Below are 72089 nucleotides of genomic sequence, written 5' to 3'. Positions count from 1 at the left end.
CTAACACTACTTAACGTACTGGTTACAGCTATTATCACAAGTGTAGACCTGAAGCTATGGTCTCCGAAGTAGTTTGGTTGATCTGGAATATCTCATAACTATCTTGGGATGACTCATAAAATGCCAAGGGTATTACTGATTACAGTTGAATTTGAATTGTTATAGTTCATTGTGAGAATCACTACTGTTACTGTCAAGAGCTAAACTGCAAGACAGTTTGGACGACCCTTGATGCTTTAGAAAACTTAGTTATTCAGCTAAACCAGTCGGTTCAAAAATGCCATTTGATAGAAAATTCAATAATCTTTCGAATAAGCGTTAAAAAACTTCGTTAAGTTTGACCATTTTAAAGTTATAGCCAGTTAAGGCAATAAGAGTCAAAAACTTGGGGAGTTCAATAACTACGTAACGGTTGAGATTTGACCATATGCGTAGAACATTTTTTTCACCATTTATGGTCCTCTATCACCCTTTAAAAAGTTTGCACTCAGGAACCTAACACCCTGTATATGGTGAAAACACATAAAGTTATTCTTGTAGAATTGAAGTACATATTACATTGTAGGATAGTTTGGACGACCCTGAATGACCCATAGGCTTCAAGTAGACTTCAGTGTTACTCAGTTTTGAAGATATGACTGCTGTTACGGGTGTAGACCTGAAGTTCTGAACTCCAAGGTAGTTTGGCTGACCTTGAGTATCCCTGTAGTGGCTATAAAGGGCATTGTAGATTTCAAGAGCTTCACTGATCCCAGTTGGTTATGCAATGCTATTATTAAGGTGGTTTAAGGTGGTTTCAAGCAGCTTTATGTGAGCTACAGAGGTATTCCAGTGGGTTTCCGGGGTGATTGTTAGGGAGGCTTGTTTTGGAAGTACTACAGCCCTTTCGAGGCGTTTTAAAATATTTGTAGGGCATATCGGAGGTATTCTAGGAGCTCCAGAGCAGTACGCTTGAAATGTTCCTGAATCCTCATCAGATCAGATCACGCCCCTGAGACCCCATGTAACCCCCTGAATTTTTTTGAGAGGAACCTGAAACGCCCTTGAGACCCCTATGGAACTCACTGGAGCCATCCGAGTTTCCTTGAAATGTCTCAAAAAAGCCTATGAGATCTCCTGGAATCACCCTGCCAACCTATGGGGCCTTGTGAAATGCTCCTGGAAACCCCTACATCACCTAGGCGACCCCTTGAAGCGCCTCTGAGACTACTTGGCACCTGGCACCCCCTGGAGCCCCAATGGGACTCCCTGATACGCAACTGCACAGAAAAGGTGACAAGGAAGGGGTTTTCCTAATTTCAGTTTAAGGCCGAGTTGTGCCTAGTATAAGGAGCATCGTAATGGGATGGGTATAACCCCCAAAACCCCTCCTTTTCGCACGGGTTTTCTTCCTGAAACCCTCTGAAATACCTAAGAAATTCCATGTAGCTCTCTGAAACGTTTTCGAGACCCTCTGGAACTTTCCCGAAATTTCCTAAGATTACCTGAAATCGCCCTTGAGTTCCCATAAGACCCCTGAGAGCCCTCGACTCACTTTAGTTACCCCTGAGACTTTTTGTTACCCCCATAAAAACCTCTGATATCCCTTGAAATGCCTTTGAGACCCCTTGAAGCTCTCTGAAACTCCTCTGTGACTCCCCTGTGACTCCTCTGTGACTCCTCTGTGACTCCTCTGTGACTCCCAGAGACCCCTGTAACCTTCTGAAATGCTCTTGAAACGCTTCGCAAACTCCCTGGGGCTTTGGGACAGAAGGTCGAAGGACAAAATGGTCGAAGGGCAAAAGGTCGAAGGGACAAAAGGTCGAATGGACAAAAGGTCGAATGGACAAAAGGTCGAATGAACTAAAATTTTGGTACATATACCAATTTTCCAGCTGGTATGTCTCAAATTTTTTTGAGAAATCTTTGTTGCCGCTCATTGAGAGAAACATTGTAGTGCTGTTATAGGAATCATATGCATTTCAGCCACTAATATTTCTACAGGTAATTTTTCCTTCTTTTATTTATAGGCTGTTCTTTCAATTTGTGTTAATGTAGTATTTGTTTTGTAACCGTTTGGTTACAAATTGTTGATTTTTGTTTTGTATTTGTTGTATTTGTCGGACCCTTCACGTTTCTTGTGCAAAAACAGAAGGAAATACCACAGAAGTGATAGGGTTCAGCAATGTTGCGTTGGATCTTCCTCGCGAGTATTCATTTTTGCATCTTCGTGATCCATTATTCACAAGCATTCGTTTTTTCATTTATGCTTCGCGAAGAACACTCTAGCAATTCAATGGGAGCAGTGAACGAGAAAGTAAGTTGATCATTTGGGCAGACCACTTGCGACTTCCATTCATTCATGGTGCTCACTCCTTCAATCGTCCTCTTCGTTGCGAGTGCATTTTGACAGTTGCGTTGCGGCTAATGTGGTTGGGAAAGACCTGGTTTATTGTGGCATCAGGCATTGAAATTCTACGCCGAAATCCGGATTTTCCGCAATCCTCGGTGACCGCTCCGGCTTCCCCTAAGTAGAATCGGCGATAAAATGGCAAAAATATGACCATTTTTATTTAGCAGGTACCAGGGTACCATGTTAGCTAGAATGCTGTGCAGCGGGTGCCGTTCACGAAGCTGCTCGTGCGAATGGTTTTCTGATCTTCGCGAAGAGCACGCATGATGCATCGAAGCAATCATGTCTTCGGGCGATGAAGTTGTTTTTTCCAGTCGTAACGAGCGACGACGACGCTTCGTTGATGACGAACAAAGCTCAAGCATTGGCAAACCTGTTCACTCGCAGTTCACATGTACATGGAGAAGCAATATTCATCGCCCTTCGCATGTTTCATCAGTGTTCAGCAACATTGGGGTTCAGTACCGCTGCAAATAAAGCCGGCTGCTACCAATTTTGTAATATGGCAGAATGTAGGAACAAATTGGAAATATGTGTAATGACGGGATAAGGGAGAACGAAAGAATAAGCGGCCATTGCATTAAATCGGCAGCAATTCTAATCAGGCGTCCGTGTGCTGTAGAGTAATGCGGGGCAAAAGTTCGCACGGGGCAAAAGTTCGCAGTGGGTCTTTTTCTGAGCACAAGTTAAGAACCCAAACAAATCTGTATGGGTTTGACACATAATCAGGTCAGTTACTCGACAATAAAAATTGGATTGATTTCGTTATGGTTTGGCAGAGTTATGCAAAAAAATGTGTTTCGAGGTGTTTTGATAGAATTTTTGGACCTTTTGGAATAAGAATTTGTAGTAACAAGAAGAAGAAAAATCTCATAACCTCTTGACGTCGGAGAATCGTTATTCCATAGTAGTTCGAGAGGTGCACTCGAATAAACAATAAACTACTAGTGCTTCTTATAGAAAGGGACATTGTTACAACCTCGACAATGGGGCAAAAGTTCGCAGTAGCTGTGGGGCAAAAGTTCGCACTAGATTTCTGAATCTAGTACATCAATATAATTACAGAATCTTTGAAGCAATGAAGATTTCGTATAGAAACTACTATATATGTATAATATGTGTAGTATGCACCTCGAAATCGTTCCAGCAGAGGGTTTGAACTTAGTTTTGTGAGAAGTTCCATTGTAAGGCAAACATTATGTTAACCCATTTAAATCAAGAAATGAAAAATGGCTAAAAACATTTTTAAACATTTTCTTCGTCATCCTCGTCGTGTCTTTTCGTATGTTTCTGAAGTTCTTATGTTTATCTACTCTACCGGGGTCTTTCATAGTTTAGTTTGTAAATTGACAGCTATAACTCATCACCATACTGACGGGGATAAGATTCGATTACGGTCTTGTTCAACAGTTTTGCTGCATATTTGTTTTTTTTTTTCATGTATTTTGTGCAACATGTATCTCTATGATTACCCCACAATGTATTTTGACAACTTTCAGTAACGCTGGAAAAAACAGCTCTTAGTTGATAGTTGTGGAAGTCTTAATAAAACACATTCTATACAAAAGCTGAACACCAGGTCGTATTCCAGTTGGGCCGTAATGCTAAGAACAGAAGGAAACAGATTTCATGACTAGAGTGAAAAGACGAACATGAATTAACATGAAATAAATGAACATCACACCAATAAACTACCCTGTACAAGGTGCGAACTTTTGCCCCGCATAATGCGAACTTTTGCCCCCACTATGGGGCAAAAGTTCGCATTGGAGTACTTGAATTAAAAATTGTATTACTAAAACTACAAAAGTAACGCGAAAAAATCTAGTACTACGTTTTGAAGGCAACATGATAGGGACCCCTTTAACGAAGAAAAATGATATTGTTTTCTTTTCGTTTATTAGTTATTTTGCGATGTCTGTTAGGTGCGAACTTTTGCCCCGCATTACTCTAGATGTGATGTTTGTGCAGTGGTGAAATATAGTTTTCAAAGAGTGAACACCCCCCCCCCCTTTTAATAAGGGCTACAATTAGCTCCGGGGAAATACCGTTCAGGTAATTTGTGTACCCTGCACATTACATAAGGACCTAGCTTTTAATTTGAATCGTCCTTTAGGACCTCTTTTGTTGGACCTTTTAATAGGTTCCTCCGTCCAGCACACGGGTCGGCCCGCGAAGCCGTAAGGCTTTCGTGGCTAACTCGTCAAGGAGTTTCGCCGTCCTTTTCCGGACGGATCCTCAGGCCGAAGGCCTTAATCGTTAAGGAGGATTTCCCCTCTCGGCCGTCCAAGGTGGCCATGCCACGGTCGGTCGATTGCGCCCACGAGGGAAGACGCCAGTGATCCCCCCCCCCCCAGCAACGCCCGCTGGTCCTGTCGGCCGAGTACCGGCCCCGCTCGCCTCGTCATCCGGCGAGATTTCCGGCCGCACAGCTGGACAGGAGTCGCTGTGTCGGCCAACGAACCCACCATCATCAAGCAGCAGCGGTATGTACCGGTACCACCGAATAGCATAGGACACACATAACAAATTTACACTAAATTATTACACAGAACAACACGCACACGCCACAAAATAGGTTTTTAATAAAATTATACTAGTAACGTGAAAGTTCCGTGTTGTTAGTTTTTGTATTCCGCGAAAAGCCCTTGATTACCCAGTAGCTAGCCGACCCTGGGATTGCCGGAGAGTCTCTTGTGTCCTGAGTCGGCCCGGCACTGTCATATTGACGATTCGTTTCAGTTAGATGGCAATTTAGTTTGATTTTTTGTTCAGGGATTTTTCCTTCTTAAATTTGTAGGCTGTTCTTTTAACTTCTGTTACTGAAATATTTATTTTTCCAATCAGAAATTTTGCCTTCTTCTTTTCAATAGCTGTTCTTTCTAACTGCCCTGCAGAAATATTCATTGACTGCTTGTGCTTAGTGATCATCTTCTCTTGGATTGATGTATAAGTAAACAAATTCATTTTGTTTGCTCATACAGGCGTTACGCCAAAAAAATGAGAATTCCCCCTGCTCTATACTAAATATATTGCTTGTTATACTTCTGCAAATCTCCCTCTCCCCTATAATCGTGACGTACTTCATGGATCACCATTATATTACCCAGAGATTTGTTCTTTTCTATTTTATAGACTGTTTGGCTTTATTTATTCGCTGTAATGATTGGAGTTTCAAATGACAATATTTCCATCTATGATTCATCCTTCTTCTACCCATAGGCTGTTCTTTCAAGAAATGTTGTGTTCCACATTTACCTTTAATGAATAACATTACTTTCTATCATTCATTGGTATATAAATTGAATTGCAATGCGGTGCATATAAGCTATTGCAAGTTTTAGTAGACACTAATGATTGTTTCGGAGTTGTTGAATGATTTTGGTATCACTGGTTTAATCGTCGTTTTTCTGTCGAATTTCGATCACTTTTTCATGTCTTCCAATTTGTCTTTAGTCTATTTAACCTGTTTGCCCTTTTCGACATTTTATCCATTCGACCTTTCGTCCATTCGACCTTTTGTCCCATTTCACCTTTTGTCTCATTCGACCTTTTGTCCTATTCGACCTTTTGTCCCATTCGACCTTTTGTCCATTCGACCTTTTGTCCATCCGACCTTTTGTCCATTCGACCTTTTGTTCATTCGACCTTTTGTCCATTCGACCTTTTGTCCTTCGACCTTTTGGCCTTCGACCTTTTCTCCTTCGACCTTATGTCTTTCGACCTTTTGTCATAGATTCCTCCCTGGAACCACCTCAAAAACTAATTAGACTCCCTGAAACACTTTCAGTTTTACTAAATTCTTCATTTGTTGTTCTAGCAAACTATACCCCAATACATACTAGGCTTGTTGAGGATGACAGGAATAAAAATGTAGAACAGAGATTTGTTCCGGTCGAAGTCGAAAAACACGTGTCTAAGTCAGCTGTTATTTGCACTAAATAATGACGTTAACCTATTTCTACATCAAGAATCCCACTAGTTTCAGGCGCGGATTTGAGGGGGGGCAAAGGGGGCAAGTGCCCCGGGCCCCCCGTTTAGGGGGGCCCCCCAAGAATTCCGAAGAAACATTTTTTTCAACTAAGCCATATAAAATACAACGTTTGTATTTTATGCATGTCCTCTAGTAGATATAATTGGGTTCTTCATATACATTATTTTTGAAAATTATTCTAGATTTTCATAGAAAAAAATAGCAAAATCCATTCAACGAGTTTTTATTTTATTTTGGTATATGCATGTCTCACTAAGAACTTTTGAAAAATCTTACTGAATACCCGATCAGAGAGGCATAACAAAACCATAATATAATTATATCAACGTTTGTCATATTTAATTATATTTGATGTAATCGAGCTGAAAACAAGTTTATATTATATCATAGTTATAACAAGGTCAGTAGTAATAAATCAAAATATAAGCAGATCATTTTTTTTGTCAACATTATTACAAACTCAGTATTAGTTTTAAGAAAGCAATATAAACCAAATGAACATTTTCAGGTAGTGTCTAGTTCGAAATTTAACTGCTGTATGGTTGCTATCAAGGTTGATTCTGAAAAATACACGATTTTTGACATGCTTTAAATTATGAACGACCAAGATAGTTCGTGTCTTCAGCAAATTAAATTTTGTACCGAAGGCTAATGACTCTCAACTGGTGTAAAATTTGGTACGGGAATTCCTCGGAACTTTTCAAGAAATCTTCCCAAAATACATCCAAAAGTTTATCTAAAGTTTTCTACAAAAAAGTATCAATGATTTTTCAGGAATTCTTCCAAGGATTCCTTCATTATTTAGATTTATTCATTGAAAAATATAATCTCCAAAGATATCTTTAGACATTTCTGAACTTAACGCCCCTTGTCTTAGGGAATTCTCCAAGCATTCATTTTTAAATTTTTTCATGGGCTCACGAATTCCTCCATAGATTACTTTAGAAATTCATCCTGAAGTAAATTCGTCTTCAGCAATTTCTTCAGTTCAGGACTTGGTAAGATATTTTTCATTAGAATGCTTCAGGAGTTCCTACAAAGATTCCTCTAGGAATTCTTCTAAGAATCTCATCAGAAACTCTCCCAAAAATTATTTCATGCAATTTTTCCCAAAAATTATATCATTTCATTGCTCTAGGCGCTCTTTAATTCATTTAGGATTATTCTCATGGAACAACAATTTAACAATTTCTCCTTTTTTTTCTTCGGAAACTCCTCAAGGGCTTGACTCCAGAATTTCTCAAAGGATTCTCCCCTATCGCTTTTTTCGATCTGAATCTTCTAATACTCGTTGAATTTTGCATAATTTGTCATAATTTTTCGGAAAATAAAAAGCAGTTTTTGCTGTAAACCAAAACATCAACCATGAAAATATATTCACTGCATTCTATTCCTTGGAGTACAGTAATTATAATTTCATAGCAAAGACTTTTGTTTTGAACGAACAAAAACTGTTTTCAAATGTTTGATGATAACGATGATTTCAATGACGAATTGTTCAACGTTAACTGAACGTAAGTTCTAAAACTTGCATAAATGTCATTAATTTCGATGAAAGCTCAAATCAAATGATTTTTTTATTTGAATGAACAAAACAGTTGTGATATATTTTTTTCGTTACTTGCCAAAGTAATGTAAAAGTAAAAAAAATACAAAAAAATCACAAGATTTAAAAAAACGTAAATGTTTCGTTCATTTATTCAAATTTTGGTTTCGGGGGCCCACTTCATAGGGTTTGCCCCGGGGCTCCCGAAGCCTAAATCCGGCACTGACTAGTTTCATCAGCTTTCAAACAGTTTGTGTCACAGATCCGAAGGTTTCATCATCCCAATTAAACCCCGTCATCAAAACTTATTTCCTTGTTTTAAAAATATCCCCCCGTGCGCTGAATAACAAACCATGTCTCTTACGTTCCCCTAGGAAAACGTCAATCCTGAAAATGTTAGCCAACATTGCATCATTCTGATTTCCACTCGTCCGTCTATCATCGCATCGACCGATGGTAGCCAATTCGTCGCGAAGCGTGGACAAACCACGATGATTGGAAACGTCATGCCACCTACCTAGTAGTAGACTGGACCTAGCACACAGTAGAGTGCCTACGTGCTGATAAGGAAGTAGCATCACTTGCATAGCAAAACAAGAGCTCACGTAGACCCGCTTTTGCGCTCGGAGGTACGACGACGTCACAAACCTGCTTCAGACAGTCAATGTCCACCGTTCACCGTTCAGCTCGAGCTCGATGTTTATGCATAATCTCATCCCGTGGCGACCTGTTTACTATGCTGTTATGGTAAACCGGGGCAGACCTATTTGTAAGGGATTCTGCTGATCAGCTCGTAAAAAATAAAGAATTTTGTTTACAACTCCGGTCCCTCCATGGATGGCAATCGAATGATGGCCCTATTTTCTTGTTTATCGGCCAACGTGGTCATCGTCGTCGTTGTCGTTGGGAAAAAACATCGTAGCACCGCTCAATGACGGACGACGTGATTAGTCAGACAGGAATTGAAAGGTCGCGCCGGCGATTGCAAGTAAAATGAGCGCATTTCGTCGTTCACACCTTTTGCTGACCTTGAAGGCCTCATTAGCTGTACTGCTGCCGGGTGTCGTCGTCATCGTCGTCGTCATCATCACATTCGCATATTCTACCCATTCTGATAAAAGCAAACGGACGACCACTCACTTTCGAATTAATTCGAGCGGTTGATTCTATTAATACCGATGGAAGGGAAAAACAAGCGATCGACAACGACGACGACGACGACAGGTCGACAGGGTACCAAGTCCTGCCCGGTGCTTGCCAAGCGCTTACTCATCCACGCGATCGACGGACGACTCATCCATCGACCATGCGTTTGCGGTGGCGGTGGAATCAGTCGAGCACGTTGCGAAACTTTTTTCTAGTAGTTTCCCACTGACCGTCGGTTATTATTCACAGGAAACCTAGCAACAGCCGCGCCGCCAACAACCAACGGTTGTGCGTTGATAAGCGAGCGATATCAATACGTGTTTATTTCGCAATAATCGAGCATGTTCGTCTGCTTCACCGTGGTGCTAGCTTCTTCCTATGAATAATATTGGTCACACCTCGCAACTGGTTCCACCACTCTGCGCTTTGCTGGTGCTTTCGGTGCCCTCGAGTCATTCATACAGATAGCCCATATAATGGCAGAACCGCAACTTCCTAGAGAGAGACAGCGAAGGTGCTACGTGCGAAGGTCTCGCTAGGCGCACTACTGAGAGCATTGGCGTAACGAGCCAGTGAGGCCATGTGGGGCTTAAGAAGGGTTTAAGCGGGTTTGGGGGGGATTTTATGGGTGCTTCAGAGAGTCTTATTGCGAGTTTCTGGAAGTTTCAGGGAACTCCAAGAGGTTTCAAGATATTACGGCTGGTTACAGTGATGTACCAAGCTCCCTGACAGGTTTCAAAGAGTTTCACGTTGTTTTCGAGCAACTTCAGGGGGATTTTAGAGCGATTTTAAGGCATTGCATGGCATATAAGAAGGTTTCAGGGGTTTTTAGGGGGGGTTTAAAGATAAGATAACTGAGGTTCCAGGGGTTTCCAGAGAGGTTCAAAAGCGTTCCAGAGGGCTTCTGAAGGTTACATGGGAATTCTCGTGTCTTCGTTACGTGTCTCAGAGGGATTTAACGCTACAAGCTACTTCAGGACGTTTCAGGAGAGACATCAGGGTCACTAGCGTGCGCAACGTTTTGAATTTTCTTACACGCTCTTCTACACCCTTAAACGAAAGTACACAGCGAATGAGTAACTTGCGAAAAAACAAAGGATTTTTCACTCATATTTGCGTTAGACTGGATCAGCACAAAAAATGTGCTGATCCGGTTTTACACAAATTTGCGTAAAATTTCACACAAGTTTGCATGAAATCTTTTGTCTTTTCGATCGCTGCGTGAAAGTTACTCCTTGCTCTGTGTACATCGATCTTTCCGTGTAGACAAACACGAGAAAGAGAAGAATGGAAGAGAAAACAGTTGCCCCCTCATTCTTCTCGATCTGTCTCGTTTTTATCATGGAGATTGAGTGAGAAAAAAGGGATAAAAAAGCTGCCCAAGCTGAAGATCAGAGTAGACCCTATTTAACTATTGTTATTGATACTTTATACTTGATACTTAATACTTGATACTTGATGAGCTACAACTCGTCGCGGTGAGTCTATGCCGAATGAAGTATCCGCCTCCACTGGCCTCGGTCCTGGGCCAATCGCTTCCAGTCGCCCTGAACGTTTAAAGTTTTTAGGTCCTCCTCAACTGCAAAAAGCCAACGTGTGCGCGGCCTTCCACGAAGTCGACGACCCCTTCCTGGTTCTCTGCTGAATATAATTTTAGCTTGTCGTTCCTCCGGCATACGAGCTACGTGTCCAACCCACCGCATCCTGCCGTGTTGTATTCGCTTCACTATATCCATCTCTTTATATACCTGGTACAATTCGTAGTTCATGCGACGCCGCCAGAGCCGTCCTCCAGTTTACCGCCGAATATTGTTCGCAGCACTTTACGTTCGAAGACTCCAAAGGCTCTCCGATCAACTTCTTTCAACGTCCACGTTTCATGACCGCATAAAGCGACCGGGAGAATCAGAGACTTGTAAAACGCGAGTTTTGTCTTCGTTTGCAGCCTGCGGGACCTCAGCTGATTTTGCAGACCGAAAAAGGCCCTATTTGTAGCCGCAATCCATCTTTTCACCTTACGGGTAACATCATTATCACACGTCACTAGAGTACCAAGATAAACAAATTCATCCACAACTTCAAACTCTTCAAACTTTTGTTATTGACCATATGTTAAACATTATTAAGGTGGCCCATAAGGCACATCAGGGTTGTTCCTAAGGGATGCAAGGGTAAGGTATGGTTAGGAGTAAATTGGAGATCTTTGAGGTTTGGACGGTGTTCTGGGCGTTTTAGAGAGTTCTAGTGTGTCTTAGGTAGTTTTAGGGGTCTATGGGGATTCCATAGTTCCTTAGAGGCGTTTAGCGGAGCCCTACGAGGCTCCAGGGCGTCCCAGAAGTCCCAGGGGAGTTCACTGGGCCTAAGGGGTTCCATAAGGTTCTCAGGGGGTCTCAGGAGGCTCACAGAAGCGTTTTACGGAGCTTCAAGGGGGTTGTCAGGAGCCTTCCAGGAGGTCCCAAAGGGTTCCACGGAGTTTAAATAGGTCTCAGGAGTGTTTCGGAGAGTGTAATGGGTTTTCAAGGAAGTTCCAGGGGTCTCCAGGAGGTCTCATGGGCGTTTCAGGGGTCTTAGATAATTAAAGGGGAGTTCGAGGGAGTCTTACATTACTGCAGGAGGCTACAAGAGGTCTTAAAGGCGTTTCAAGCGATATCCGAGGATTTCAAGAGTGTTGGTTGCGAGCATAGTTGTACAGTTGACTCTCTACATCTCGATATTGAAGGGACCATCGAGATAGGGGGAGATCGAAATCAAGAACCAAATGCACACTAGATTGAAAAATCGTCTGTAACTAGGAAAACCCGTCAACAAACAGATGTCACTTCGCCTTCTCGGAATGTTTTGCACCTTAGAAATTAGATCTAGCAACCTGTAAAAACGGACATATCGACATATGGAGAGAAAATATAGAACAAAAACGAACGAGATCGCATCGAGATAGAGAGATATCGAGATAAGGAGATATCGACAAGTAGAAAGCTAAAATGTATGCAGATTTAAGGGACCGATTAAACCATAGAGATAGGGAGAGATATCGAGATGTAGAACATCGACATGTGGAGAGTCGGCTGTACCATGTTCCAGAATAGCAAGCTGAGAAAAATGCGTTTTAAGTCTTAGCTTTATTTCCTTCTTTGCAAACAAGTGCCATAAAAGAACAAAATGAATTCAACAGGAAAGGGTTGGAATTGACATATACCATTGAAGTATAGAAAAAAAAATCATAAACATTCAATTTACGTTTACATTTTAAAGAAAAACTCTGGTGGGACTGTAATGCCGATAAATCTAGCAATTTTCAGAGTTTTCGCGGCATAAGCTGTCCCATGACATGCAAGATGTTTGGCATAAGCTCAAATAATGTCATGATTTCAGGAGAATTACAAATATTCGTGCAGAGACTGTTGGCATTCCCGAAGAGTTAAAAAAAAAAAAAAAAAAAAAAAAATTACATACGTTCCATCAAATAGTTTAGAGATTCTCGAATGTGCATATAAATGTTTTTGGACGGATTCTACAAGAAGCTGTCGAGAAACGATATCCGACGTCATGTTAAAATCCAAGATTGTGATTTCCGGTTTTGGAAAATTCATGAAATCCCATTAATTTCCCATGCATCACTACTCACTTATGGTTTTTCACTCCTCACACGTCATTAATTTACACTCATCAGATTGATTATCTTTTTAATGCATTATCTTTTCAATGTTCATACCTGCACCCACTCCTCCTTAACTCTTCACTGCTCACCTAGGGGCGGGACAGCTCTAATATTGATTAGCGGTATTAAAAGTATTAGGAAATATTAATCCCAGATCCCAACCATGTTTGAACTAAGTAAGCCACGCCGATTCAACAGCATCAATATGGAATGACAACACAATAAATTGAAAAAAAAAGTGTCAATGTGCTATTATGAATCGGACATCTGTGCTGTATCGTAGTAATATTGCATGAATAAATAAATCAGCACTATAGAATACCAATAGAGCAATAAGTAATTGGTCGATTTCGGTGACGTTCTGGATCGTGCTTCCCATATCAAGAGAATGTTCTCTGAATATACCGCTGGCGGACATTTTCGCCAAATTGTTCTAGGTAGTGATAGCGTTGGTACGTACGCCTATTATGCAAAAGTTTGTTCGTGGCCTATGTAAATATTATACCCGTTCCAATCTGAAGATTTGATACAACGCCTAGGTCCTTGCCTAGGTCACACAACCGGAAAGTATTCGTTATTCAATATTCGATGGGCTTGGCTGAATAGCCTGAAATCAGCCGCGATATCCTTGCTTAAAACACCTCGAATAAACAAAACTGAACTGCTTTTTTGGTAAAAATGAAAAACGCACCGTCATACAAAATATTTTCTCTATTCATTGAATATTCAACTTAACAATAAACAGTAGTAAAAGTGTTTCCTCGACCAATTTGACGATGCCGTTTCTTTTGTTGCCCCTAAGTTCAGCCTCATCCTCGATGATACAAGTTGCTGCTCAGATTGTTTTCACAGCTGTTAACAAATAAACAGAAATTAAGAAATTTTCAATTGAAAGAAACTGCAGAAAACCACGGAAAAACCTTATTTCCTCTTCTCGCCTACGTGACAGTTAGTTGTGACATGGAAAATCATGGCATACTATCCAAAAAATGTTGCGGTGGACGGTTAAGATTAAGACATTAATATTTATTAGGCAGTATTAGAGTCGGTATTAGAAGCTGTCCCGCCCCTAGCTGTTCACTCTTTATTTCTCACTTCTCATTTCTCTTCTCATCACACTCCACACACTTCACTTTTCGCTACCCATTCCTTACAGTTCAGTACTCAATTCTCAATGGTTACTCCATACTGCTCACTTCTCATCGATCTACATTCCTAATAGCTTAGTCCTTACTGCTCACTTCTCACTCCACATTACATACTTTCCACATCTCTCTTCTCACTCCTCACTTTTTCACTGCCTATTATTTTATTCTCAACCACTTAACCTAATTTACAGCTCTTTTATCCACTAGGGACTACGTGAGCGATTCTAATTGGCAGCTGCTCTTTCACTTCGTACAGCTCCTAAATGTACACGCGAAAAAAAATCCGTTCTGATAAACGTGAACAAACAAATATACACCGTGAACTGGAACTTGTTCCAGCTGTCAATAGGCCATATGAATAAAGCTGAGTAAATACTTTTTACTAAATCTCTGTGAAGTCGCGGAGTAAATCTATGTGAATCTTCACAGAGATCTGAGTAAAGAGTATTTACTCAGTTTTATTCATATGCCCTAATATGGGCGTTCTAGAGAACGTGACACCTAGTTCACGGTGTACATTATTGTTCATTGTTGTTATGGTTGCTATGCATAGTTCCCGTTGCCGTGACTGGAAGTGCACGTATATCGGAACGGATTTTTTTGCGTGTGTTATATTCTTATTCTACTATGTATATCGAACTGGTTGCATCTATGCAGCTGTCACTTTTCTACTCTGTCCTTGGTAGACTGATGAGCACGATGATGTTGATGTGTGGCTGTTGTTCCTTTTGCAGTCTGTTTGGGGAGGCAAAAGGTTATTGCAACCATAACAAATTGTAAATGATCCACAGAAAATCAAAAAGCGCTCCATAAAGAATGAACATGGACATGTTTCAGGGGCGTTTTGGCATTACATTGGGTCAGAGGGGACTTTGGAAGCATTTCAGGGGCTTTCGAATGATTTTCAGCGGAATTCAAAAGCGTTGTGGAGGCGTTACGTACACAGGTTTCAGAGAAACTTAGGTGCGTTACATAGTGTCTGAGGGTTTTTAGCGGGATTTTAGAAGCATTTCAGGAGGTTTCGGAGGATTTTCAGTGGATTTCATAGGAGTTACGAAGGCATTTTCATAGGCTTCGGAGGGTCTCAGTTGCGCTACATAGGGTCCAAGGCGGTTTTAGGAAGTTTTGGAAGCATTTTAGGAATTTACAGAAAAAAAAACTCTTTGAAATTCCTTAGAAACGTTTTGAAACGTCCCTGAAACTCCTTGTATCGTTCTTCAAAACCTCCTGATAATCCCATTAATGGCCCTTAAGGTAGCTGAAACCCTTAATACTATGCATTGGAACGCTTTTGAAAGCCCCGTTATCCCAATAACACGCTAACAAAACCTGACTGAACGCCCTTAAAAAGCATTTGAAACAACTCCTGAACGCCTTCTTTCAATTTTTGTTTTTTTTTGGCATTCTGGTAACTTCCGGGAAATCCCATAGGTTTCAAGTTCCTGACTTCATCATGAAATCCTCCGAAGTCGTCCACAAACCCCCTTGAACTCCCACCACAATCCCATGAATCTCCTGACACCCTCGTGAAACTACATAAAAGCCGATAACACAGCCTGAAGCCTCTGAAATGAATTCTTTTGAAACCCTCAAAAGGTTTCTGAAATCTCCTCAAACTCTGCTGAACCCTTCGAAATTCCCTGCTAGTAACTTTGAAACCTCCTGCGAGTAACTTAAGTTCAGTTCTAAGAACACAGGCGGTGGTGTCTTTACTGGCCAACTCACCTCCACTTCTGCTCCCGAATTTCTGTCGCTATCGGCCATTGGTGACTCGGCTTTTGACATGCCCCATCTCCACTTCTTGTCCAGCTACCGTAAAGCTGGAAGAGTTGACCGTTTTTTCATCGAACGATTTGGTCTAGTTGACGTTGATGGTAAGTTCTGCTGCCGAGGAGCAATTGGAAAGACCATCGAGCTTACTCTGCATATCAATATTATGTTCTTCCTTACTGTTATGAAGCTAAGCTGACAAAAGCAACCACTGTGACATTCAGAAGCCTTACGGGACATAATAAATTGCAATTCTTAGCTTTTCATGAAAGAAGTTACCGTTACACCCATAGACTTTAGGATCTAAACTCAAGAACAGTTTGGATGACCTAGCATATCAACAGCCATACAAGTCATAACTTTGTATAATGAAAGAAGTTACCGTTACACTTATGGACTCAAGGATCTAAACTCAAGAATAGTTTGGATGACCAAAAATATCCAGAAAAACCCTAATTAATCCACCTTGCGGTGATGATGCCTTTCTCGTGCCTTCAAAAACACATTTCAACACAACTCAAGTGACATGTTGATGAATATCGCACTTTCATACGTTTAACAGAAATCCATTTCATGGCATAAGAGATCATATCATTTATCTGGTTTTTGATTTTTGAGCCTTGAACTCTTAAAAAAACAGCCGCAATCTTAAATTTTGAGCCGCCATTTAGGATCTATGTCCAGCAGCTTGGAAATTCTGGTCGCTATTTTTGGACTCCAGACTTCTTCCCCATATCAGATACACCCATATTGAATGGTTTTAGAGCCCAAAACTCCATTAAACAGCCGCCATTTTGAATGTTGAGACGCCTTCTTGGATATTCTGGTAGCTATTTTTGAACTCCGGTTGTCTTCCCCATACCAAATATACCCATATTGAACGGTTTTAGAGCGTAAACCTCCATTAAACAGCTGCCATCTTCACAGCAAAAAAATTCTTGTGATATCACATCATTTTCGCTGCACATCAGTCGCGTCGTAAAAGTGATGTACAAATTACATCATTTTCATGCAACAAATTAGCCGCCGCAGCTTGAAAGTGGGTCTAGCAATCGCTAGAACCGGATCTATAGTTGAATCATATATAAGTAAAATATTGGCTTGGATTCGTACACTGATCCGTTGATTGTGAGGCATATCCCTTACCTCTCGGCCATTTCACCGAGTTAGAAGGATGGTGATTAATATAATACTGCTTCTAGGTATGTGCTCGAATGGGTTTGTTGACACTTTCCGGTGCCAACCAGGGTGTGCATGGTGAGTGTGATAATTGTTGGAAAACGATGTAACCGAGTGAAATTACGTTAGAAATGGCATACGTCGCCAGAAATTACGCGCCTAGATATTACAAAATTATTTGCTGTGTTGAAGTTTATGCCGCCATCATGAATTTTAAGAAGCCATATATCCATATAGTGAACATATAGCCTTTCAGTACACTTCGGTGTACGAGAAAGGCAAAACAATATTTTCGAGCTTAAATGCTGTAGAAAACTAAAATATTAAACTAAACCAATAGATTGAAAGATCTGTTTTTGATACACACTTAAAAAATCTGAAATTTGCACGAGACAGAAACATCAATGAACGTAAACATTTTTAAGACTGAATCACAAATTGGACTCAATTTTACGCGCATCATGTCCTGGTTGGTTGCGTTAGATGTCAACAAATCCACTTTACCAGAAACGTAGAATTATTATCACATTCATCTGCCACCTTCCAACTCGGTGAAATAGCCGAGAGGTAAGAGATGTGGCTCACAATCAGCAGATCCTGAGTTCGAATCCAGGCATGTTGATATTATACTTTTATATGTTTTATTTATCAGACCGGTTCTAGCGATTGCTAGACGGTAAGAAAATATAAGTCCAAGGAGACGTAAATTTACATGTTTTGATCTCTAAATTTGTGTCTTTGAAAACGCTTGTATATGTCAGGTTCAGGACACCTAAAATTACATGATTTTTTCTAGGTGTGTAGAAAATTCAATAAACTTTCGAATGAGGGTTAAAAAGCTGCAATAAGTTTGACCATTTTCAAGTTATAGCCAGTTTGATGCAAGCAAAGTCAAAAACATGTAAAGTTCAATTACTATGTAACGGTCGAGATTTGACGATATGCGTACACATTGTTTTCACTATTGGTGATCCTCTATAATTCCTTAAAAAGTTTGCATTCACCCATCGGGGCCCCCCGGAACCGGCTCCGGAACACTACCGGTTCAGATATGGTCCGATACTGTTTTCCTGCTAACCGTTCTTCAGGTTATCGAAAATGCCGCTGTTTGTTGTGTCGCATGAATGAGTTATGTTCAATTTTATATTTGGTCACTTCCGGCGGAACACCCAGAACCGGTTCTGGAACACTACCGGTTCTGATATGATCTGAGACTATTTTCCTGCTTACCGTTCATCAGATTATCGAACATGCTGTGGTTTGATGTGTCGCTTTCTGGGTATGGTTCCCTTTTGTGTATGGCCACTTCCGGCGGGACATCTGGAACCGGTTCCGGAACACTACCGGTTCAGATATGGTCTGAGACTATTTTCCTGCTTACCGTTCATCAGGTTATCAAATATGCCACGGTTTGTTGTGCCGCATGCATGGGTTTGGTTCTCTTTTATATTTGGCCACTTTCGGCGGGACATCCGGAACCGGTTCCGGAACGCTACCGGTTCAGATATGATCTGATACTATTTTCCTGCTAACTGTGAAAAAATATAACTTTAGGGTTTTCTTCGGATAAAAGGGGTTCACCTAAAACACTTGTTCACTCCTTGACGACCTGAACTAAAAGAGGTCGATTGCTACTTTATTGCCCATCATTACACTTCTGCTATAAATTGTTTATTCAGATTGCGCACTACTACACAGAACGATAACTTCGAATTATGGCTACGAAAACGGGTTCCTCCCTTTAGCTATACACATCAGTTCTCCACCCTTAAGTTCAGAAACTGAACGAAATAATAAGGAAATACTTTTTACCAATTGTAAACTCATATTTAACAGACAATAGGATCCTAATTCATAATACCATACACATGCTACACATTCTTAGACTAATTCAAATAAAATTTCAATTCGAATGCATAATTCCACAACTTGCATGCATAACATAATCATAATCTTCACAACTTCAGACCGCAAATGCTATTTGCCTTTGAACCATTGCCAGCGTCCTGTCTCAGCTCTTCGGATTTTGACAGTCAATTCGTTTCTGTTCGGGATTTGCTTCTAGTAACGATCGGACTACGCTTCAACTGCTTGAATCGACTACGATCGTCCTCTGGCCGTCCTGGGACCGCCGGTACGTCCGGAAAGCCAAGAAACTCTTCTTCGGAATCACTGCTTTCCCTCGGCCTCTTGACACGCTGTATAGGAATCCTCATTCGCGATCCCGTTGGCCTCTTCTCCATTAGCTTCAACTGCGACCGATGTGCATTCAAGGTGTTCCTGCCAATTGTAATTCGATAAATATTAGTTGAAACTCTAGCGACATACTGAGCAATTATCCATTTCTCAAGTGCATTCTTGTCATGGTTTTTGTATAGAATATTATCTCCCACATTCAACATGAGAAATTGGTCTTGGGAGGGCGCACCGCATGAAATATCAACTTGTTCGTCAATGTCGTCTTTGGTTTTAGGAAAAATCAAGTGCTCTTTATACGTCCTTTTTGGATGTAAAAGATCCGTCAAAGTCTTTGGTTTAAAGCTAAACACCCTTTCGGATGGGAACTTCTCATCATCACCAGAAGTGGTATTACGGTAGTTGCATAGAAAATATGTAATGCGATCCTCAATATCAAGAGTTTTGGTAGAAGGATCTAACAAAAACTTTTTAAAAACGTCTTTAGCTACCCTCACCATCCTCTCGGCTTGACCATTGCTACTTGGGTTATATGGTGGGCTTTTTAAAACTTTAATGCCTTGCCTTTCCATGAACAATGTAAACTGTGATGCATTGAACGGGGGACCACCATCAGTCACCAGAACATCTGGTAGCCCAAATCTGGCAAAGATTGCAGTAAATTTACGAATTACTTTAGAAGCGTCTGTTCCGGTTTTCATCAAATCTATTTCCAACCATTTACTATAGCTGTCCACCACCAATAGAAAGGTTCTGTGGTCAAAATGAAAGAAGTCAGCATGAATACGACTAAAAGGCCGATCAGTAGGTGTCCAAGACGTACTACTTGTTGGTTTAGGTATAACCGACGTCTGCAAACATATTTGGCATTGCTTAACATGCCATTCTATGTCATCATTAATGCCTAGCCAAAACAAACAACGTCTAGCAATTTGTTTCATTTTAACGATACCTATGTGGTTTGAATGCAGCAACTTAAGGATAGCTCCGTGAAGTTTAAAAGGTACAAAAACTCTATCCTGGTACAAAAGACAGCCTTCCACAACCTCAAGATCAAACCTTAGAGAATATGCCCTTTTCCAGTCCTTCTCTATCCTTTGAGGCCAACCATTTGTAACATAATGTGAAATTTTGGATAGGAAATCATCTACCTTAGTCTCTTTGGCAATAAGGGAATAATCAATTGGAAAATCACTAAAAAAATTGATGCTTTTGACACTTCCACTATCTACACATTTCGGAACCTCAATGTCCAAAGGGAACCTAGAGCAAAAATCCGCGTTGCCCATCTGTGCGGAAGGTCGATATAGTATGTCATAGTCATAAATTGCCATGTCCATTACGTATCTCTGCAATCTTGTTACACACAGTTGGTTTTTCCCCTCTTTACCGAAGATACCTAGCAGCGGTTTATGGTCTGTAAAAATCGTAAACTTTTGGCCGAATAAGAATTTGTGAAATTTTTTCACTGTGCACACTAAGGCTAGTGCTTCTAGGTGCAATATGGGGTATTTTCGTTGCGCGGCATTAAGAGAAAAGGAAGTGAAGCTTATCGGCTTTTCTTGCCCATCCACAATATGGGCAATCACCCCACCTAAACCATAGGTACAAGCATCCGATATTACCACTACTGGTTTGCTGGGGTCATAAAATTCTAAAATTCCCGCTGTAAGCAATGAGTTCTTACACTCTTGAAAAGCAGACTGACTTTCTTCGTCCCAAACAAATTTAGTGTCTTTTCTTAATAAATGGTATAGCGGACTTAATTTAGCTGAAAGTCTTGGAACAAATTTGCCATAATAATTAACAAGTCCGAGGAAAGCCTTCAATTCCGGTACATCTTTGGGAACTTTTGCTTCTTTTATAGTTAAAAGTTTTTCAGGTGATGGCAGTAAACCATTTTCGGTGATTAAGTGGCCCAAGTAAGGAAGAGAATTTACGAAGAACTTGCACTTTTTTAAATTTATCTTTATGTTTGCAGCTTGAAGCCTTTCCATTACCAACATTAAATTTCTGAAACATTCTTCCTTAGTTCTCCCCGCAATGAGCACATCATCTAGGTAAACGCGCACAAATTTTAAACCTATTAGGACCTGATCCATTATCTTTTGAAATAGAGATGCACTCGAGGAGGCGCCCTGGGGCAGACGGTTGTAGGTGTATAGGCCTTTTATTGTGTTTATCACCATAAATTTCCTAGCTCTCTTGGAAAGTTGCAATTGCGTGTACGCCCCCGCCAAATCTAAGCAACAAAACCATTTACACCCCGCCAAAGAAGCAAATATGTCCTGAACCAGTGGAAGAGGATATGTGTTAGGTATGATAACTTTATTAATAGATACCTTACAGTCGATGACCATGCGTATATCATCGTCCTTTTTCAATACAATGATCACCGGCGACGCCCACTCACTAACTTGGATCGGGGTGATCACGTTCTGCCGCTCTAAAGAGTCCAAATGCTCCAAAACTTTTTCTCTAAGTTTAAACGGGACCTCGTATGCTTTCCTAAAGATTGGTTGAGCATCTTTTAAAACTAAATCTGCTTCGTGTCCTATAATTGGTTTGGAAAAATCACCATCAAAACTTTTCGGAAATCTTGCCTTAATATCCACTTCAAAATTACCCATAGTGTTAAGGTTGTTGATCTCCGGTTGTAGCGAATTGATGCTCTTGACGCCTACAAAAGCGTTTCTCCAATGTGGGAAAAACACGTCGAGCCAGTTTCTACCCAAAAGTGGCATGAAGTTGTTTGAACAATCCAGAATGATCAAACTGACATGTTTCTCAATGCTGTTAATGCTAACGACAACCTGTGATTTTCCGTGTATTTTCAATCTCTGACCATTCACTACAACTAATCGACTAGCACAATCCACGACTTCAACACTTTCAAAATATTTTTTGTGGGTGGCCAAGCTTATTACGGATACTGCTGCCCCGCAATCAACCTCCATGCTGAAAATCTTGCCTTCTACCACAACCTCTACTACGCAAGGTCCACCATCTCTAATCCCCGATTTGATCATCATACATGCAAAGTCATTATCCGAGTCCTCTGGTTCACGAATGCTCAAACGCTTGAAGTCATAGCTTTCATCTTTCTCTGGATCCCGCTCCTGAACAGAGTTAACTTCCTCTTCTTGAACAAAATTAACCGTTCTACGATTTTTTAACTTAAAACAGTTACGTTTAACGTGACCGCGTTTTTTGCAAAAGTTACAAATGATATTGGCATGCATGTCTTCATTTTCAGGCCTACGACGCTGCTGCTGTTGATAAGATGAACGATAATTACTGTTATCTAAGCGGTACTGGCTCCTGTAATGGCTTCTGCCCATTTGATGCTCCCGACCCGGAGAACGACTACGGTTACTATCTACGCTGTAGCTACGGTTTCCATTTCCAAACCTACGTGTCTGTTGCCTTCCGTTTCTACCCGAATTCCAACGTTGCTCATCATTATTGTTACCCAAACGATATTTAACCGAATTTATGCTTCTAGCTTCTTCTTCCCCGCTTAAAGTTTTAGCCCTCAATTTCGCCAACTCAGTTCTAATAACGATTTGTTCCACTTCATCTACTGTCATTTCATCTTTCATGAGTAATTTTTGTTTTAATTCCTGATCCCTCAAACCGAATATTATAGCATCTTTGATCGCCTCGTCTTTATGAGCACCGAAACCACATTGAGCCGCAATTAGTTTGATCCCTAGCACGTAATTCTCGGCTGGTTCGTCAACGCCCTGCTTCCTCATATGCAGCCTATGCCTATGCATCATATTTGGCTCGATCTTGTCAAACCGATTTTTTAGTTTTTCAATCATATCAGCGTAATCAATATCTTTAACATTCATTCCAGGATAAATCAATTTAACCTCTTCAAAAATCACAGGTCCACTCATAGTTATAAAAAGACTTTTCTTCATATTGTCTGCCACATTGTTTAATTGATAGAGTATGTCCATACGCTCCATATATTGCGCAAAACTAGACCCTCGAACAAAATGGTCGACAGTACCGATCAAAGAAGACATGATGGCTTAGGAAATGACAAACAATAGAAACTGAAACAATAGGAAATATAATGAACAATAGAACGACTTACGTGACCTTTTTCTTACGGTGCTGATCCAGTACTTCCGATATGGTGCTCTGCTGATGTTGAATCTGCTCCAGGCGTAACTTCAAAAACCGGTGCTAACCTTCTCTCACCCGATAGCTCACTGTTCTCTTTCACTGGTGCTTACTGTCACACAATTGTCTTTTACACGCTCTTCTATTGTTTCCTCTTTGCTCACGGACACATGCAATTGTTACCCACTATCCGCTACAAAATTTCCTTCGCGTTGCACTATATAGTTAAAACCACCGTTATTATAATGCTATTGCTGGCCCGGTTATTGCTGCTGCCTCACAATGTCGCTTCTTAAATATCAGTTTATTTCGCCCTCACACGTGTTTTATAAACTGCCGATTTTCTTTTCAAAGTCCTGTTTTTATTTGTTCGCACTGATTCGATGAAAAGAACTGATTCCAACACCTCTTGAAACAATTAATCGCTGCGTACAAAATTAACAGTGAATAATTGTTCATGGGACACAAGCCTCAGTTCTATTGTTCACACACGGTCAATTGTTCCGAATATTGCCGCTATGAAATTTAAACTACTCTATACTGAGAATGCTAACCAATCTCAGTTTTCCAAGTAGCACAATTCAAAAGTTTTTCCTCGTCGAAACTGAAAAAATATAACTTTAGGGTTTTCTTCGGATAAAAGGGGTTCACCTAAAACACTTGTTCACTCCTTGACGACCTGAACTAAAAGAGGTCGATTGCTACTTTATTGCCCATCATTACACTTCTGCTATAAATTGTTTATTCAGATTGCGCACTACTACACAGAACGATAACTTCGAATTATGGCTACGAAAACGGGTTCCTCCCTTTAGCTATACACATCAAACTGTTCATCAGGTTACCGAAAATGCCGATGTTTGATGTGTCGCATGAATGATTTATGTTCAATTTTATATTTGGCCACTTCCGGCGGGATACCCAGAACCGGTTCCGGAACACTACCAGTTCAGATATGGTCTTATACTGTTTTCCTGTAAACCGTTCATCAGGTTATCGAAAATGCCGCTGTTTGATGTGTCACATGCATGGGTTTGATTCTCTTTTATATTTGGCAACTTCCGGCGAGACATCCGGAACCGGTTCCGGAACACTTTCGGTTTAGATATGGTCTGAGACCATTTTCCTGCTTTCCATTTATCAGATGATCAAAAATGCTGTGGTTTGATATGTCGCATGCATGGGTTTGTTGCATTTTCATGTCTGGCTCCTCCCAGAGGTACCGATCCGGAACACCTAAACGGCCATAACTCCGGAACGGCTGAACCGATCCGAACCATTTTCAATAGGAAACAATGGGACCAGATTCCGCGTCGAATGAACCGTCGGTCATTAAAATCGGTTAAGGTTTACTGCCAAAAAGTGATATGAGTTTATTTTGTACACACACATACTCACACACACACACACACACACACACACACACACACACACACACACACACACACACACACACACACACACACACACACACACACACACACGCCTTCTATCAGAAAGTCATTTTTGGAGTGAACATATAGCCTTTCCAGTACACTTAGTGTACGAGAAAGGCAAAAAATATTTGTCATAATATTCTACCACTTTTATACTATTGAACATCAAAACAACAGAAAAACGTAGAAAGATCTCCATAATAACGCTTGGAAAATATCCGGCTTTAAAGGGTTAAACCACTTGCAACACCCTTTATTGGCTCCTGAGATCTCTTGAATTGCCCTTAAAGCCTCTTGAAACGTCCCTGGGGTTTCAGAGGCATTTCAAATTGAATAAGATGATTTCAATGGCGTTTTAGTGGAATTACGGAGGTTTCGGGGGAGTTTTGAGGCATTCTTGGTCAAGGTGGTATTAGGGGGTTTCAACGCCTTTAAATCATATTTCTGGGTCGTTTCAAAAGATATAGTAATGGGGTCTCTAAAAATTCTCTGAAACTCCCTGAAGTGTTTCCATGATCCCCTTGAAACCCTCTCGGACCCCATGTAACGCACCTGAGAGGCTCCGATACCCCCGAAAACTCCTCCGTACCGCTTCCGTAACGCCTCTGAATACCACCGAAAATGCTCTGAAACTGCCTGAAATACCTCCAAGATCCCCCTGAAGCCTCCTCGATCCCTTTGTGACGCATCTGAGACCTTCCGAAACCTCCGAAAAATTCTCCCTAACGTTTTTATTTCGACTTTGATTCCCGCCGTAAATGCTCTGAAACTTCCTGCAATACCTCTGAAATCCCCCTAAAATCCCCTCGGACCCTATGAAACGCAACTGAGATTCTCTAAAACCCCCAAGAACGCTCCTGAAATTAGCTTAAAATGCTACGAGACTTCCTGAAATTCCTCCGAAACGCCCTTAACCCTTCAGGACGCGCGCTGTTGTAAAAAGTACAACACTACCAAAAAATTTCGCTCGTCGTATACAGCGCGAGCGCGGTGCAGTTTCGGTTGCTTGAAGGCGCGCGTTAAGACCCACTCGTACCCCATGTAACGCACGTGAGACTATTGGAAACCCCCGAAAACGTACCTGTAACGCCTACAAAGCTCGTAGAAAATCCTCTAAAACTTTCTGCAATGCTTTCGAAAACCTTCTCAGACACCCGAAAACCCCTCTGAGATCTCCTGGTACCCCACTGTAACCCCTTGGGACCTCCTAAAACGCCCTTGTAAACTTCCATTGCTCTCTCCTGAACAATATTGGCTTTGCATAAATCAAAAGTGCATAAAAATAACATGCATAAAAAGAGGTTTTAGTGTACGGATTCTGTCTCATGGAGCCCATATAGCCACAAATGTAAAGGCGTCGATATCTAGCATGACCATAATGAGATTGACGGATTCGATTCCCGATCGTTCCCTAAATTTTTCGTAATGTAAATTTCTTTGACTTCTTTGGGCATAGAATATTTTCGTGATTGCCACACATGATATATACTTGTTAAATTGTCATTGGCAGATAAAGCTCTTGGTTAACCCTAAAAGGGATACCTTCATGGCCTCAGTTTCGTCACCTCGCTGAGTGTGTTCCATCAAAGACGAGCTCTGAAAGGCGCCTGGGGTCCAATGGACCCCAGGTATCCCTTTTTGGGTTAATAAGTGTGAAAGTGCACTTTGAACACTAATCTGAGAAGCAGGCATTGTCCCAATGAAGTTGGAATACACACCATGGACAATAAGAAGCCATATCCAGCAAGAAATAAAATCTATTTCGCTCCGGTTGGAGTTGTTTCCAAGAAAGACGTGAACACGGCACTCACGCAGTAGATACGACAATCAATACTTGCGGATTACAGATTCATTCCACCACCACCATGCCACCCCATACAAAACAGGGCGCTTGCAAACGACATCAAAACTAAACGCTTGCCATCCTTCATTCAATAACCCGCCTAGATAGAGAACGGCTGACCAAACACTCACGCCGAATAAAAGGATTAGGCATTGCTGCCAAATCGAGCTAAATTGTCATGTCCTGCTATATGTAGCTGCTACTGCTGCTGTGTTCCGTTGATTAGGCCCCTCGGCTTTTGTGCGCGACATGGGCCGAGGGCCGGTACTGGATTAGCCCAAATGGACAAATGGAAATGGACAGCTTGAGGATTACACAATCATTGATGGGCACCAATTGGTTTGACTGATTTTTTTCTGGGAAATGGTCACAGTTATAGATTATTTGGGGATGAGAGGAGAACGACATAAGGATTATAGCAATAGATGTACTGCTTTTTATTTCAGTTTGAAGCATGTTGAGGAAAATTTTAAACTCACTTTCTTCGCAGATCCCCAAGGAATTTCGTTTCTGCTACTGGACAAACACAAAGTTTGCCCACAGTTGTTCACGTCTGTCAAAACCATATCGCTTTCAAAAAACGGAAAAATATACATGTCACTTCAACTTTTTTTCCGTTGTTGGCTGACATCGCAAAAGCCTACGAATTAAAATCACTAAATGGGAAAATTTTCCACCACGCTCGCTGGGCTTAGCAGCATTCCGGACATTTCCACTTCATTCTGCATTTTGGGAAGCCACCCCTCATGGAAAGACACCCTCATTTCGCGTGCCATCAGCACGTTTACAACAACACAAGCAGGGATAGCAGCCTCGACTCGACTCGAGACTCGAGGTTCAGATTTTTACTGCCCGGGTTGTTCTTTTCCGTGGGTATTTTCCACTGCTCAGCTCACACCAACAACATCCTGAGGGAGAGTTGGCACCAACACACAAACGATGCTCCTGGCTCACTCAGTCTCCGAAGAATGTTGTAGAGGTACCGAGTACAAGTGGAACGATGAATAGGAAAAATTTGGAATTCTGACGTGATCCCTTTGGGAAGAGTGTTCTATCCTGTTGGAATGGTTAAGTTAATTTTCGGCCAATAAAAAACGAAACATCCATTGAATCATTGAATCCTTATTGGAACCAAATCTACACGGTGCTGAGAACACAAGAAGGATGAAGGATCTCTGCTGAGTAGCGAGTCGACAGTGGCCTACGTGACTTTTGTAGAAAACATTGGAAAATAGAAAGGACACTAATTATGGTATACCTTTTCGTTTGGGCTATTTTTTTCGGACCTTTCTCATGTTGTTTGTCACTGGGAAACAAACACCAGAAAGAACATCATAACTTTGTTGTAATTGGTCTTATGGAGGGAAGGTTTTTTGTACCTACGATGAGAAGCGTAATGCAGAAGCATTTACACTCAAACCTCTTTTTAGGCCACAGAAACAGCCATTTGAAAAATGGCATCTTCTTCTTCATCTTAACCTAATGCCCGAACTGGGACAAAACCTGCTTTACAGGTTAGTGTTCTATGGGCACTCCAATGCAATGTCTATTAACTGAGGGCTTCATCTGCCATTGACCATTTTGTATGTAAGTATATACAGAGGGGTGTTAAGAGGTTTAGAGGCTCTAAGGTGCGCTTTAGTGGGTCTCAGAGGCGTCACAATGCATTACATTGCGTTTCATGGCGTTCAGGCGGGTATTATGGGGCTGAATAGGCAGATGAATTCCACTGACATTTCAGGGTGTTTCAGAGGCATTTTAAGTTGCAATGCGTTTCAAGGCGTTTCAGGGGATTTCAGAGGAGTCTAAGGGGGCTTCGAAGATTCTTATATGTGCCCACAGGTTTCAAGTGGTTTAGGAAGCGTTTCAAATCATTACAAGGCATTACATTGCGTTTCAGGGCCTCTCAGGAGGTTTTAGAGTGGCCTTTGGATGCTTCACAGAAGCGTCACAATGCGTTACAGAGAGGAAGATTCCGGAGATTTTGATGGGATTTAGGGGGGCATACACATTTTGGTTCACTGTTCTCAGGTGAGCTTCAGGGGGTTTTCAAGCATTTCATAAGTTTCAGAAGGGATTCAAGACGGTCCAGATTGATTACGCTTGCAGATCCGATTACCTGTTTTCAAAGGAGTTCTTGGAGATTCTTAAATAAACATTGAATTGACCAATTGACAGCATATAGTTGCATAAGACTTTGCATAGAAGAATTTCGTTTTAACCTTCCGTAACTCGCGCGGTTGACTACCTGCGTCAGCACCACGCTAATGCTGAGTACAAAAAGCGAGATTTTTTCAACGTGTTGTACAAAATACAACAGCGCGATCGATCGAGGGTTAAACTATAAGGTGCACTCTTAAGTGCAATGACTTGTGTACAATCAAGTTTTAAAAGAACCTTAAATAGTACCTAACCATGATTCTAGAGAAAAGGTTTTGCTCCTGGGGGTTTATATATGGCCGAGAAAGTTTCCTGGAGTTTCAGGGATGCCTTAAAGGAGGAGGTTCCATGATACTGCACGGTTATTTTGGGTGACTCCTGAAGAGTTTCAGAGGGCTTTAGTAGATTTCAAAGAGTAAAAGGTGCACTTCAGAAGAATTCCAGTGAGATTTCAGGGGATTGAGATTGGTTTTAGTTGGATTCACCCTTTCAGGGGCGTTTCAAGAGGGTTGAGAAGAGATTCAGAAAGGGGACTTTCCCTTGAGACCCAATAAAATGCTACTGTGACCTCCTCAGGATTGTCGGGGCCCGGGCCGGAACAAATGTAGAGGTCTCTCGTAGGTACAAATGTGATGAGCAAACAAGTTTTTCTTTGTTTTTGAACAATAAAGTTTGTGTTTAGCAAACATAAACGGTTTTTGTGGGGTCCCCTGGACCCTGGTACCCTCTACATCTCGTGGAGCCCTCTGAGACTCACTAAAACAATCCTTAGACCCCTTAAAGGCTTCTCAAACCCTGTGATCCTCCTAAAACTCTCTGAAAGGCTTCATGTAACTCCGCGGATAACATCCCCTTGAACTTCTGAAACCTTCTAAAGGACACCTGGGGGCCCCTAGAACCACATGGGATCCCAAAACGCGCCATAGATCTTCTACTACCTCTGCATAAAAAGAGGTTGTGGCATCACTTGGTGAAATTCATAGGGGGAGGGCCTAAGGTACAGTACTGTCATGATAAAATCAAAGCTGGTTACTAAAGGTCTCCAAATTGCTGGCGCCTCCTATACTGATACTCCCTCGTGGAAAAGGATTCCATATTGCGCCCAACTACAAGTTATTTTTGGAAAATTGCTATATGAATCATTTCTTTACGATTTTTTTTTGTGAGGGCATTTTCCGAGGAATCCCTTTTATGAGTTCAGCAGGAAATCTTTTGAAGGTTCCTCTGAGAAATATTTTGGGATGTATTCCTTTCACTTCTTTAAAATTTTCTCCACAATTACCTCCAGTGACACTGTAAGAACTTTCTTTAGGGATTCTTTCAGGATTTATTAAAATTTTACCAGAAGTTTTATGGAGAGAAGACTGTTGCAGAATGTCCTCAAAGGATTGCAGCAAAAATTCTTCTATATATTTCTCCAAGTTTCCCTTCAGAATCCATTTCCCATGTATTTTTATTTTGAAAATTTCTCCAGAAAATCTTTTGGGAATTACTCCAGGACTTTTCCTTGGATCTTCTCCAGGAGTTTCTCATGATTTTTTTTTAAAGATTCAACTTGAAGCTAGTGCATAAGTTTCCTCAGAAATTCCACCAGAATTCGTTTTGAGATTTCCTCAGATATGCAACCCCGAGCTACAGAAGCTCGGGAATATAATCCTGCATGTATTTCTTGAAATATTTTTGTAAGACTTCTTCCACGAATATCATCAGAATTTTCTCCAGGAGCTTTTCTTTGGGATGTCCCTCAAAAAATTTTATTTTCTAAAGATGCAATTCGAAGAGAATTTTTTTTTTACAGGGATCTGGAAGTTGTTTTAGAAACTCCTCCAGGAGTTTCCTTAAGAAATTTAAAAAAATGTAGGAATTTTTTTCAATAATTACTGAAATTTCTCCAGAGTGATCGCATAAGACAGTGGTCCTCAGGCTTACTGTCTACGCGGGCCACAATTGAATTTTACAAGAAGGCTGCGGGCCGCAAGGCATTTAAGAATTTATTTTGATAAAATTTTATTAGAGTTTCAGGATTTAACTTGGATATACAAGTCATGCTTTATATTCTACTGAATAATGTTTCAGAGTCAAAATATAAAAAACTCATATTTTTTGGGCATATAATCACTTTGCAAATGAAAATGATTTTTAAAGTTAACTATACTAAATTAAATTAGCTTTTTGTTTACTTGTTTCAAAGCTGGTTACTAAAGGTCTCCAAATTGCTGGCGCCTCCTATACTGATACTCCCTCGTGGAAAAGGATTCCATATTGCGCCCAACTACAAGTTATTTTTGGAAAATTGCTATATGAATCATTTCTTTACGATTTTTTTTTGTGAGGGCATTTTCCGAGGAATCCCTTTTATGAGTTCAGCAGGAAATCTTTTGAAGGTTCCTCTGAGAAATATTTTGGGATGTATTCCTTTCACTTCTTTAAAATTTTCTCCACAATTACCTCCAGTGACACTGTAAGAACTTTCTTTAGGGATTCTTTCAGGATTTATTAAAATTTTACCAGAAGTTTTATGGAGAGAAGACTGTTGCAGAATGTCCTCAAAGGATTGCAGCAAAAATTCTTCTATATATTTCTCCAAGTTTCCCTTCAGAATCCATTTCCCATGTATTTTTATTTTGAAAATTTCTCCAGAAAATCTTTTGGGAATTACTCCAGGACTTTTCCTTGGATCTTCTCCAGGAGTTTCTCATGATTTTTTTTAAAGATTCAACTTGAAGCTAGTGCATAAGTTTCCTCAGAAATTCCACCAGAATTCGTTTTGAGATTTCCTCAGATATGCAACCCCGAGCTACAGAAGCTCGGGAATATAATCCTGCATGTATTTCTTGAAATATTTTTGTAAGACTTCTTCCACGAATATCATCAGAATTTTCTCCAGGAGCTTTTCTTTGGGATGTCCCTCAAAAAATTTTATTTTCTAAAGATGCAATTCGAAGAGAATTTTTTTTTTTTACAGGGATCTGGAAGTTGTTTTAGAAACTCCTCCAGGAGTTTCCTTAAGAAATTTAAAAAAATGTAGGAATTTTTTTCAATAATTACTGAAATTTCTCCAGAGTGATCGCATAAGACAGTGGTCCTCAGGCTTACTGTCTACGCGGGCCACAATTGAATTTTACAAGAAGGCTGCGGGCCGCAAGGCATTTAAGAATTTATTTTGATAAAATTTTATTAGAGTTTCAGGATTTAACTTGGATATACAAGTCATGCTTTATATTCTACTGAATAATGTTTCAGAGTCAAAATATAAAAAACTCATATTTTTTGGGCATATAATCACTTTGCAAATGAAAATGATTTTTAAAGTTAACTATACTAAATTAAATTAGCTTTTTGTTTACTTGTTTCTTTTGCTTGGGAATCATTTCTTCACTTCTCAAAAGGGCTTTGATAAAAATGTTTGCTTTTAGTTTTGGCAATCTTTCAAATATATTTCAAAATCAAATCGCGGGCCGCACTAAACCATCTTGAGGGCCTCATGCGGCCCGCGGGCCGCAGTTTGGTGACCACTGGTATAAGATGTTGTTTTAGATGTTAAAGTCCACTTCATCGTCTTTTGCAACATATTTAGAAATTCCTCTGGAAGAGGAACGCAGAGGTACTTCCAGAAGAACCCAAGTAACAATGAATGCTGAACAGTGAGAGTATTAGCTGAACATTGTCTGGTTAATGGTGCCAGTGGCTGAAAACAATAACAGCTGAACATTGGTCTGAAGTATGGCTTGTTCAACCTCTTTAACCAGCAATACATAAATGGCTAAATATAAAATTGGATAGAATATTATCCTTCTGTGTAACCCGATTTAAAACATTTACCAGCCTGTACAATTATCCATCTGTTGTTCAGCCTTTAATCAAATAATTATTGACAGCTGACCCAAGCAAGTTTTCGTAGTGTCAACATCGCTTTTCCAGCGTAAATGCAGACTCAGTTCAACTGGTGTTCTTGATTATTCAGACACAACAAGTGATACTCTTGTTTTCGAGGATCTGTATACAATTGTGTGTGGTGTAGATGCTAAGACCAGTGACTATAAAAGAGGAGATTCGAGTTCAATTACCAGTTTTTTTTACTTAAATCAATTTATACATTCCAATACATCTCTTCTGGGAAAAAAAGCTGCAAATAATAAAGTTAGACCTACAATTATTTTTTTTAAATTTTTAATCACAATAAATAAATGTGATCGATTACTGATTAAGCACATATTAAGCCTTAAATCAGCCTTTCAAAGAACCTCCAATCAGCTAAAGGTTGAATAAAATCACCAAAATTAGATGTTTAGGAGCTGATTAAAGGATTGTTCTTCTTGTGCCCAGCTTCTGTTCAAATGAAGGCTGCTTTAAAATAGTTGGAAAAACGTTTGTACAGCCTGAAATTGTTACCTGGGAATTGCTTGACCATTTGCGGGCTTCTCCAAAACTGGCTCCAGATATTGCTCCAGGGATAACTTAGGATGAAACCAATTTTATTCAGATCTTCCGTCAGTAATTGTTTCAGAAACCTTTCTGGCGATGATTCAAACATTTTTCCAAATAATTCCCCAGCAATTGCTCCAGAAACTACTCCCAAATATATTCCTTGGCATTTTCAAGGAATTTTCATGAAAAACTTCATAGAAAACCTGCAGAGGGTTCTGCGGGATCCATTATCACCAGAAGTTTTCTAATGAATTAATTTAGCCAATCCTCCAGGGTTTGCTTAAGTATTTCCTTCAAGGATTCATTCAATAAATGCCAGGTATTTTGTGTGCAATATCTGATAGAACTTCTGAAATTCCTAGCAACATGTCTGAATCCAGATGGAATTTGTTAAAGTATTCTTGAAGAAACAATTGGAAGAATCCAAAGGAACCTGGGGTATTTTTAAAGAAACTTTTAGAGCAATTTCTTAAAAACTCCATGGAAGAACTTTTGAAGCAATCTTTGGTTGAAATTCATGAAGAAATCCCTAAAATTCTGAAGAAGTCTATAGAGATATTTTGACAGTATCCCAAAAGGAATCCAAGGAAGGCTTTCCAAAAAAAAATACTTGAATATACAGAGGGTGGTCAAAATGTTTGGGATAGGTAACTTATTTTCTCTCACAAAAACGTTCCACATGCTGTAACATGTGGAACTTTTTTGTGAGAGAAAAAATAGTTGCCTTTCCCAAACAGTTTGGCCACTTCCTGTATTTATGAATCTTTATGGTTTTCTGGATGACTCCCTGCAAAACAAACTTGGCATAGTCCTGCCGTAATGTTCAATGGATTCCCTAGAGCAATTTCTGAACAAATTTCTGGTGGATTTCTTGAATAAAATACCTGAACGAATTTCTGAAGCAATCTATGGAAAACTTTTAAATGAAACCACTGAAACATCTTTGAAAGATTTCTGTAGAAAATTCCGAAGGAATTGAGATTATTTCCTTGAGATTCTGCAGATTTTTCTTAACGAACCCCTAATGTAGTATCTGGCGGAGTTTTTAACGAATCCATAGAAAACTACCTCAAAGAATTCTTGGAGATTTTTTCAGATAAATTTCTGAGTGAATGTCTGGAGGAAGTCCAGGAGAAATTTCTTAGGAATCCGTGGGATAATTTCTGAAAGAAATTTTAAAAAGATCTGCAGGAGTCTGTGGAAAACTTTCCAAAGAAATACTTGAAAACAGAAATTCTGGCTAAATTCTGAACGTTTTATTTTCTGAAGAAATCGCTGTAAGTCTTTCAAAAGAATTCTGTGAGTGATTTCCAGAAAGAATTCCTGTACGGAATTCTGAAAAAAAAAACTTTTAGAGAACTTTTGAGGAAACCCATGAAAGCTTTTCTGTAGGAATCTCCCGAAGAATTTCTGCAGCAATCAATGGAATATGTTATGAGAGGACTTTCGAAAGTAATACGAGGTAGGTTTTATAAAGGGAATTCTTGGAGGATTTTCTAAAGGAATTCATGGAACAATTTCGGAAGGAATCCAAAGAAAGTTTTAAACAGCAAATCTTCAACATATTTCTAGGGTAATCTCTAGAAAAAAAATGAGAAAAGTCAATTGGAAATTATATTTTTGCCTTTCTCGAATTCCACAGTTTACTGACAGGCTATATGTTTACTCAAAAATCAAATTTTCGATTGAAGGCTCGAAGGTTCAAGTCACATACCTACCAATCAACTGAGTTCGACAAAATGAGATGATATCTGTGTGCATTAGCGGAGCCAGCTTTTTCTTTTTTCTTACTCACTCTCCTAAACAAGCAGGAGAATGAGCGAGATGAAAGAGGAGGCAAGCTGCCCCCTCTTCCATCTGTTTCTTGCTCGTGTATGTTTGGGAGAGTGAGTAAGAAAAAAGAAAATGCTGGCTCCGCTAATGGCTGTGTGTATGTTTGTATGTGTGTATGTATGTGAGTATGTATGTGTGTATGTATGTGTGTATGTATGTCTGTGCGCGAAAAGAGTTCACTCATTTTAAAAACACTTCCCATTGATCAATTTTTCGGATTTCAGCACAAATCGAACCAGAATTTTACCGCATTGTTTGCTATTGATAATGGTCCGGATCATTCAAGGCGTGCCGTAGTTATAGACCAGCACCGATGGAACTGACCGAATATTAAACTGAACCAAACCCCATCATGCGACACACCAATGCGGCTATTTTTCGTAACCTACAGCATGGTTGACGAATTTTATGCGGAAATCAACACTGGAGATCAGGAATTCCACGATGGCCCAAATTTCAAGATGGCGGTCGAAAACCCAGGATGGTGGATCAAAATTCAAGATGACGGCTGTTAAATGATGCTTTAGGCTCTAAAACCATGCAATATGGTGTATATTTGGTAAGGGAAGACGTCTGAACTCCAAAAATGGCAACCAGCATATCCAAGATGGCGTTCGAAAATCCAAGATAACCTCTCAAAACTCAAGATGGCGGCTGTTGTATTGAGTTTTAGGCTTTAAAACCATGCAATATGGGTATATTTGGTATAGAGAAGATGTTTGGCCTCCAAAATGGGCGACAAGTATATGCAAGTTGGTGGTCTTAAATCCAAGATAGCGGCTCCAAATTCAAGATGGCGGTTATTTTATTGAGTTTTAGGCCCAAAAACCGCGCAATATGGGTATATTTGGTGTGGAGAATATGTCCGGAGTTCAAAAATGGCGACCAGATTTTCCAAAATGGCAGACTTAAATAAAAAATGGTGACTCAAATTTCAAGATTGAGGCTTTTTTAAGAGTTTATGGCTGAAACATTAAAAGACAGATAAACGATATGTTTTCTGGCACCATGAAATGAATGTTTGTTAAACTTATGAATGTGCGATATTCATAAACATGTCACTTGGGTTTTGTTGAAATGGAAGTATTCCTGAAGGAATTCTCACAAAGAATCTCCGAATGCATTCCTGGAACGAATTTCTGAAACAATCCTTCTCTCGAAGAATTTGTAAAGTTACTAGTATATCAGATCTGAAGAATTCATGGAAGAGCTATTAAGAAGTTGAGAAATTGGTCACGCCTAGGAAATGTTTCAAATAAACGACTCACTCATCAAGATTGTCAAAATTCACCTCTCTTCCACTATGATATTCTGCATAAATCACGGAGAATGAATGTTGTACATGCGTTTTCCATCCGCTTGACAACAATTCACAGTCACTGGGTTATTATTGCTTCACTGGAAATATGTTTCGCCTTGGCAGTGCTCAGCAAGTGTAAGAAAAGCAATCACTCCACTGACTGCTTGCAGCTAATAAGAAGCAATTTCAGCTCTCATCGGGTTCTCGTTTGAGGTGGAAGTTCCCTCTCGGGTTAGCAACGAACGTCCCACCAGCCACGCTGGCTGGCTGGCTGACTAGCTGTTATCGTCATTCGTCAACGATTCGCACTAATTGCACGCCGCCAGTTGATTTAGTCGCTGCTACTACTGGTAGTGCTAAGGACGACACGCAGCTGCGACTCGTTCTCGGACAGCGGCTATGTTTGTACTTTGAAGGTTATTTCCGCCTATATAGGCAAAACCACTGCAGGTTTCAGCTTCCACCGCGCCGCAGTCCAGCAGTGTTCAAAGGCTTCATTATGCGATTTGCTCAGTATGGATCCGCGCTGCGGTTTGCGGGATATTGGCACGAGCAAAGGGCCCTAGCAACAGCGCGCGCTCATCTCGTTCATAGCTACACTACTCGCAGGAATACGCTTCGTACTGGCAAACACCTTCGGGGTTTGAGGAGTTAATGCGGAGGAAGGTGTACAATATACATGCTGCATTTGCTGACAGTCCAGCCTACGTAGAAGCATCAGAGCTTCTTTATCCTCATCATCATCATCATCCTCTCTGTTACACAAGGTACCTTCAGGAAGGAAGGAAGTACTTGGTGAGAACAGCCTTTTTTGCCTTGTACGGGACTCCAACAGTGTGGACGGCAGCACATAGTGCTTATTCAACTCGTTTCCAAGCCGGCCGAACAATATGCTGCTGCTAGTCAGGAAATTTCCACCTCGATGAATTCCTAGGAAGATTTTTTTTCTCGCTTGCTTGATACAGTGAACGCAGATGTTCTACGGAGCTTGGCCACTCTAGAAAACTGAACGCTTTGAGTAGGTGAATTTTATTCAATTTTTAAATGGCGAACCTTCCACATAGATCATGGAATGCTACGAAAATATAACAGCTGTCTGCTTTTCAAAGTCATGCTTTGAAAAGTCACATTGAAGAAATCGTTTTGCATTATGCTAAGATTGTGCCCACATAGCGAAAACTAATTGAAGTGGATTTAGTTTTTTTTGTAGAGCTTGAAAAATTGTTCAGTGTGGACAAGCTTGTGGACCGTTTCTTCCTCCCTCCCTAAGTATACCCCAACAGTACATAGATGTCACCAAACAATAAGACCAGTTAACTTAAAAGATATATGCATAATCAAAACATATAGATGTCCTATTTGTATGAGATCACTAATAGCTCTTCCACAGTAATAGAACATTACTACGAAAACGTCCTTCACGCATCACAAAACATCGGGGAATTTCCATCACCAAGAAAGAAAATCAAAAAACCGAAAAATCACATATCATTCCAGAGCCTAAATATCACCCCAACGATAATTATTGCTCCAAAGAAACAGCCTCGCTCTTTCAAGGTGCTCCTCTCGTCCAATTCTGAACGATGATGATTCAACTCTTCCACTCGGACGACGACGACGACGACGACGAGGAACAAACAAGAACTCTGCGGGTGAGTGTGGTTATTTTTTCTCATTTTCTTATGTAAGCAGGGCTACATAGGAAATTCAATAGTTGGAAAGACTGAACAAGCAAGCAGCACGAAAAAAAAAAGTTTAACGAGTAGATAGACTCAAGTAACCAACCAACACACACCGGCCGGCCTCGTCTCGATCTCTGGACATCCCCCATCATCATCATCATCTTCATCCAGCCGTCAGGCCTGGTCCTCACCCGTTTCGTTACTCGGTGGTATCTACCTACCTATCTGGAAAAGTAATAAAGTGCTTCTTCTCGTCACTCTACGCCACTCTGCTGCTGCTGCCTTTCGATCATCTTTCTCCACCGCATCGGTCGCAAGAGCAGAAGCAAGCCTCGTCGTCGTCGTCGACCAAGGGGGTGTGCAGTATATGTAGGGTAGGTATATGGGAGAAGAAAAAAAAAATTAATGTGTTTACTTTGAACTAACCTTGACGGAGTCGGAGTGTTTGCTTTCTTACGTGCACGTAGTCGCTTCTTATCTCCTCTCTCTCACCCGAAGCGGAATGGTTCCTGTCCGCGTATCCAGCAGCGCTTGATGGAATCGGTTATCACCGGGCAGCGGAAGTAAGTGTGTAGGTCTTCGCCGGCCGACCGCAAGAGGGTGACAGTTACTGAAAGTGTGAGACTGTGTTGTGAAGATCAGATCCTTCGACGTTTTGGAAGGTAGTAATTGTCGAAGGTTGCAAATGTTCATGTTTAAAGCTACAGCATAGCTTCACTACATCACCGAGCGTAGAGTTACGATGAAGATATCTTACGGCGCCTTGATACATCCCTATCAATCACACCAATACCACTAGACGTGCCTCTGTTTCCATCAGCAATCATATCTCTTACTTTATAGAGTTTATTGTCAAGTCTTTTCTCACTGTTTTCCTTTACGGAAAAGCAAAAAAACATGATGATGATGAACCTGGGCTTATGAGTGGACCCGAGCAGAGGAGAATATCAAAAATAACAACTGATTCACAAAACCTGTTTTTATATCTTGGTTTGTTATTATTAACTTATTGAGGCATTACTTTTCCATAACAAGTTTTGTTGGGCAATCTGATTTTGTTATAATCCTAAAATTGGTATATTTTCTTTGAATAACATTTTAATAAGATGTTTTGTTGTAGAACAAGCTCTGTTATTATTGTGTTATTGAGAGTGCACCATTATTTGATCATAAATAGCACAACAATTAAGTTGTGCGATCGCAACTACACCATGCGAGATTTACAGCAAAAGTAAGAAAAAGTTAACATTTGCTGATTTCCATACAAAAAGCTATATTTGGAGTCTATGAGCCATATCTTCGGTGTCCATGATTTTTTTTAAACACATTTACTTAGACCATTATAACAAAGACATCTACACTACAAATTAAAAACGGGTTGTTAGCTTCTAAAATAAAATTTACAAACTTTATAAACATTTTTAGAGCTTTCTTCATGTTGTTCCTGCTCGTATTGTGCATCACCAGTACCTGGAGATCCCCGAAACAAAGATTCCTCCCAAAGATCGTCAAGTACTCGTCATACAATTGAGCAAAGGGTGTGTACTCGAGAGTTTTGTAAAATCTGTTAATAAGCAGTGCTTTGCATTTGTGCATCGGTAGATGCAGATTTTGTCCTCCTTTGCAAACTTCCAGGACCATTTGTTGCATCGGAATTCTGGTCGGATATCGTTCCCATAGAAATGCCCCTATTAGTGAGGTCATCCTAGCAGTAATGGCGTTTGGAATGGATAATATAGCAGCCATGTACCACAAACGTGATGTCACGAAAGTGTTCAAAGCGATAACTTTTTGTTGGAGACAGGGATTTTGCGGTTTATTGAAACATTATATAAATTCATTGTTATTAAGTTGTTATGATACTAACAAAACCTGTTATTCAAATGGTCTTCCAGGAACATTTTTTTGTTATGATTTTTGTTGTTTTGCTGCTTATGACAGCCAAATTTATAACATGGTATGTTATGTTAATAACATGAATATAACTCTTTGCGTTACTCAGTTATTTTGCCAAAATAACACATTTTATTATGCTGTTGGTATTGCCTTCTGCTCGGGGAATACCTGTAAAAACATCCATGAATGCAGATCATCGCCATTAATGTCAGTATACACTTCGCACTCATTGTTACTCCGGATGGCAACACTGGTGGCTAATCGACCCATACAAGATAATTCATTTACTGGGGGTGTTGCTTACCGGTTAACATAAGATACTAGTACACAGGATATAATATTTGACTATATAAAAACCAATGCTCAAACATCTGGTTCGACTCGATCGAATTTTCATTAGTGCCAAACAGATGTTTGCTCTTTAGTAGATTCCTTGTCCTAAAAAAATGTCTCCCGGAACTCCGGGCCATAGAGATTGAGAATCAAGTTTGAGCAAACTGAAAAAAGTAAGGAATTATAGAGTGATATCAAATATGAGACAAAATAGTTGTGAAAATTGGCAACACTGCTGAAGTAGTGTCGAATAGAGCTCAATATATACGCAAGATGTTGACAAAGTCGAAAAAAGGCATTAGGTTTTATCCATCACGCCATTATTCTATGCTAACATAGTTAAATAACAAGGTTTCATTACAAAGTAGCATATACGATTTATTGGAGTGAGTTCAACGGGCTGTGCAGTTTGTTTTCACCCAGCAACACGTTTTAAAAAGAGAAATGATTCCAATTTCGTATTCACAACTAGATTTTACTTTATTATATTTCACAAACATAAAGACACTTTTTTTAGAATCTGGAAACACTGCTGCATGACGATAAAACAATCTTTACATACAGGATTGCATTGCAGAGTAACCATCGAGTTCTGAAGATGTTGAAAACCAATCAGCATATGCACTGCAAGTGAGCATACACTATGATAGGTTTTTGTTGCAAAATATGAAGTAGAATCTGAGATTACCATCTTAGTAGCAACCGAGCAATGGCGGATATTTCCTCGACCGTCCCGTTCGCCCTTAACGGTTGAAGATTTCTTAATTAGTCAACAACACTGCTTAGTTTATTCACGCCTAAGTTGTTTCACATCTTAAATTTTCAAATGAATTTGTTAACAACAGTTAAGTTCTGATAAAATTTTCATTATTTTACGAAAAAATTGGAAGTCTATGGTATAGTTTCAAAAAAATCTTAAATATAGGTTTGCAACATCTAATAATTTTCGCTAGTTCTAATTCAGCACAAATTGTATACTATCGTTTTGGATTTAAGGCGAATCTGGATCCATTTCCTCACTTCTTGGTTTTTGATTTTTTTATAAAATAACGAAGCAATATTTTCAAAATTAGTTTTCGTGCACATGAAGAGTATGGATCAAGGTATCTACTGATTTTTTTTCGTGGCGGAAAATGTTTTTCGTTTGTTCAGAAACCATTTTTAAACTAAATTTCACAAAAAAATGGTTTCTGCAAAAATGAAAAACGTTTTCCACCTGGAAAAAATTCAGGAGATACCTTGATCCATACTCTACATGTGCACGAACCCCGATTTTGAAAATATTGCTTCGTTATTTTATAAAAAATCAAAAACCAAAAAAATAAGGAAATGCTTCCAGTTTCACCTTAAGTTCGCCATCTTGGAAATTCTGGTCGCAATTTTTGGACTCCAGACTTCTTCCCCATACGAGATATACCTATATGAAAAGGTTTTAGAACCTGCAACTCCATTATACAGCCGCTATCTCGAATGTTGAGTACATATTGCATTTTAGACCGCCATCTTGGATATTCTGATCACCTTTTCGGACTCCTGACAACTTACCTAAACCAAATTTATCCATATTGCATGTTTTATGTTAAGTTTTAGAGCATAACACTCCGTTTAACAGCTGCCATCTTGAATTTGGAGCAGCCATCTTGGATTTCAGACTGCCATCTTGGATATTTTGGTCGCCATTTTTGGACTCCGGACATCTTCACCATTATTTGCTACCCGTATTGCATGGTTCATGGCCATCATGCGGTCGCAATTTTTGGACTCCAGACATCTTCCTCATACCAATTGCATGGTTTGAGAGCCTAAAACACCATTAAACAGCCACCGTCATGGATTTTTGAGCGCCATATAGATGTTTTGGTCCCCATTTTTGCACTCCGGACATTTGTACTCCCAATTGCATGATAATAGAGCCTAAAGCTCTATTGAATAGCCGCCATATTCAATTGTGGGCCGCCATCTTAAATATTAGGCTGCCATCTTGAATTTCGGGCCTACATCGTGAAAGTTCCGGTCTAAAGTGTTGATTTCCACACTAAATTCGTCAACCATGCTACAGGTTACAAAAATCGCCGCAGTTTGATGCGTCGCATGATGGGGCTTGGTTCAGTTTTATATAACTTCCATAACTCTGGAACGCTTTGACTGATTCGGACCATTTTCAATAGCAAGCAATGCGGTTTAATTCCGGTTCGGTTCAAGCTATAATCTGAAAAAATGGCCAATGGGAAGTGCCTTCAAAAATTAGTCACCTTTTTCGTACAGAGACATTCACACATACACACAAACACATACAGACATCATAAATATAAACTGGAATGAGCATGAACAAGAAGAAAATAATCGAACACAACAGGCCAGCCTATCCAGATTTTTTAAAACACCTAGTTGCATGTAAAAAAAAAACAAAATACAGACATCATGTCAATTCAGCGAACTGCGGTGGTTGGTATATGTGACTGGACACTCCGAGCCTTCTATAGAAAATTCGAAATGCCTATCTATTTATTCAATGTCTTTTACGCTTCCACACTTATTCGATCTCATTTAAATATTTCTGATTAAGTAAGGCTATTCAGTGTCTGGTTTCGACTTTCGGGCGGTCCAGGATTTTTTCACAAGGAAGAATTCATAAATACCGTAGTTTTTAAACAATGTTCGAAGGAATTCTAAAAAGCATCTGGAGTCCTTATAATATCCTGGAGAAATCCCCAACCAACACACATGGTTACAAAACAGTAACGGCAGCGCATGTAAGGATTGCACAGATGTCACTGTGACTTATCGCGCAGCTTACCTTACCTGCGCTGCCGTTACTGTTATGTAACCATATGTGTTGCTTGAGCCGTAAAAGAATCCCGAAACAGAAGAATCTCCGAGGAATCCCTGTAGGGATCCCTGGAAATAAATAAGGTAGAATCTGGGGAGGAATTCTGTAGTGGGATAAATTCTTCAAACCCGGAAAGAACCAATGAAGGAGTTAAAGGAGAAATTTTTGAAATATCTTTGAATAAGTTATTGGTGGAGCATTTTTTTTTCTATCTGTATTAACGAGATAAAGCTCTATGCTAGTTCATCTCGGGACCCACGCTTTACTTCCCTTCTGAAGGAAGAACTCACATTTTGCGAGTTTGTTGGGAGTGGGATTTGATCCCAGGTCCTCGCGTGCTTTAACCATCACACCAGGTCCGCTCCACACCGTTGCATTATCCAAAGGCTTCTAAAGCAATTTCATCGCTTGGGTTGAATAGTGTCAGTTGAAAAGATGGTAGTTTTGATTCGTTCGGAAAAAGCCTTATCTTTTGAAGCACTTGTGCCAGATGTTCAACTCTTTGGAGCCAGAGGGTTGACCCCGGCGAAGAACCCAAGCATAAGAAACGTGTTTGAGGTCAGCAAGGTTGCGGCAGAGAAGGCAAAACAATCCAGCTCCAAAGGATTACGGTAAATTCAAGGAGTTTAGATAGGAGTTTTAGATGGAATAACGTGGGATTTCGTTTGCAAGTTTGCAAGAAAGATATTGGAGAAAATAGAAGGGTGAGTTTAGATGGGCATTTTAGAGATGATGGTGGTTGTGTCAGTGAGTGTGAAAAAGTTACAATTAGTTTCTGGAGTTTTTGGTTTGCTTAAAAGAAAGGAGTTACTGAAGTATTCCAGGATGATTGGAAGGAGCGGAGTATAAGAAGATTTCATGACAGTTTTAAGGCGGTTTTAGGGAGTTTCAGAAAGCTTTTATGAGTTTATGGTGCTTTAAAGGAGTGTCATCGGGGTCTTCAAGAGGGTTTCAGAAGGTTTCTAGGGTGTATCAAGAGCATTTCTGAGACTTTTCATTTAAAACCTTGTTAAAGCACACCTTTAAATCTCCAGAAAACAATAGAATCCCCTTAAAATCCACCGAAACCCTTTGGATTCTCTTGACCTCAACTGAATCTTTTCAAACTCCCTCAAGCACTCTTGAACCCCTCTTTGAAAACATTCCCCTTGTAGCCCCTTTGAAATCTTCTGAAGTATCTGGAAGTTCCTCTGAAAGATCGCTTTAGCAATCCTCCACCCAAAACTCTCATGACACCCTCCGGAAACTCTTTCAAATCTAAACACCTTTATGGTCCAGATCGGCTTAATTTTCTTTTCCCTGTAACCATTCTGCTATCGTAACAGAAAACTCTCTTGACCATCCCTCATTGCTTACATCTTTAAAACTCCTTTAAGATTCCCATTGAACCCTCTTAGTTTCACCAGGAATTCCTCAGAAAAGCACATTACCCCTCTCCGTTAACCGAAGTGTGACCAGTAGAGTACCCGTGTAACGTTTTGGATTTCAACTCCCATTAATAAATGTTTTTTGCCTTTCTCGTACACTAAGTGTACTGGAAAGGCTATATGTTCACTCCAAAAATGACTTATTGATAAAAGGCTCGGAGGGTCGAGTCACATATACCAATCAACTCAGCTCGACGAATTGAGGTGATGTCTGTGTGTATGTGTGTGTACAAAAAAAAACTCACATCACTTTTTGGCAGTAAACCTCAACCGATTTTAATGACCGACGGTTCATTCGACGCGGAATCTGGTCCCATTGTTTCCTATTGAAAATGTTTCGGATCGGTCCAGCCGTTCCGGAGTTATGGCCATTTAGGTGTTCCGGACCGATACCCCAGGAAGGGGCCAGATATGAAAATGCTGCAACCCTATGCATGCGACACATAAAACCGCGGCATTTTCCATAACCTGATGAACGGTATGCAGGAAAATACTCTCAGACCATATCTGAACCGGTAGTGTTCCACAACCGGTTCCGGGTGTCCCGCCGGAAGTGGCCAAATAAAAAAGTGAACCAACTCCATGCATGCGACACATTAAATAGCGGCTTTTTCGATAACCTGATTAACGGTATGCAGGAAAATAGTCTCAGACCATGAACTGGTAGTATTCCAGAACCCGTTCCGGGTGTCCCGCCGGAAGTGGCCAAATATTAATGTGAAGCAAACCTATGCACGCGACACATCAAATCGCGGCTTTCTCGATAACCTGATGAACGGTTAGCAAGAAAATAGGCTCACACCACATTAGAAACTACAGGTAATGTTCCGGAACCGGTTCCGAGTGTCTGGTAGTGTTCCGGAATCAGTTGCAGTTGTCCCGCCGGAAGTGGTCAAATGTAAAAGAGAACCAAACCCATGTATGTGACACATCAAATCGCAGCTTTGTAGGTAATCTGATGAACGGTAACAAAAAAAATCTCAGACCACATTAGGGAAAACCAGTAGTGTACCAGAACCGATTCCGGGTGTCCCGCCGGAAGTGGACGAATGTGGAAGGAAACCAAACACATGCGTGCGGCTAATTAAATACCGGCTTTTTCGATAACCTGAAAACGATCAGCAAGAAAGTAGTCTCAGATCACATTAGAGACTACCGGTAGTGTTCCAGAACCGGTTCCGGGTGTCCTGCTGGAATTGGTAAAATGTAAAAATGATCCAAACCCATGCATGTGACACATCAATTCGTGGCTTTCTAGGAAATCGGGTGAACAGTTAGAGGAAACTAGTTTCATGCCATATTTGGGACAATTGGTACTGTCCTGGTTTCAGATGTCTCGCCGTTAGTGGTAAAATGTAAAATTGAACCAAACTCATGCATTCGGTGCATCAAATCACGGCCTTTTCGATTACCTGATGAACGGTTAGTAAGAAAATAGGCACAGACTACATAAGTTACTACCGGTAGTGTTTGTGGTTCCGGGTGTCCCGCCGGAAGTGGCCATATACAAAAGTTAACCAAACTAATGCATGCCACACGTCAAATCGCGGCTTTTTTGATAACCTGATTATCGGTTAGCAAGAAAATAGGCTCAAACCACATTAGAGACTACCAGCAGTATTACAGAACCAACTTTGGGTGCTTTGCCGGAACTACGAAAGTGAGCAAAATCGTAGCAAGCGATAGATATGTGTAATTGTTCTCTTCATCATGACAAAACTAAAGTGATCTCAGAACTCATCAAATCACACCATTTCAGATTCCTACTCATCCTTACAGTCAACGTTGTATGGGAAAATTAAAATTTAATCGCAACAACCCTGAACATTTTTTTTTCAATCCCCTTTTGCGTCTAAAGTTACTACACAAAATTCTGATGCGTCCTTTGATTTTGGTGGAAAACAGCACCATTGAGTATACTAAGGTGGTCAAAAATCTCGGACTTTTCATGGACTGTAATTTAGATTGGAATGCTCAAATAAATGCTGTCTGCAGCAAAATTTACAGTTCCCTACACTCTTTAGTTCTTTTGAGATATTGCACTCCACAGCATATTGGAGTACAGTTAGCTAGATCGCTCATAGTTCCTTTATTTGATTATGGAGATGTATTATTTAGTCTCACATCAAAGAAAAACTCGAAGAAATTAAATTTAGCGTTCAACTCTGTCATTAGATATGCATATAATCTTAAGAAGTATGATCACTTATCAAGATATAAAACTGCTTTGCTTGGTTGTGAATTTACAAACCATCTGAAACTTAGAATGAGTATTCAAACTTACAAAATACTTAATGAAATGATCTACCAAACTATCTTAAAAACTTTTTCAACCATACTCGATCATCTCGTTCATCCTCATTAATTGTTCCTAGATGCCATTCAAATTGTTTAAAAGAATCGTTTCGTCACCGGGCAATACAAAATTGGAATAATCTACCTCTTAATTGTAGAAGTGAACGGATATTTTCTCGCTTCAAGAAAGCTGTAAATGTATATTTTAGTGTTGGTTAATTGGTACAATTGTGTTTGTTTTAGTAATAGTAACATATACTTTGAGAATCATTGGGCGATTATTTATGTTATTATAATTAGTAATTGAATAAATAAATAAATAAATAAATAAATAAATAAATGTGACTGGTTGCGCCCTCGCGCTCTGTAATGTGGTTGAAATTTTATTGGGATTTAGTCTGGGAAATTTCACTTGCTTGCATTTTTTTGTTCAATTTTACATGGATCTTGTAATCAGCGATAATTAAATATAGCCTGAAGTGTACAGAAAAAACTTTGTCGACGACCCCAAAGTGATCTGTGGCTGTGAAAAAGGTTATATCTTAGCTTGTAATCATCGTCTTCATATTGATTGGCCTCCAATGACAGTGAAGGAGGTCAAGCAGTCAACTGAGAGCTCTGATATTTTTAAGCTCTGCCTATACGTTGAACATAACGTCGGAATATGCGTCATCAATAAGTTTTTCTATTCGATAATGGCTTTGATAAAATTCTTGCTTTTCTCAATAAAGTATTCTCAGGATTCAGGAACACTTCGGCTTACGTCGACATCATGAGTACATATTCGACGAGAAAGGCGCTATCACCACTAGGTGGATTAATCAGGGTTTTTTTTATTAGTGTGTATTTTAACACTTGGCTACATGCGTTACATGATGTTTTAAGGAGTTTCAAAGAGCGTTTTGGGGGTTTTCATTAAGTTTAGGAGGATTCCAGAGACATTTAAGGGAGTTTAAGGGCATTTTTTGCGAGTTTGCAGTCGTTACGGGGGTTTCATGGGCGTTTTCGGAGGTTTCTGAACTTTGCTTTACAGGGAGTCTAAAAGGGGGTTCAAGGGGTTTTCAGAGGTATTTGAGGAAGTTTCGGAGAACTTTTAGCAGGTTTCAGAGACACTACATGAAGTTGCAAGGACGAGGTCTCAGATACGTTACAGGGTATTTGATTAGGACTTTTTTGGAAGCATTCTTGGAAGTTTCAGAGAAGTTTCTACGGGTTTCAGGGATATTTTTGAGGCTTTTGGAAAGTTTCAGGGGTGCTACAGGAGATTAAGAGACGTTCCGGCCCCCTCCTGAAACGTCCTGCAGCTCCCCGCTTGGATCTAGCTAAAAATCTTCTGAAGTCCTCTGAAATGGCTCCGCTAACTCCCTCAAATCCCCCTTACGCCCCCAAAATTCTTTATAGCCCCCATTTACCAAAAAAAAAAAGCGCCGCGGAGATCCCACATGGTCTTCATCTCCAAAACGGCGTAGGATATCGGGCTCCGACATCTACTCACTGAGCCAGGTCCGAAAATACGTATATCGCATGAATGGTCCATGTTTTTTTTTGGTTATGCTCCTCGGAACGCGCAATCCAAAAATCAATGTCTTCACTTCCGGTTCTCAAGGTATCCGCAATCCGCATGTCACGTATCACTGCCTTTGTCTTCTCCTAGAACCCGTCCGTAAACTACGTAGACTTGACGTAGACCACGGTCCATAATTTTTTTCAATATTTCAGCCTTCTTCGTATATTAGCTTGCACTCATCTCGCTGACCTAGTGCACGTTTAGGGGTCATGATGACCCCAATGCACGACTAGGGTTAAGAGGACAAAATCTACGAGGGTGGCAGGAACTCTGAAGCATCCTTTCATTTTATTCATTTATTTAGTATAATATTGTTATTACAATAAAACTGAATCTACAATTACTCGCCACAACACTCGATTCGTAGCTGCTGCCCTCCATCCTCGGTCGCGTCCCACATTTGCCAGTCCAGTTCTGCACCTGGTCTGCCCATCTAACACGCTGCCCTCTAGGTCTTCTTGTATCACTCGGATTTCTTGCGAACAGCAGCTTTTTAGAGTTGTTGTCCGACATTCTCACAACAAGCCCTGCCCAGTGCCGTTAATAAATATTATTAATAATAATAATGCCCTGTCCATCCTTGCCTTCCAGCCTTGTGACCTTCCGAATGTTAGGTTCACCGTAAACATCATTATCTTTATACTTACATGTTTTGCTAGTTTATATGAAGATTGGTTCCATATCTGGTTGCCATCCAGAAAGCCGTATACCAAACGCAGATTAGCTCGATGCAATGCTTTCAGAAGATTGAACCTGGTAGGAAGAAATATAAAACTCATAGAAAAACACCATTCTTGTAAAATTAATCTAATATATCATTTTATGGACCATGTTTTAAAGGGTGATACGGTCAAAATTTGGTCACACAATTTGTTTCATAACTTGAGACTGCTTACACCAGAACAGCTGATTTTTGGACCAGTAATGGTACATTATATGTAGCTTATACCATAAAATTTTCATCAAAATCGTTTAGTATTTGCGGAGATATTGTGAATCCTGAAAACTGCAATTTTAAAATTTTGTAGAAAGAGGATTAAAAAATAAAAACAAATTTTTACTCTTTTATTTATAGAGCCAGAAATACTGAACCAATTTCAATGAAAATTTTTCTGTATGTAAAGTATACATATCAAAATGTTGTGTAGAAATTTAATTCAATTTGATCTAGCCGTTACAAAGTTATATTTGTTTAGGTGGTCAAATTTTGTCATATTTTGTCAAGTCAAGTCAAATTTTGGTCACAATTTTTTTTCATAACTTCAGATTGCGTACACCAAAATAGCTGATTGTTGGGTCAGTAATGGTACATTATATGTAGCTTGTACCATAAAATTTATATCAAAATCGGTCTAGTATTTGCGGAGATATGGTTGAACCCTGAGATCTGCAATTTTAAAATTTTGTGCAAAGAGGAATCACACATTTTTACTGTTTTATTTATGAAGCCAGAGATACTTAACCGATTTCTATGAAAATTTTTCTGTATGTGAAGTATGCATATCAAAATGTTGTGTAAAAATTTCATTCAATTTGATCCAGCCGTTACAAAGTTATATCTGCTTAAGTGGCACCCGGTCAGTTTTTTTTCATATTCAAACTGCTACAACTTAGTATTCATACAAAATGGCTCAACATTTTACTAAGAACATATTTTCATAATAGTATTATACTGTAAAATTTTGATGAAAATCGGAGCAGTATTGGTAGTTCTATAATCAAAATTGTGCTTTACTGACCTTAAATTTCCAAAAATTTACTATGGAGCGCCTTTGTACAACATTTTAAAAAGGTTGGTCGATGGTTTTATCTATATATCAACCAATACTTAATCGATTTTGATGGAAATTTTATGGTATAAGCTACATATAATGTAGCATTACTGGCCCAAAAATCAGCTGTTTTGGTGTACGCAGTCTAAAGTTATGAAGAAAATTGACCAAATTTTGACCGTATCACCCTTTAAGACAACATAATGGATGGGGGTAAAACCAGGGGACCCGCATGCGGCAAGGTAGGCCTACTGCTCATCTTTTGCGAGTGTGTTAGTGTGACTGGCAACGCGACCAGACGCCTAGTCGAATCCTGCTTGGAAATCGGTTTGTTTTGTCGATGGGGGTGGCCCGCGAAATCGCATTGTGTTGTTTGGGAAGGCCCGCTCGATGCATGTTAGGTAGGCGTAGTTTGTTCGAGTTTGACGTGCCTGCACCCTCCCTGGGTAAAACTCTTTACCCAATTGAACGAAAAAAGAATGTCACTGTCATGGAATAGCTTGTTATATAGAAAATAACGCACCTCCGATAAACTTGTACTTCAAAAGCCTCAAACAGAGCCTCCCAAACATCATCATATTTCCGGTGTTCTCTCGAAAAGCAATAAGTCACTGTCAAATCAAAAAGCTCCCAAGCAACAATATCGTTTTCCAGGCAAACTTCGCAGGAGACTTCCTTTCTCCGTTCGCAACAGGAGGTTGTTTTCAATATGTGTGTAACTTTTCCACTCAAAGCATCCCAGTTAGAGAGAGAGCAGAACCCACCACCAGGGCGGGGTCGCCATCAAAGACGACTCCAACGGGCAATCATCGAAAAAGTAAAGCCCGTAACTCCGTGGGGATGCCCAGCTCGAACCACCTTCCTTCCATCCATCCGATACCAACCGCCCGAGGCCCGAGCTTGAAAATTTCAATCTCCATCCATATTCTGAGCTGAGCCGCGCTGTTTGCCGACTCACATGTACGCATCATTCGAGAAAATCTCGTGACTGCCAATTCCCGAAAAATGGGGTTGGGGCCCGGAGCTTAGCGAGGGATATCTGCTGATAAAACACGACGGATCAACCGCCGGGCAGGCAACAATCCGTTTGGCCGTTTGGTTTGGCTTGACAACAAAACAGACACGGAACGCTGCTGCCGGTGGACGGGGCTCTGGGCCTTTACGGACTGGGGAGAGAAGGTCCGACATGCCATGGAAGAAAGAAGCCATAACAATAAAGCCTTATCTCGGAAAAAGAATCATCGGTCCATGTTTATAACCTTGTCTTTCGATATAATAAATACCTTTTTCCGTTTCGGGGAAAATTGATTACATTGATACATTTTCGTTCGATTTTTTTTTCCATCGGCGATGGGAGGTGGAGGGAGAATATTGCCCAATTGTGTGAGAGAAGGCAGCGGTTGTGGTGGAAATTGATCGGACAAAGTGACAAGCCATGTGTGGCAGATATGGGAGCTCCCTTCCTCCGTTGTTGAGTTGAAAATGGATGAAAATTCGATTTGAGTCAGCGAAATTTTCAACAGACAAAGGAAATCGAGGATGGCGAAAATTCATTAGAGGAAAGTGAAATTCTAGCGCTGTGCTGGAAAGTGTTAACCCACAAAACCATGTTATCGCAGAGCGGATTTGGTTCAGTTCGATAAACAGTTCTTTGTTCATAGTTTTTCATTTGCAATATTGCCACGCTGCTGGAACCGAAGTAAGATACTGCTTTTCTCTGGAAATATCCTTTGATCTCGGAAAAACTGCTTACACATATAATTTTCATTGTTGTTCGATATCTAACAGAGATAATCCTTTACTTTCAATGAAAATCGTGATGCATGGAATGCACACAATAAGCAGACGAAAAGATAGTCACGTACTTTACAAATTTCCCTTATTCAAATCACATTTTTAGGGAAAGTACAGGTATACCTCGATTTAGTGGACATTTAAATTTTCAAAATGTCTATAAAATCAAATTTTACATAAAATCGAAGCACTTTTTTTATTTTATTTTTCTTTAATTTGTATACCAAATGTACCAAAACATATACAGGGTGTTAGGTTCGTGAGTGCAAACTTTTTAAAGGGTGATAGAGGACCATAAATGGTGAATAAAATTGTTCTACGCATATGGTCAAATCTCAACCGTTACGTAGTTATTGAACTTCCCATGTTTCTGACTCTCATTGCCTTAACTGGCTATAACTTGAAAATGGTCAAACTTATCGCAATTTTTTGACCCTTATTCGAAAGATTATTAAATTTTCTATCAAATGGCATCTTTGAATCAATCGATTTAGATAAATAACTAAGTTTTCTAGAGCAAAATAGCTCAAAATAGTGTGTTTTAATTTATTTTTGTTAATTATCTTTGAAACATGCGTAATAAATTAAAATTCTTTCTTTGTCAAAGTTGTGGACCCTGTTCTACTCTACAATTCGTTTTTTGACATCAATCGTCTATCTCTTATCGTTTTCTTGCAATTTCGATTTAAACATTGCATTTCAGGTCATAAATTGGCACTTTTTTGCTCACTGTGCCGCACATTTAAATCGAAATATCAAGAAACCGATAAGAGCTAGAAGTTTGGTGTCAAAGAACGAATTGTAGAGTGGAATATTGGCCATAACTTTGCCGAAGAAAGAATTTTATTTTATTACGCATGTTTCAAAGATAATTGACAAAAACTAATTAAAACACATTATTTTTAGCTATTTTGCTCTAGAAAACTTAGTTATTTAATTAAACCAATCGATTCAAAGATGCCATTTGATAGAAAATTCAATAATCTTTCGAATAAGGGTCAAAAAACTGCGATAAGTTTGACCATTTTCAAGTTATAGCCAGTTAAGTCAATAAAAATTAAAAACAGGGAAAGTTCAATAACTACGTAACGGTTGAGATTTGACCATATGCGTAGAATAAATTTTTTCACCATTTATGGTCCTCTATCACCCTTTAAAAAGTTTGCACTCACGAACCTAACACCCTGTATGTAAAAACTACATGAAAATTTAGTTTCAGGCGCGGAGTTTTTGGCATAGAGAAAAGTGGGGCAAGAGTTTCTTTTGAAGTTTTTGAGCTCATTTCAAATTATTTCTTTCGGGTGTCAAGGTTGTTCGAAGCCTTTTTCGAAAAGAGTCGTTCACTCCAAAAAATATGAAAATTGATTAATATTTCGAAAACTTATGACATACAAAAAGTGTTGTAACTCAAAATTGAAAAGACATTTGGCGTAACTTTGTTAAGCAAAATTTTAGCTCATGGATGGTAGAATCAGCACACGGTATTCATTTATTTTTGTCTGCTTCGATTTTTTGAAAATAATTGAATTTTTAACTAGGGTCAAACTTTTGCCCCTCCTTACTCTATATAAGTAATTCTCGCTAAATAACGAATTAACCACTACATCGCTACCTTGTTGCGATCGAAATCTTACGTCTCCAAAACTATGTACGGTTGCATCAAAAGTCAATATTTTGAGCAATGGATATACACAATAACGTTATTTGCACAAATTTCCCAAAAACATCAAAATGCTCAAAAATTTATTCTGGGGGTCTCTTGAAAATGTCTCCGAGGCTATATTTATCCTGGAATTTCTTTACGAATTGTTTCAAAAAAAATTCTTTACGAATTGCTTCATGAATTCCTTCAGAGATCCTTTCTGAAATTACTCAAGGGATTCCTTCGGAAATTAAGAGATTCGTGACACTTGATAGAACGTGGTTACTGGTTGTGCTGTATTTGCCGAACGATCTTTTTGTACGAGGTAGTGTCGGTTTGCTCGGTCGCCTTTTGTTTCAAATCTGAGGTGTTAAATAAAAAAAGAATTTTCAATTTTATTTCGACGGTCTCCTAAGAAAACTTCCCAAATCAAAACATCATGTTGCAGTTGCAGAATATTTCAGAAAATCTTTCATGTGTTCCATCGGAAGAATCACAAAGATTTCTTTTTCGAAATTTGAAAAGAATTGCTTCACCAATTTCTCCATGATTTTTCACAAATCATTTCAAAAACTGTTTGAAAAAACCGCCCAGGGATTTCTTCAGAAATTCTTTTGGTTATGTATTCAGAAATTTCTCTAGACAATTTGGAGAATCTATTGGAGATCCTTTGAAAAACCTACCAAAATTTCTTAAGAAATTCTGCTAAGACTTTTTTTCATTTTTTTCGGAAACTCGTTCGAGTATTCGGCCAAAAATACTTCACGGATTCTTTCAAAAAATCTTCCGTGCATTCAAGTGAAAATTTTCTTCAAGGATTTTTTCAGAAATTCCTTATATTCTATAAGTTCCGATTTGAAAGTTTCTTAAATAAAGAGAAATCAATCAATCAATTCTTTCAAAGCTTCTTGCATGATTTTCTTCCTAAATTCCTCCATTTTTATTCCAAATAATTATCCCTGAGTTTGAGTAGAAATTCCTCTAGGGATTCTTACAAAAATTCGTTCAGAGATTCCTTCAGAAATTTATTAAAACATTTATTTAGAAATTTCTCCTGAGATTCCTTTCATAAAACTTTCAGTGATGCCTTTAGAAACTATTCCAGAGTATATCTGGAAATTATTCGAAAGTTCCTTCAAAAATTTGTACTGGTGCTACTTTGGAAATTCTTCCAAGGATTTCGTCAGAGATTCTCACAGCAACTTACAATTTCTGCAGATATTCCACCAGGGAATCATCCAGAAGTTTCACAAAGAGTTGTGTAAGAAAGTTGTGTATGAGTTTTTTTTTGTAGAAAATCCACCTGGGATCCTTCAGAGATTTATGCTTTTTTTTTTAAAACTATTCTTGCTTTTTTCCGAAAAATCCTTTGAAAGTTCCATTAAGCATCCTCTCAAACGATCTTCCAAGGATCTATTTCTAACTTACTCGGGATTTGCTCCAGGGATTTTTTTAAATCTGAATATCCGTTAGAAAATATTCCTGGAATATCTTTAGAAATTCAGGGACTCTTTGAAAAAAATGTGAGATTCATTTGGAAATTCTCTGCAGAGATTCCTATGGAAACTGCCTTGGTGGTTTCTTTAAAAAAATCCAGGGATTCTTTCAGAAAATCTCCTATGGCTTTCATTATAAATTCGACTAATAATTTCTTCAGACATACCTCAAGATTTTCCTCCAGAGAATTCTTTACAATTTTTTCCAATTCTTCCACAGATTTTTCTATCATTCTTTCATGAACCCTTGGTGAAATCCATTCTAGGATTCATTCAAAAATCTTTCAAAAGTTCCTGAAAAAATCTCGCTGGGATTATTAAAAAAAATCATTCAGGAAATCCTAAAATAAGAAATTTCTTAACAAAACATTCTAGGGATTCCTTTAGACTTACGAATGTCCACCAGAAATTTCCCCAAGAACTTATTGCCCAAGAAGTATTGCACCGATAGCTTCTATAACTGTTGCATATATTCCTTTAGAAAATACTTCAAGAACTCCTTTCAGAAAATCTTGCACAGATTGTTCCAGAAACTCATCTACGATTTTCTTCAGATTTTTTTTTTCAAATAGGAAAAAAATTACCAGAAATTTTTCTGAGCATTAATCTAGAAAACCTTCCATGAACTTTCTCAAAAATACTCCATAGGTTTTTTTAGAATATGCTTCACAGATACATTGAAACTCAGAAACTCAGAACTAATTCAAACTTTTCTCAGAAGCTTTCTCATGAATTTTCTGCAAGGGTTGCTTTAGAAATTCTACAGGCCATTATTAAGAAAATTCCTAAGACTTCTTCACATTCATTTAGATATTCCTTCTAGACATTTTTCTTGCAGAAATTGTCCAAGAATTTCTTGAGATTTGATTCTACAGATTTTTATAGATTTTTGTTGCAGATATTTCTTCAGAAATTCAAACAGAGATTTAATCAGAAATTCCGCCGGGTATTCCTTTATGTATTTTCTCAGAAATTCCTCCAATTTCCTCTAGGAATTTCTCTGGATTCTTCCAGGCGTCCGTTGAAAAATATTTAAGATTTTTATCAGAGGACTAGGGGACCTCCAGGATTTTTTTTTTTCAAAAATATCTCAATTGGTTTTGTTAGTTATTTCACCTGATATTCCAAATGTTTCTTTGAATATACCTTCCGGAATTTCTTCAGAAATTCCTTCTTTGAATTCTTTAAATATTCAGAGAAATTCTTTCAGGAATTCATGTGGAATTTTCTCCAGATTTTTTTGTAATCCCTTTTGAAATTTGTTCAGCGATACTTTCGGGAATATCTTTAGAGACTTTAGAGACCTGTTAGTGTTGTTAGAAGCGCTAACCGAATTCTGCGAATATTATTAGTGTTCTAGAAGTGGATCCCAACGTTTTTTAAAATATTGTTTAAGACGGATTATGCTTTCACAAAGCTTTTCAGAACGAAAGCGATTAACACTTCTAATTCCCTGAAGAAGATGTAATAAACATCGAAACGTCGGATGAAGGAGAATATCTGATCGTTTTATTGCAAGAGCGACTGCCAAGCCGAAAATCGTCCCAGGCTTAAGAGTTTTTTATATATCTTCTACAGGGCTTCCCTGAAGAATTATTCCAACAATTTTTTTAAGGAGTTCCTTCAGCGATTGGGTGAGGAATTTTTCATGGTGTTCCTTCAGAGTATCCTCAAACAATTCCTAACAGAAGAAGGATAATATTTCCACTGGAATTCCTTCTGGGAATCTAAAACAAAAAAAAACGTCTGAAAACATTCTCAGAAGGAATCTTTGAAGGAACTTCTAGAGGAATTCCAAAAGGAACTCCTGGGGGAATCTTGAGAGGGAATCATAGAGGAATCCCAAAAGAAACTCCTTGAGGAGTTCCCGAAGTAATTCTAGATGGAAGTTTTTGAGAAATCATGAATAAAGCCTTGAAAGAATCCCAGCAGGATCTATTCGTAGAGTCTAAAGAAGAACTCCTGGAGAAATCCTGGTTCAATTTTTGAAGAAAATACGGAAGAACTTTTTGAAGGAATCCCGGAAGAATTCCTCGCGGAATATTTAGCGATCCTGGACAAATCCTTGTAGGAGTTAATGGAGGGATGCCGGAAAAAGTACCTTGGGTTGTCCAGGGAAAAAAATCTTAGATAAGGTCCAGAAGGAACTCCTCGAGAAATCCCAGAGGAAACTCCTAGAAGAACCCAGGAAGGAATTCCTGTTGAAATTCGAAAAAGATCTCTTGGAAGAATCCCAGAAGTAGGAATGGATATCTGTGTGAATTCTGGAAGGAATTCCTGAAGGAAAACCAGAAGGATGTCCTAGAAGAACGTTAGAAAAAAGCTCCTGGAGAAATCTCAAAAGGAACTTGTGGATGAATCTTAGGAGGAACTCCGAAAGGAATTCTTGGAGGGATCTCTGAAGCAACCCCTAAAGGAATGCAAGAAGGAGGATTTATCAAATGGAATCCTAAAGGAAATTCTTGGAGAAATTCCAGAAGGAAGTGCTGGAGGAATTCAAAATGGGAGGAATTCTAAAAAATTGGAATCCCAAAAGGAACTAAGGAATAAACTTCTGTAAGAACTTTAGAAGAAACTCCTGCAGAATTCTCAAAATTTCGTGGTGAATGTTATACGAATGAAACCAGTTTGATATTCTTAACAGATTTATTAGTGAGTAAACAAGAAACCTAAGAAACAACATATCTATGTTTTCTGGCTATTGATGGTTTTTCATAACATTCGTTGAATATATCAGTTGAATTTGAAGTCAAAATTAAGTTTCGAGTTTATTGTTTGCTTCTTAACATGAAAAAAATAGGGGGGGGGGGTTGTTTAGCAAGCTGTGTCTACGAGGGGGGAGGGGTGTAAAAATCGCTCAAAAAAGCTACGTCATTTATGGACCATTGTACCATGTCAAGCGCTAGACATAACTTATCACTAATCTTGTCAATAATCAGCCGAAGCAGTATAATGAGTTTTTCATGGAATTTGATACAAAATTTTGGAACTCAATCAGCAGGCATCTTCCAAAAATATATATACCGCCAGTCGGAGTGACATTGGGCCTGGGGGGTAACTTTGGGCCAAAAATCAAGAAAGATGTTTCACTCAAAATACTAATATTTATTAAAAAGATTATCAAAAAGTGGATAGTTTGTGGTAAATATAACTTGCGTTGACCATCCGGTGTAGAAAAAAGTCACATATTGTTAATTTTCCATTAAGAAATCGTGATATGAATATCATGCGGTTAATCGTTGTTTTAAAATGCCCAGTAGAAAACAGCTGAACATCGGACATGTAAGGAACTGCTCTTTTCTAGGTATAATGAGTAGTTGTTTTGAAAGGTAATATGAGTTTTCTTGGTTTTGTATGCTATTTTGCATGAAAAACTTATTTATACGAGCTGTAGCGCAAATGATTCATTTTGGGGGTGACTTTGGGCCATATAAAAGCAATCCAATCAGTACAAGAACCCTACAAATGTGAATGAAAACAACTAAGAGTATTCACATAATTTTATGCATAATACGGTGTTTGTTTTAGAAATAAATGTAAGATTCATGCTAAATTAAAAATGCACGCATACCAGTTTCTAGGTAGATGATAAGGAAATATTTTTTTCGTCTTTTGAGAATGCTACTTGGAGTTATATCTAGGGGATAGCGGATGTATTGTAATGGATCATTGATCATTTGCAATGAATGTGGTCAAACTTTCACGTTTGTTTGTCAGTGGTGTTAATTCAAAGTAACTAGACACTGATAGGTTGTACACAAGCATCTAATTTTCACTAGTGTTGATTTGCAAGCGATATTTTCTCACATTGAACTGTTTTGTTTGAATTTTAATGTTTGGCCCAATGTCACCCCCTAGAAGGGGTGAAATTAGGCCAATTTTGATTAAGCTATATTATTGTCAAAATTAAAGTTGAAGCATTAATACTTTGAACAATCCTAAACAATATAAAAATGAACGTGTTTACCGAATTCAACATTGATTTAGAGCTAAAATATTGTTGTAACGACCTACAAAGGGATGGACTCTGCAGTTTTGGCCCAATGACACCCCCACTGACGGTATTACAATTCTCAGTGAGGAAGTCATAAGAAATATTGAAAGAAGTTTGTTAGAAAGCTTTGAGGAAATTGATATGAAGCGCTCCACGTGTCAAAAGGCTGAAAACCCCTGCATTATAAGTCATCATAATACAAACTACAAGTTTTAAACTGATTGGATATTCAAAATTTTACCATTTAAAAATGAACATAAAATCGAGGGTCTATATAATCGAGGGTCCACTAAATCGAGGTATACCTGTAGCATTTTTCTACCGAGTTGTTATCTGTATCGGCTGTCGCCTCGCCACTGGGATTTTCCACATTTCAACTTTCATGGTTCAACCAAATCAGTAATTCTATGGAATCTCCGATCAGCTGTTTTCCTCCATCCTGCCCAAAACCTCTTAATTTATGCGTATGATTGAGCCTCATCTCCCACTCAATGGCAAACAGTTCTCCTCAGCTGCAGAAGCACACACAGCTCTACGTCCAATTTGGCGTTCACAGTTCTCTCGGCAGCAATCATCAGCTGAGCCATAATTCTAAGCTTGTTTCAGCTGATTTTTATTTATTTTCGCTGCTTTTTCCACCTCCACTTCTGGCTTCAACCATTACCCCACCCCGGGATCAGACCCCCACTCGACCGGCAAACACTCAAATTACCGGCCGGATCGATGCAAGCGAAGGAGGTACCGTTTTCCTGCCTATTGTGTGTACCGTGCCGTGCCGTGCAGCACACGCGAGTCGAATCGAAATGGGGGCCCTTCTTCAAAAAGCGAAGCAGGAAAAAAAGCAGCTCCACTCTTGAACCAATAATGGACGTCCACTTGGCCCGCTCGCCCGGTTCGTGCGCCGCTGTTCGGGGTCCGCACAGTCCGGCTATCCCAGCGTTGTTGTTGTTGTTGCTGTTGTTGGTGTCGAAGTCGGTCGGCGATGGTGGACCAACTCAACTAGTCTGTGCGACGGAGGAGACACCCTCGTCCCCGGGGGCCTCGCCGAGGCTTTGATTGGAACAGCATTTAAAGTAAAATCATGTACCCACTATACCGCTCCACCGGCATACCGCCGCGCCGCCTGCATCTAAATGATTTGGGGCCATCACAGTTGGAAATTTATGGAATTTAACTGGACAAGATTAAATCACATTTTGAAAGAGCACATTTCTATTCTAAGAAGCCTTTTAATATATTTTCTTGGACTTTTCCACGAAATTTCTATTATTTTTTTACAGGAATTCCTCTAAGTCTTCCTAGCAGTTTCTTCAAGCGGTCTTCTTGGTTTTCTTTTCAATTTCAAAAATATTTTTGACGATTTTTTTTAGATTTTTTTTTAAGTCCAAACAAATTCTCAGAGCTTGCATATGCATGTGAATAAGTTATCTTTAAAACTGTTCCGACTGAAACATTGTGATCTTCTTGAAAAGTTTCAATAAATCCTCCAGATTTTGTTAAAGGATTTCTCTTAAAATTCACAAGGAATATTCTGAAAACCTTCCAAAAATTTTCCCAGCAATCCTTTTAAGGATTACTCTTTCTGGTAGAATTGAAGAGTTTCTTCAAATACTTTTTCATGAACTCATCTTCTGCAAGAAATTCTTCTAAGGTATTAACAAGAATCCTTTCAAGAGTTTCTACGAAAATTTCTCCAATGGTTGCTTCAAAAATTTTGCCTAGAATTCATTAGAGTACTCAAAGAGTTTCAAAGTTTTTCCAGGACTCTACCACAAATTCTTCTAAAAAATCCTCCTGGGTCCCTTCCAAGACTTATTCTGAGATTCTTTCCAGGTATTTTCCGAAATGTACTATGAGAATCATGATTATTTTCCAACGATTTCAACAGACATTATCATGAGGATTTCTCTAGGAGCTCCACCAGTAATTACGATGAACCCATTGAGGTATCGTTGGAGAAATTCTTGAAGCAGTTTCTGGACAAATTTTTGAAGAAATCCTTACACTTAACTGATATGAGGCAATCACAGTAGGTAATTTATAAAATTGAACTGGACATGATCAAATAACACTGTGAAACCTTTCTAGATTCTTTCTTGGACAATTTCCAAAAATTTCTATTGGATTTTTTCAGAGGGATTCCTTTAAGTCTTCCGTCAAAAATTTCTCCAGCAGTTTCTTCATGCGGTCGTCGTGGTATTCCTACCGAAATTCCTCCAAAATATGTTTGACTATTTTTTTCCAGGAATTTCTTTACAATTTTCTTAATGCCCAAAACAAATTCTCAGAGTTAGTCGACAGAAAAATTCCCCACGGATTGTTTAATAAATCTTCCATTGGTTCATTCGGAAAATTTCTTCAGGGATTTATTTTGAAATTACTCCTATTCTACAAATTTCACAAAGAATTCTTTCAAAGCATCTTGCATTATTTAATTCTAAAATCCCTCCATTAAAAATAAAAAATAAAAAAAACTCTATGGATTTGAGCAAAAATTCCTTCGAAAATTCGTTCAGAGATCCCTTCAGGAATTTCTGTAGACATCTGTTCAGAAATTACTCTAGAGATTCTTTTAATAAAACTTTCAACGATACCATCACAAACTATTCCAGAGTTTTTTTTTTTAGAAAAATACTTTGGAAACTCTTCCAAGAATTTTACCATAAATACCTACAGCAACTCCCAAATTCTCCAGAAATTCCACTAGGGATTCCTCCAGAAGTTTAACAAAGAGTTGTGTAAGAAAGTTGTGTATGAGTTTCTGCAGAAATGCCTCCCGCGGTTTCTTTAGAAAATATTTCTATTTTTGCTGATCTAATTTGGTTTTTATTTTTGAAGCATTCTCTCGAACGATCCTTCAGTGACTTATTCCAAATATTTCATCGGGGTTTGCTTAAGAAGTTGCACAAGGATTTTTTTTTAATTTTAATTTATGCCAGAAAATCTTCTTAAGACTTCTTAAGAAATTCTTTCAAGGACTCGTTAAAAAAAATGTGAGATCCATTCAAGAATTTTCTGCGAGGATTTCTATAGAGACTTCTTTAAGGGCTCCTTCTAAACTTGATGGATGCTTTCAGAAAATCTCCTATGGCTTTTTTATAAATTCGACTTATAATTTCTTCAGAAACATCTCCAGATAATTCTTTCATGGACTCTTGCTGAACTCCATCCTAGGATTCATTAAAAAATCATTCACGAGTTACGTTCAGGGACTGCTTTAGCAACTACTCGTAGATTAACTTTGAAAAATCATCCAGAAAATAAAGAAATTCAGTCAGAAATTCTTTCACAAAATCTTCTACAGATTCCTTTAGACTTTAAAATATTCCTTTAGAATTCCTTTAGAAAGCCGTATACAGATAGCACCCAAAAATGATTCATGGATTCCATTAGAAAATACTTCATGAATTCCTTTCAACAAATTTTGCATAGCTTATTCCAGAAACTCATCTACGGATTTCTTCCGATTTTTTTATCATAGAGATTTCTCTAAAAATATCGAAGCATTCAGCTAGAAAACCTTCCATGAGCTTTCTCAAAAATACTTCATGGAGAGAAAATGATTCACGGATACATTGGGCATCAAAAATTCAGAACTTCTTAAAAAAAATCTCAGAAACTTTCTTTAGAATTATCACCAAGGATTGCTTTAGAAACTCTACAGGAAATTCTCAAGTTTTCTTTACATTCCTTTAGATATTTCATCAAGCATTTCTCTTCCACGCTCCAAGGATTTTAAGAAAATGTCTTAGAAAATCCTTCAAGCATTTTTTCAGAAATATTTCTACAGATTTTTTCAGAGATTCTTATAAGGATTTTTACGAAAAGGCTGGGAGACATTTTTTCATTAATACCTGCAGAAATTCTTCGTGGTCGTGCGGCTAGTGTCACCTAGCATTTAGTCGCATCGTGCTAGGAGTGCGGGTTCGATTCTCGCCGCAGCTGTCAGAAAAAGTTTTCGGTTGTGGCACTGGGCGTTGCATGCTAGTCCGTTGTCTAATGTCGTGCTTCCTTCAAAGAACGAATAGCTCACTGGAAGTACTTAACGTCTCCGCGTCCTTTGAAAAAAAAAAAATGCACAGAGATTTCATCAGAGTTCCACCGGGTATTCCTCTATCTATTTTCTCAGAAATTCCTCCAGGATTTTCTCCAAACGTACCTTCAGGAATATCTCTAAGGATTCCTCCAGTAATTCATTCAAACATTGTTTAGGATTTGTATTAGGGGGTTTCTTTTGTTTTTTTCCCAAACATATCTCAAGAGGTTTTCTTGGGTATTCTACCAGGGGATTCCAGGGGTTTTTTCAGTTATTCCTCCTGAAATTTCTTCTGAAAATCCATAGTCCTGTTTGTGAAAATTCTTTCAAGAATCCATTTAGAATTCTCTTCAGATTTTTTTTTATTCTTTCTGAAATTTTATCAGCAATACTTTTGGAAATATCTTTAGAGTCTTCTTCAATATTTCTTGAATTGCTGGAAAATCTTAAAAAGTTGTTTCATGGCTTCTTTAAGAAATTCCTCCAGCAGTGCTTTCGGGAATTGTTAAAGCGATTCCTTCAGAAATTTCTCCAAAAGTTCATCCATGGGAATCTACCAATGATGGGGCGCTGAAATTGGGGAACCTTGACTAACTTGCTCTGATTTACCATGACAGGACTGGAAATAATTTATCACACATCTTGTAAGAAATCTGCTGAAGCATTACAATTACCTTTTTATGGAATTTTCTACAAATTTTGGAATTAAATAAGCTGAGTGTTGGCACGGTGTAAGACGCGGGGACAACGAGTCACAGTCTCAGTAGCGGAATGCATTTTTATTTGGCAAAAACGCTTAAAAGCTAAAAATATAGTTCTTAAATTTACATTTCGTGATGTTTCATTTATTGTACTCACATTTCAGTAACTCTAGTCTTAGATGTCTACGTCCTTTTTACCGTCCGTTGATCTAGTCTGTATACCTATTAATTCAGTTTTAAAGACCTTAGTTTTAAGTCAAACATTAGTATGTAAGTTTCTCACGGTCGTTTTTTAGGAGATAGTTTAAGTTTGGTTTTAATTTAGTTATAACAATTCATCACATAATGATTGGGTAGGGTTTCTAACCTGAAATCGTAACAATTGGAAATGAACTCATATTCGACACATAGGTATATAATGTTTAATGATGTGCATGTTGCACTATCAACAATTAATCGTAAGTTCCTTAGCTTTTCAATAGTATATAAATTCACAAATAATCAATAATTCTGGCATATAATGATAGTTTTAGCTCTGTCACAACTTTCTGACTCATGCTTCACATTTGTTTCAATACCCGCATAACCATGAACCGTACTAATACTGTTCACCATACTGTTCAAGACTGTTAACTACAGTCTCTCAATAGTATCATATAACATCCAAAGCAACAATAAACCAACAGTATCACAAACGCTTTCAACAGTGTGACAGATAGTTATCGAGCAAATAACAGTATAGGAGATAGGCGGTTATGTTACAATAAAAATCGATCATTTCCTCGAACAAATTTATTCGGTTACAGTTTGTCAGAAGGTCGATTTACTATGCATTTTTTAATCAGTTGACTGTTGAGCAAACAGTTCTAAAGCTGTCGGACTATAAAATCGGAGTAAAATAATAAACGTATGTCTTATTGTTGTTTTATAGTGCAACTTTACTTGTGAGTAGCCAGCTTCGAATATAAATAAAATTATTGCATGATCAAAATTAAAACAAATAAAAAATGAAAAAAAAAACAATTTTAAGCATTCATTTATTGAGTGAATAATAAAAAAATGAAAATAAGTTCTATACATAGGTTCGAAAAAAAAAGATTTCACACTTCATTGATGTACCCCATCATTACAGCGAAACCTTACGCCTAGGAGGGACATCGACTGGCACAACACGCTCCCGCGGGTGGCGAGCATCACTCGGCCTTGCACTTGACCGGAATACTATTCATGTTTGCAGGTTAAGATCTAAAGAACGGACACTCGATCAGCTAGTCGTCCACCACTGAAATTCATCCGATAACTTCCTTTTCCGCTCGGTGAAACCTTTGACTGGGTTGACAAAATCTCTGATGCGCTTTTCCTCATTTTGTTCGTCAATAATAGAACGGCAGAAACGCTAGTGAAGTATAATCGTTTAGCTTAATCAGGGCGCCCAAGAATCTGCTTCTGCAGTTGTTTTTTTCATTGCTATTGTGGGCTTGGGCGTTTGCTGAAAAAGCACCGATAGAGATAAATATTGATGTAAAAATTTATATGAACTTTAATGGTAAATTGTGAAAATAACTTACCGAAAAGCAGCTGAATGAACAGTAACTAAAATTATCAATTTTGCGTTCCTGAATCAACGTAACACAACAAACTGACAGAAAAAATATGAACATTTTCTAAAACAGAACGCTTACAAACACACGCATGTGGTTAAACTGTTTGACAAACTGTCGAGCAAAAGTAATATACAGTGAGTTATGCAGGTATGAGTGTGTTGCACTTTGCAAAACATAAACCGTATGACAGATTGTGATCCTAAATTGCAACCATTTCTAGGGAAATTTCGCGTCGATATCATTCAACTATGTGTGGATATTATGTCAAGTTGTTACAATGTGATATGGTTCCCGTGTTCTGTTTTTTGATGTGGTTGGCTATAGGTTTCATATTATTCAATGTAAGAGGAACTGTTTATGATACATTAACCCCAAGAGTTGGAGGTTGTTTACTGTTTGGAAACCAACACAAACTGTGATTATCCATGCGGGTAGTTTTTTTTCGCATACAACCTCTTTTTTCGCGGTGTCAAATCCGCTAGGTGACAAACGATCTGTCAGATCTCCTACATCCCTATGGAACTTTTTCGTGGTGGCAATAACGGTTGTAACGTCTCCCGCTACACTGAGATAGTATACGGTATCTACACAGAACAGATAGGCATCTTAGTGTAAATTGAAAATTCCATCCACTTATGTTATAAATTTTTGACAATCATTGCGGAATAAAATTATTTTTTTCTTACTTGAAGTTCACAGTGCATTCTCTCGCCTAAAATGACAAGCACGGCTAGTCTAGGATCGTTTGACGTTTCGGTGGAACTCGCCTATTTATGAACACACTGAAAAAAGTTGACACGGCCGATTCATGTGTTTAATTTATGAACTGTTCCATAAACTTCCAAGTTAGTCAAATGTGTTTTTCCATTGAATTCAATGGTTTTTTTATCTGTATTAACGAGATTTTTAGCCCTAGGCTAGATGCGATTGAAATTGAAGTAATTTTCCAAACGAATTTGCGCTATTGTTCTTTTAAATGAATGCATGTGTATGTATCATAAATGGTGACACATAACTCACGAAAAAAAAAAACCGTCAAACGTGTGTCATCATGGCCACCATGAAGAACGTGAGTTAAGACGTGAGCCGCTATTTTATTTTTGTTAACTCCACTCAATTTAGGGTTATTCTTTTGAACTATTTCCAGGAGAATATATCGATAGGCCAGTACCCAGAGTTTGAGCGGTACAACTTTTTGATTATCCCATCCTCGATTCCGTCACTCTGTTCTGCTTCATTCTAGAGCTAGCATCTATTTCAACCGACTTTGGATTTCCACTTGTCGGAAATTATTCGATCTCCGAGGGAATTCTTCCAGGACATTTTTCAACGAATGTCTCATTTTGTCAATACCTGATACGATTGACGCTTTCCGGGTTTGATTTGCGCCCTCTGACACGCTATTTTCTTATACCTAATACACGTACTGTCACTCTTTTCTAGACCCCTCTCCCAAATGTTGGACGTAATTTATTAACGTTCCCTGTGAAGCATGAAAATAATCAATCATTTGACATATCAACGATATTCGTCACAGTGTTGGTAAACTCACACTCAAAACTGGCTCATGAACGGCTCCTGCGTGAGCAAACTCGCACGCGATTCTGAATCATTTCGCACGCACGAGATTTTCATGTAAAATCTCACTCTCACGAGTTTAGCGCCGAAATCTCGTTCGCTTGTAAAACGAATCCAAATCAATTTAAACGACATTCTTTATTGTTGTACGCAAGATTTGGTCTTATTCTGTCATACAATCCTAAAAACTTCGTTGTACATAATAAGAACACTAAGAAATAAAGCAATAAGTAAAATCACGAACCAACTCGCGCAGGATTTTTTCGAAGGTGAGTTTGGCGAGTCTAGAATCGCGCGTGAAACTACTCAATCATGAGATTTGAGTTTTTACCAATACTGATTCGTCGGTCTTCTTCTTATTTTTGTAGAAATAGTTTTCCATAGGTAGTGCGATAACTGGTGCACGCACCCTACCCCACTTCAATCAGAATGCACAGGCATTTAAATTGAATTCCGCGTGAAATACACATGATAAACGTGTGATTTGTTGAAAAGTCGGGACAAAATAATGTTGGCGAATTTATATCTCGCGTTTAGTATCATACGGGCGATCGATTTTCTTTTTGGATTTTTCTGGGATATACCACTATTATTCGGATGATCTCTCGGTGCGTTTCGGTGAAGGACGACTAGAATTGGCATCTAAAATAACAGAAACAGCCGAAATTATTTGCCGGCCACGTTATTGTCGCGTTTATCTTAGATTCTCAACAAGCTGCATTCGAAACGCGCAGCATCAGATCGCGCCAGACCGCGCCCGTATGATTTACACACGGTGTGTACCTTGGCTAAAACTGTTTTTGCAGCCGCCGGGTGGGAGCTGTCATGGATAATCAGCCGCCGTGTACAAATCAAACGGGGCACAATAATATTTTCGCGATAAACGACGGCTGGTTAAGATCGTCAGCATCTGAGTGATTAAGCTGGGATGCACAAAGAGAAAATCGATGAAGAGAAACCGATCATTGTAGGTACGCCCGTATGATACTAAGCGCGAGATATGTTTTACACGTGACATTCAAGGATTTTACAATTTGCGCAAATCCATGTAAAACATCAATACCTATCCTAATACCAAGCAATTCCTGACGTGTCAATTTGTTTGAGTGTATAAACTATTAGACGAGAATAGTCGTCTAATTGCCTGCTGGGTGGAGAAATTCACAGTGTAAAAAGCTTGCCCGCCACCGCTAGGTTCGCTGCTGTCGATTTTTAATGACCAGCGCCTATTTTTCTAATGATGATGTCTATCCACAGACAAACAGACGTAACACTCTGATAATTACCATCGTACACCGATTTAACGGTCTATTTGAAAATTTGATAGCTGGCCAACTGACCACCCGTAGCGCTCGCATCGTTTTTGTTCGAGTTTGACGTTTGGCCACTACCGCCACCTAGTTGATAGTCGGCCAAACTCAGTCCTTTTAGCATTGGGCGAATATGTTTCCGTGACTATAATTTGAATCGAAAAATGTTCGAAGTGTTACGTCTGTTTGTCTGTGGTCTATCTGTTCTGTGGTATCTACCAAAAATATCAGGAACATATTACAATTCTCGGTGAGGAAGTCATAAATATATTTGAAATAAGTTGGTTAGAAAACTTTGAACAAAGTCTGGCGAATGGGCAGTTTGCATGCAACCGCCAAAAAGGTTGTCATTGCAAAAGGGATCTATAAACCAGTACACTTAGTGTACGAGAAAGGCAAAACATGTTATGCTTGATCTGGGGGCAAATAAGGGAAATCATAGAGATTTGATAATTGGCTTCTTTGACTGTGTTTACATTATTCCAAATTCTGAACATACCACTCACATGTCACTGCTCTACTCTCTCCATTACTGATGCCTCACTGATCACACATCACCACTTTTTGCTTCTCACTCCTCCGACTCACGTCTTATTATTTACTTATTGCTTGTCACTGATCAGCGGTCAGTCTTCACTGCTCACTCCTCAAATCTCATCACTCACTTCCCATTTCTCTCTTGTCACACCTTACTACAATGTCAAACTACTTACTCCTTCACTTCTTATACAGCAAATAATTTTGTAATATCCAGGCGCGTATCTTCTGGCGATGTAACCAATTTCGAACGTAATTTCAATCAGTTACATCGTTTTCCAACAATAATCACACTCACCATGTACACCTTGGTTGGCACCGGAAAGTGTCAACAAACCCCTTTAAGCAGAAACCTAGAAGCAGTATCATATTTATCGTCCACTTTCTAATTCTCTGAAATAGCCGAGAGGTAAACGATATGTCTCACAATCAACGGATCCGTGCACGAATCCATGCTAATATTTTACTTATATATGATTCACCTATCGATCCGGTTCTAGCGATTGCTAAACCCACTTTCAAGCTGCGGCGGCTGATTTGCTGCATGGAACGGATGTAATTTGTACATCATTTTTACGATGCGACTGATGTGCAACGAAAATGATGTGATATCACAAGATTTTTTTTTGCTGTGTACTCTTGCGCCACACTCTGGGTGCTCTCCACAGCTTCCTCAAACTTCTCACGCTTTACTGCTCAATCACATTCTGAACTTGGTACGGTAAAGGCTGGGTAATTTGCGCAATGCACTCCCCACTGCGATCACTAGCCTCTTCCCAGCAACTCCTATTCCTGCCTCTGCGTGGCACCAGCCGGGCTGCGAGCAACCGTATGGAACTGACAGGGATGTAGGGATTTGCTTCTGCAAACCTGAGCGTCTGTTCTCCAGAAAGAGCGACTCACAATAGCGTTCAATTCCCATGTTAGAAGCGGCTGATCAGCATCCGAGTGCCAGGGAAGTACTCTAACTTCAACTGTCCTCCGGAAAGTAGAGGGTTGGTGTCAGGTCCTACAAACCAGACGTTAAAAACCATTGCAACGGAAAGTCAGCAACAGAATAAAACAAACCGAGACCAACGGCAACGACCCCAGCGAACAAAAAGGACTTGCGATTGGACACTCGGTACGTGGAACTGCTGATCTCTACTTCATTAAGAGCATCCGCAAACTCGCCGAAGGACCGCGGCTTGGGCATCATAGTGCAACAGGATATATGATAAACCGGATCCATGGGGCGAACGATTAGAGGTAATCATACCATCTACCAGAGTTGCGGCAACACACGTGAGCTGGGAACAGCTTTTATCACGGGCCGATTCTTCAACTTCAGCATAATAAACGTGCACAGCCCACACTCCGGAAGTACTGATGATGACAAGGACGCATTTTACGCGCAGCTCGAACGCGAGTACGATCGCTGTCCAAGCCACGACGTCAAGATCATCATTGGAGATTTGAACGCTCAGGTAGGCCAGGAGGAGGAATTCAGACTGACAATTGGTAAGTTCAGCGCCCACCCGCAGACGAACGAAAAAGGCCTACGACTCATTGATTTCGCCGCCTCCAAAAATATGGCCATACGTAGCACCTTTTTCCAACACAGCCTCCCTTATCGTTACATCTGGAGCAGACGGAATCTCAAATCGACCACGTTCTGATTGACGAACGGCACTTCTCCGACATTATCGACGTCACGACCTATCGTGGCGCCAACATCGACTCCGACCACTATCTGGTGATGGTCAAACTGCGCCCAAAACTCTCCGTCATCAACAATGTACGGTACCGGCGACCGCCACGGTACAACCTAGAGCAACTGAAGCAATCGGATGTCGCCTCAGCATACGCGCAGAATCTCGAAGCCGCGTTGCCAGACGAGGGCGAGCTCGATGAGACCCCTCTAGAGGACTGCTAAAGTACAGTGAAAGCAGCCATCAACGACGCAGCAGAGAGCACCATCGGGTACGTGGAACGAAATCGACGGAATGAATGGTTCGACGAAGAGTGTAGAACGGTTATGGAGGAGAAGAACGCAGCGAGGGCGGTAATGCTGCAGCAAGGGACTCGACAGATCGTGGAACGTTACAAACAGAATCGGAAACAGCAGACCCGCCTCTTTCGGGAGAAAAAGCGCCGCCTGGAACGGAGTGTGAAGAAATGGAACTGCTGTGCCGTTCCCAAGAAACACTGAAGTTCTATCAGAAGCTCAACACATTCCGCAAAGGCTTCGTGCTGCGAGCCGAAATATGCAGGGATAAAGACGGAGACCTCTTGACGGACGGACGTGAGGTGATCGAAAGGTAGAAGCAGCACTTCGATCAGCACCTGAACGGCGTGGAGAACGTAGGCACGGGAGCTCACGGCAGCGGAAGAAACGACGACGCCAGTGCAGCGGAGGACGGAAATGAACCAACTCCCACGCTGAGGGAAGTTAAGGATGCCATTCGTCAGCTCAAAACCAACAAAGCAGCTGGTAAGGATGGTATCGCAACTGAACTCATCAAGATGGGCCCAGAAAAATTGGCCACCTGTCTGCATCGGCTGATAGTCAGGATTTGGGAAACCGAACAGCTACCGGAGGAATGGAAGGAAGGGGTAACCTGCCCCATTCACAAGAAAGGCAACCATTTGGAATGTGAGAACTTCAGGATGATCACTATTTTGAATGCTGCCTACAAAGTGCTATCCCAGATCATCTTCCGTCGTCTGTCACCTAAAACGAATGAGTTCGTGGGAAGTTATCAGGCTGGCTTCATCGACGGCCGGTCGACAACGGACCAGATCTTTACCGTACGGCAAATCCTCCAGAAATGCCGTGAATACCAGGTCTCAACGCATCACCTGTTCATCGACTTCAAAGCGGCATACGACAGTATCGACCGCGCAGAGCTATGGAGAATCATGGACGAAAACAGCTTTCCTGGGAAGCTGACTAGACTGATTAAAGCAACGATGGACGGTGTGCAAAATTACGTAAGGGTTTCGGGTGAACTATCCAGTTCATTCGGATCTCGTTGGGGACTGCGACAAGGTGACGGACTCTCATGCCTACTCTTCAACATCGCTCTGGAAGGTGTGATGCGACGAGCCGGGCTCAACAGCCGGGGGACGATTTTCACAAAATCCGGTCAATTTGTGTGCTTTCCGAACGACATGGACGTATTGTACGTCCCTACCCTATCAGTTAGAACATATGTCACTATAAGTTACACGTTTGTTCTACTATGTAGAACTGTATACTACATGACCTCCAACGTTCACACATTTTGGCCGATTTGATTCACCTCGCCCCCACAGTGCATCACCAAACGGGAAACTATCGCTTAGAAGCTCAAAAACCGATCAATAGGTAAATATAATGAAGCGGAGAAATATCGCTATTATGAAAAGTTGACTTGGCTTATTTGTGCTCCACGGTTTGTGTTTCGG

The 72089-nt window shown here is 39.5% G+C and overlaps 1 protein-coding gene and 1 long non-coding RNA gene across 2 annotated transcripts; both read right to left on the bottom strand.

Moving 5' to 3' along the window:
- Positions 1 to 18674: 18674 nt before the first annotated feature.
- On the bottom strand, positions 18675 to 23738 carry LOC115265324 (uncharacterized). The gene is made up of 2 exons (XM_062856045.1): positions 21372 to 23738; positions 18675 to 19113 (listed from the first exon to the last, which is right to left on the bottom strand). Exons 1-2 carry the CDS (start codon positions 23064 to 23066, stop codon positions 19003 to 19005), a joined length of 1806 nt encoding a protein of 601 aa, XP_062712029.1. The 5' UTR covers positions 23067 to 23738; the 3' UTR covers positions 18675 to 19002.
- Positions 23739 to 46021: 22283 nt separating this feature from the next.
- On the bottom strand, positions 46022 to 47471 carry LOC134291922 (uncharacterized). The gene is made up of 2 exons (XR_009999348.1): positions 46976 to 47471; positions 46022 to 46217 (listed from the first exon to the last, which is right to left on the bottom strand). It is a non-coding gene; the product is annotated as an uncharacterized LOC134291922 (long non-coding RNA).
- Between the last annotated feature and the right edge of the window lie 24618 nt (positions 47472 to 72089).

The sequence above is a fragment of the Aedes albopictus genome, chromosome 3 (genome assembly GCF_035046485.1).
Source record: "Aedes albopictus strain Foshan chromosome 3, AalbF5, whole genome shotgun sequence".
In the NCBI taxonomy this organism is placed as follows: Eukaryota; Metazoa; Arthropoda; class Insecta; order Diptera; family Culicidae; genus Aedes; species Aedes albopictus.
Note: the sequence above shows the minus strand (reverse complement) of the source record. Positions and strands in the feature narration are given on the sequence as shown.

Coding starts and splice junctions, on each gene's coding strand:
- LOC115265324 (XM_062856045.1), bottom strand. CDS start 23,066: ATGTCTTCTTTGATCGGTACTGTCGACCATTTTGTTCGAGGGTCTAGT. Junction 19,114..21,371: donor GCATGGTCATCGACTGTAAG/GTATCTATTAAT, acceptor TACAATTGGCAG/GAACACCTTGAATGCACATC.